Source organism: Saccopteryx leptura, chromosome 3, assembly GCF_036850995.1.
Source record: "Saccopteryx leptura isolate mSacLep1 chromosome 3, mSacLep1_pri_phased_curated, whole genome shotgun sequence".
NCBI classification, from domain to species: domain Eukaryota; kingdom Metazoa; phylum Chordata; class Mammalia; order Chiroptera; family Emballonuridae; genus Saccopteryx; species Saccopteryx leptura.
This window is the reverse complement of record NC_089505.1, coordinates 7,606,373-7,677,213: the sequence shown is the minus strand read 5'-3', so window position 1 is coordinate 7,677,213 and position 70,841 is coordinate 7,606,373. Positions and strand designations below refer to the sequence as shown.

At 47.8% G+C, this 70,841-nt stretch overlaps 1 protein-coding gene and 1 pseudogene across 1 annotated transcript; one reads left to right on the top strand and one right to left on the bottom strand.

The window, feature by feature from the left end:
- The window catches only part of LOC136398114 (anomalous homeobox protein-like), a 9,790-nt pseudogene extending 1,810 nt beyond the window's left edge, over window positions 1-7,980 (top strand).
- Window positions 7,981-26,037: 18,057 nt separating this feature from the next.
- On the bottom strand, window positions 26,038-29,775 carry LOC136398113 (histone-lysine N-methyltransferase PRDM7-like). Its single transcript, XM_066372521.1, has 5 exons — window positions 29,721-29,775; window positions 28,689-28,790; window positions 28,220-28,491; window positions 27,773-27,840; window positions 26,038-26,299 (listed from the first exon to the last, which is right to left on the bottom strand). Exons 1-5 carry the CDS (start codon window positions 29,773-29,775, stop codon window positions 26,038-26,040), a joined length of 759 nt encoding a protein of 252 aa, XP_066228618.1.
- Between the last annotated feature and the right edge of the window lie 41,066 nt (window positions 29,776-70,841).

Here is a 70,841-nt window from a genome sequence, read left to right as displayed (position 1 = left end):
ATTACCACGTTTATGAAACAGGTGGTAACCGGATGGCTAGGGGACCAGGATGGTGCCTGTGTGAGGGGCACAGTGCGGGGTGGGAACAGATGAAATGTTCAGAGGAGTGACAGCACCTAGCTCAGTTGGGGTGCACAACCCAGGACTAAGGTGTTTTGGAGGGAGTAAAAGGAAATACAGTGGACGTCTGGTCCTCCTGCCTTTTCAAGTGAGTTCTCATTGTTGCCACCTTACAAGTGCCTGTGGCAAGAGGGGCCTCAGAGTTGGACTGAGAATTGATGGATCATCAGCCTGTGGTCAGCGCTGGCCATGGTCACGACTGTCATCTTGTTTGTAGAAGGCGTAACCTAACACAGGATGCAGAGCTTCCTGAAGCTGCTGAGGGAGTGGGGGCATCAGCCTCCCCTTGGAAGAGCTGGTGACCCTCACCGGCAGGCTGTGCCAGGACCTCCTGGAAGAGCTGGTGACCCTCACCGGCAGGCTGTGCCAGGACCTCCTGGAAGAGCTGGTGACCCTCACTGGCAGGCTGTGCCAGGACCTGCAGGATGATCCCGCCCAGGTGCAGCCCTTGGTCGTGGCTGTGCTGGACAGCCAGCTCCGCCTGTTCCTCCTGGACAATAAGGATGTGGCCCTGGTGTGTGCCCGTGTGTGGCCCAGCAGGGGCAGCACCAGGCTTTCTGCCGGCTGTGGGAGGTAGGACTGGTCAGGGGGTGGGGAGCACAGAGAGGGAGGCCGCAGCCACTACCAGCCTAAACAAGACAGAATGTGAAGGCCTGACCTGTGGTGGTGCAGTGGATAAAGCGTCAACCTGGAATGCTGAGGTTGCCGGTTCAAAACCCTGGGCTTGCCTGGTCAAGGCACATATGGGAGTTGATGCTTCCTGCTCCTCCCCCTTCTCTCTCTCTGTCTCTCTCATTCTCTCTCTTCTCTAAAAATTAATAAAAGTAAAAAAAAAAAGACAGAATGTGCAGAAGTCTGCAAGAGCCTGGGGAGGGGTGCTATAAACCATCCAGGATGGTCCACTCTCACTTTACTAGGTTCTAACTAGCTCGGAAATCTGACTTTAAAATGATCCATGTATCAGATTCTTATTGGGTGGTGGTCCTGGCTTGGAGGGCCAGCATACCAATCAGTGAGTCAAACAGACCCATGACCTCAATCCCTCAGCCCAAGTTCAACAGTTGAGACAATTTTTTTAAAAAAATTATTTTATTCAATTATTTATTTATTCATTCGTTTTAGGGAAGAGAGAGAGAGAAGCGAGGAGGAGCAGGAAGCTTCAACTTGACCAGGGAAGCCAGAGTTTCAATCTGGCAACCTCATTGTTCTAGGTCAATGATTTATCCACTGTGCCACCATAGGTCAAGCTGCAGTTGAAACCAAAAATAGGCCCTGGGTGTTCAACTCAGTGGATAGAGTGTTGGCCCGGCATGCAGACATCCTGGGTTTGATCCCCAGTCAGGGCTCATTTGAGAAGCGACCATCTGCTTCTCTTCCCCTCCCTTTCCTTGTTCTCTCTCTCTTTCCCTCTTGCAGCCAGTGGCTCGTTTGATCTGAGTGTCAGTCTCAGGCTTTGAGGATAGCTTGGCTGATTCAAGCATCGGCCCCAGATGGAGGTTGCTGGGTGGATCCCGGTCAAGGTGCATGTGGGAGACTGTCTATCTCCCCTCCTCTCATTTAAACACACACACACACACACACAAACTCCCACAAAAATATCCCTCATTCGTCTGGTGGTCATGGGAACCTCCACTTGTTTGGGATCAAAACCTGACCTGTGTGGATGTGAAGGAATTTATGGTCTTTATTTATCCACTTAATGTGACAGGTTCATTTTTCTGCCTAAATATTAACATATTTGTAGGTTACTGCCTGCCCTAGACGAAAATCTGAGAAATCTTGAATTCTAAAGTACAAACAGCTCAAAGGGTTTCAGTAAGGGACTTGAGGGCCTGTCTTGTCCAGTTTCACCTCATAGTATAGTCCATGCACAATTCATGCTGAGTTTTCCTTAAAGGTACTCAGTTCTTCGTGTTTCCACTCCCTCCCCTCCAAGCTGTGGGGTAATTCTCCGGCCCCTCGATCTGCCTTCACGCAGCAGCTGGAGAAGGTTGTAAAAGTGCAGGTGAGTCCACGTGTGCCCCAGGACTGAGCTGAGCCTGCCAGCTCTCCTGCTCAGCCCCCCACGCTCCCCTCAGCTTCTTCCTCGTGGCCATGCTGAATCCTAGCTGCTTCTAGAACTCTTAGGATCCTTATTTGTTCCCGGAGCCATTCACTTGTCATTCCCTCTGCCAGGGGCTGGTGCATTCTTACCTTCTGGCTCTGCTTTAAACGGCACCCCACCCAGGTTTATCTACCAGCGCAACCCCACCTTCCACCCTGTGACTCCTTCAGGTCGTAGTTAGAATCCTCTTATTTGTCAGTTTGTGGTTCCTCTGCCTCCCCTCGCTGGACTGTGGGCCCCGTGAGGGAGGGGCTGCCTCTGTTCTCACTACAGAGTCGATGACACTCAGCATACAGCCTGGGACATGGGAGGGGCGTGGTTTTATAATCCGTCCAAATAAATGGATGAAGTAAAGAAACAAGGGAGCACATAGAGTTGTAATAACTACCTTGAAGACAGCAGTGATGAAATGTGTGAATGACACCAGTGAGAAAAACTCCCAGGGGAGGGATTATAAATACCAGCAACGTCTCTGAGGAGGTAACGTGAAGCTGAGACCTGGGAGGTAATGATGGGGCTAGCACACCAACAAAGGGTACTTCCTGCCCAGAGCCACATCCTGCAGGCAGGAGGTTCCTGTGTGTTCTCTGACTCTTGTGCCTGAGGCTGATGATTGATCCTGGCAGGAAACTACAAATAACAGCCCAGCAAAATGGGATTTTTCTGATTCTCACTACCTCTCTTGCCAGGACAACACTGGAGTTAAAGGCAAGAAACACACACACTGACCATGGTGTCTAGGGGAGGACATGTCAGGCGTCCTTAGCTATGTTCAAAGTCTGGTTATGTGAACAACTCATACTGAGCACAGATCAGGCCCCCCTTCATCCCATTTGGCTCAGAAAGCTCTTGCTGAGGACAGGAGCCAGCCCTGCTGGTGGGAGAAAGGTCTTTCATCTAAGACATGAGTCAAGCTGCCGAGCCTCAGAGCTGACACTCCTAGCACAGCTCAGTCTCTGGTAGCCGTTGGCCAGTCATCTCTCATTCCATTGCCTCATGCTCCTCACCTATAAGGAGTCACTGAGAGCTCTGCTCACCTGTGTGCTTTGTGGGAGGGCTGAAGTGCTGATGTGCGTCACTGGCCAGCTGGACCACCGGGGACAGAGTACTAGGCTGATGGGGATCAAAGCACTGGCCATCTGGTCATGTCCTTGCCGCCTGGCACGTCAGTGAGCAGCTAGCTCTTCCAGGGATCAGGTTGGGTTAGATGGCCGTGCTCCAGGGTGGGTGAGAGTGGCTAGGTCTCAGCAGGCTCTTCTTGGCAGGGATGCCGGGTGCCAGGAGGCAGCCAGGAGCTGGTGCAGCTCTGGGAACAACATTCACTACCCTCTGGTCATGAAGAGGCTCGGTTGTGGCAAAATCTGATCTCGGTGCAGAAGTTCTGCTGCAGGAAGAGGTACAGTCACTGGGCTTTATTTGTTCTTATTCCCTGGGGCTCCCAAAGGCTGTGCCAACCAAAACCACAGAAAGGCTTAGGTGGAACAGGCAGGGTGATAAGGGCAGGAAAAGCCAGATGAAGTACTTGGTCAAAGGTTATAGGCTTATTATCAGACAACGTGCCTGACACAGGTCTACCCTCCACCTGCTTAGCTGCTATGTGATTGCATTCCCACCTTTGCCAGCAGGCAAGGAGAGGGAGTGGTTCCCAGGACCCAGGCAGAAAGTTCTAGCTGCAGTAAGAGCCACTGCCCTCAGTGAGGGCTCTACGGGCAGGGATGTGACCTCAGTCAGTAGCGTAGCACAGCGAGGGGAGGGCAAGGGGGTCTATCATGCCCTGGGTGCCACTTGCAAAGGGGCGACAAGTGGTCTCCAAGACAAACAAGAAAAGCATAGTAGAAGCATAGATAGTGACTATTCGTAATATATTATAGGGGGTTTTTTTTTGTATTTTTCCGAAGCTGGAAACGGGGAGGCAGTCAGACAGACTCCCGCATGCGCCCGACCGGGATCCACCCGGCATGCCCACCAGGGGGTGATGCTCTGCCCATCCGGGGCGTTGCTCTGCTGCGACCAGAGCCACTCTAGCGCCTGAGGCAGAGGCCATGGAGCCATCCCCAGCGCCCGGGCCATCCTGGTCCAATGGAGCCTCGGCTGTGGGAGGGGAAGAGAAAGAAAGAGAGGAAGGAGAGGGGGAGGGATGGAGAAGCTGACGGGTGCCTCCCCTGTGTGCCCTGGCCGGGAATCGAACCCGGGACTTCCGCATGCCAGGCCGACACTCTACCACTGAGCCAACCGGGCAGGGCCATATTATAGGTATTTTAAGGTAGGTATTACGTTCTATTATTATTTGTATTATATTCTTATTACGAGTAAATTCTATATATTATATTACTATATGTGTTTCTGGAGGGGGGGAGGGGTGCCAATAAAGTGTCGTGCCCTCGGCACCAGTTATGTTTGCTACGCCACTGACCTCACTACCCTCTTCTGGATGTCACCCAGCACACATGCCATCAGGTCAGGTTCTACAGGTGGTTCATGTTTTAGCACTGGCCCTCAGGACAGCAGGACCTCTAAAGAGAGTGCAAGAAGAGAATGCTACAAGCAGTAATGAGCTGTGTGTAGTGCTTAGAAGGTTGGCTGGCACACAATAGATACTAAGTAGGAGTAGGGGTTTTATAATCACCATGGCCTGACCAGGCAGTGGCGCAGTTGATAGAGCATCAGACTGGGACATGGGAGGGGACCCAAGTTCAAAACCCCGAGGTAGCCAGCTTGAGTGCAGGGTCACTGGCTTGAGCATGGGATCATAGACACGAACCCATGGTTGCTGGCTTGAGCCCAAAGGTTGCTGGCTTGAAGCCCAAGGTCTCTGGCTTGATCCCAAGGTTGCTGGCTAGAGCAAGAGGTCACTGGCTCTGCTGTAGCTCCCTGGTCAAGGCACATATGAGAAAGCAGTCAATGGACAGCTAAGGTGCCACAAGGAAGAATTGATGCTTCTCATCTCTCCCTTCCTGTCTGTCCATATCTGTCACTCTGTCACACACACACACACACACACACACACACAACACACACACCACACAAATGGGAATGTGATATATTGTTTTTTTGCTGTGATGCAGGGGCCCCTGCAATCTTTGGAGGAAGAGAGACCTGAGCAAGCAGATGGCAGTCCCCAGGGGCATTCTGATGTGATGTTAGACCCATAGAAGATGGTCACTGCAGGAGCAGAGGCCGTAGGTTCTTGAAGTCTCTCTGGAAGTGACTGAAGAAAGGGGTTTTGTGAAGATAGATTTTGGAGGATTTGCTAACGGCTTGAAAGTGTTGAAGAAGGAAAAGAAAGACTGAGGCCAGACTCCAGCACTCCTAGACTGAGTGCCTGGAATCTGGTGGTTTTTCACTGAGTTGCACAGGATGTGTGTGTGGGAGGGTAGATTTGGAGAGCTGGGATCAAGCTCCATTTGGGCTGAGTGGGATTTTTTTTTGTATTTTTCTGAAGTTGGAAACGGGGAGGCAGTCAGACTCCCGCATGCGTCCAACCGGGATCCACCTGGGATGCACACCAGGGGGCGATGCTCGGCCTATCTGGGGCGTTGCTCTGTTGCAACCAGAGCCATTCTAGTGCCTGAGGCAGAGGCCATGGAGCCATCCCCAGCGCCTGGGCCAACTTTGCTCCAATGGAGCCTTAGCTGCTGGAGAGGATGAGAGAGACAGAGAGGAAGGAGAGGGGGAGGGGTGGAGAAGCAGATGGGCGCTTCTCCTGTGTGCCCTGGCCAGGAATTGAACCCTGGACTCCTGCACGCCAGGCCAACGCTCTACCACTGAGCCAACCGGCCAGGGCCTGAGTGCGATTTTTTTGACATCTGTGGGGATCTGTTCAGTTGGTATTTGGATATCAAATCTTGTGGAGACAGCATATATACAGCAGTGGTCCCCAACCTTTTTTGGGCCATGGGCTGGTTTAATGTCAGAAAATATTTTCACCGACCGGCCTTTAGGGTGGGATGGATAAATGTATCACGTGACTAAGACAAGCGTCAAGAGTGAGTCTTAGACGGATGTAACAGAGGGAATCTGGTCATTTTTAAAAAATAAAACATCATTCAGACTTAAATATAAATAAAATGGAAATAATGTAAGTTACTTATTCTTTCTCTGCGGACTGGTACCAAATGGCCCACGGACCAGTACCGGTCCACAGCCCGGAGGTTGGGGACCACTGATATACAGGATATATAGAAGATATATCACTGTTTTCTATTGCAAAAAATCAAATACACACAACAGTAGAGCATAACCAACCTCAGTCTCATCATCCAGCTTCAACAGTTGTGGGCATTTGTCAGCTTTGGCATTTCATTGAGTGGTACTTGGAAGATCTATTGAGACCTCTGCATGTGTGGAGCGCAGTGCAGGACCAGGCAAGCACGTCCTTCTTTCAGGTGAGCCCTTGTGACTTTGCAGCACAGAGAGGGAGGAGAAGAAGCGGCCAGTGAGATGAGAGGAAGTGCTGGGGTGCCTAGTATTTTGCAACACATGAGGTGTATCCAGCAGAAGGGATAACTGTAACCACTTCCTCACTGCCCTCATCCAGGAACCTACCACCTGTGTCCTGAAGGCCTGAAGAGCCGGAACTTCCCCAGAGAGGTTCGCCAGAAGTTGCAAGACTTCGCCTTGGGTGTAAGCAGCAGCCCCAGCAAAGCTGAGCTGGTAAGAAAGTTAGATCAGACAACCCTCCCCTTAGCGGATCTCCACCCTTAAGTGACACCCTGCCCTTAGAGGATCCCCCCCCTGCGCCACACACACACACACACACACACACACACACACACACACACACAGTCTTCGGCTATCTTTGAACCATCCTGGGTACTGGAGCTCAATGTTTGGCAGCCACAGAAGGTCCAGCCTGCACACTTAACAGGGCTTTTTTTTTTTTTTTTACGTGGGGTCGCGTGTGGCTTCAACAGATGGTCACTGAGCACCCGCGATGGCCAGGCACGGGGTACCAGGGTGAGGTGTGCTGGAGCTTCCAGATTTGGGGAGGCACATGCCGGTGGAGCCCAGTACCAGCTGAGGCCGGAAGCAGGAGGCAGGGGAGGGAACTTTGCAGGGGAAGGCGCGATGGGGCGGGAGGGAGTTTCCGCCTGTTCAGAGATCTGGTCCTGTATCCTGTGCCCATTCTCTTCCATGTCTAGCCAACAAAGCACTGCTGTATTTGGTCCATGTGATCTACCCCATCGAGTCATCAAAGCTCCCCGCCTTCCTCGACTGCGTGGTTTTGTGCTTGCTCCTGAGTTAGGAAGGGCACGGGTCAGAGTTCATGTGGTCTCCATGGAGCAGCGGCTGGTTCCAGACATGGAGGCTTCGGCTCCGCACGGCCGCCCGAGTCCTGCGGCCCTGCCAGCTCGGTGCCCCCTAGGCGCGGACGGAATCGGGGCTTGACGCTCGTTTCCGGCAGGAGACCCCGAAAGCGGAGAGCCTGACCCCAGACCAGGTCTACAGCTGGTTCGCCAACTCCCGGCGGCGCCAGGGGGCCGGTCTGCAGCGCGTGGAGCTGACCGGGGACGCGGCTGAGGAGCCCCTGCAGCCCTCAGGCCACCGCCGCGTCGGCTTCGGGGGTGCGCGCCGGCCTCCGTGGTCAGGTGAGAGGCCCGAGGGCCCGGCCGGCGGGGGCGGACCTCGGACGTCCGTCGCTGCACCCTGTGTCCAGGGCCTGGCCTGGGTAGGGCACTCTGGTTCCAGGGGCGCCGCGCCGCGCCGGGGATCTGCACGTTCGGGACTTGAACGTGGTTCGAGAACGTGGACGCTGAGGGTCAGTGAGGCTGCAACCCGCGTTTTGTGTTTAGAGGCCGCTGTGTGGCCACGGCCAGAAGTCATTAGGTTTGGGAAATGAGCCCAGCACGAGAATGGAGGGGGTCGTAGTTCAGACCAAAGATGGATCAAGGGACAGAGAATATTGGGGTGACTCCAGCCAGCTGAGCGGCCGTTTACCTGCTGGGCAGGAGGTTGGGGCTTGGGCTTGGTCCCGCCTCCTCTCCCGTCTGATTGGTTTTCAGCAGATTGGTTTTCAGCAGGAGGTGAGGAAGATGGGCCTGCACTGTCCCTGGTGCCATGGAAGCCCCTGGCTCTGGCCTCGGACTTTTCTGGAGATAAGATAGTGCCAAAACCAGACTCCCTGGTACGGTCGCCCCCACAGGCTGAGAATCTTCTCCCTGTTCAGTTCCCCACCCTCACTGGGAGACTTGGCCTGGCACATGACCTGCAGACCACTACCCAAAGGTGTCTTTCTTTAGCCAAGCACCCATGACCTCCCTGCCTTGCTTTTCTCACCTGTGAAGTAGAGAGTTGTAGGACCTGCCATGTGAATTGTTGCATAGATTACTGGGGGTGGTGGGGGTTGTTGACAAAACCCTAGGATAGCCATCTGAGACACTAAGCATTTATGGAATATTACCGAATTTTTCACTTCTTAGATGCACCTGACCATAAGATGCACCTATAATTTTAAGGAAGAAAATAAGAAAAAAAAATATTCTGAACTAAATGGTGTTAAAATATTTAATAAAATATACCACAATAGTATTTCAACAATGTAAACTCAACAGCAGTATTAACAACCATTAGCACTGTTATTAACAAGTGAGAAGAGACTTTAATGTTCAAATAAAGTTGTCGGAAACCTGCAGCAGCTAAAAAAAAATGAACATTTGCTCTATAAATTGCACGGGCATTTTCCCCTCCAGTTTTGGGGTAAAAAAGTACGTCTTATGGAGCGACGAATATGGTACTTTGCATTATCGATTGCCTAGTATTCCTTTAAGATCAACCAGTATTTTATCAATCTACCATTAGGGTCTTCACAGTAAATCCCAGCTTTCAGTATTGTGGAATAATGATTGCTTGAAGGTCTTGTAAATAAATTAAGTGCTAAACTTTCTTAGGTTTCCGTAATCATATTTCTTTATTTTGACAGAAAGAGGGTCAAATAGGGACAGACAGACAGGAAGGAGAGAGATGAGAAGCATCAATCCTTCTTTGGGGCTCCTTAATTTATCAATTGCTTTCTCATATGTGCCTTGATAGGGAGGTGGCTATAGCAGAGTGAGTGACCACTCGCTCAAGGCAGTGACCTTGGTCTTCAAGCCAGTGGGGGGCATGTCTATGATCCCATGCTCAAGCCAGCGACCCTCCCATTTAAGCTGCTGAGCCCATGCTCAAGCTGGATGGTCGGCCCATCTGGGGCATTGCTCTGCTGCAACTGGAGCCATATTAGTGCCTGAGGTGGAGGCCATGGTGCCGTCCTCCGCACCCAGGCAAACTTTGCTCCAATGGAGCCTTGGCTGCGAGAAAGGAAGAGACAGAGAGGAAGGAGAGGGGAAAGGGTGGAGAAGCAGATGGGTGCTTCTGTGTGCCCTGGTTGGGAATCGAGCCAGGGACTTCCACACGTTGTGCCAGCACTCTACCACTGAGCCAACTGACCAGGGCCGATAATGCATATTGTTTTCATACAACTAAAAAGATATCTGAGACAAGAATTTTGTATGGAGGTGCATGTACTACTGGGGATTTTTTTCTGTTTCATCATTTTCTCTTGTCACATGTCATTACCCCAGTGTTTCAGTGATTGTACCTTCATAATGGAATGCCTGTCTGCTTCTACTTGTGCACGCTTCTGTGTTTTATTTTACCTTTTCAGAATTGTCCTGTGTGTTGCAGATGTTTATCAGCATCCATTCTCTGCATTTACTGTCAGCCATTAAGAGCCAGGGCCTCAGCCTGGGGTCACAATGATCCAAAGAGTCTGTACATTGTGGATGTTCTTGGGGGCACCGTCACCCAGGGTGAGAATCACTGACCTTTGGAGCTCAGATAATTTCTGGAACCTGAATGATCATCCTGGGGAGGAAGAATAATCCTGCCTCTCAAATGTTGGGAGTTAATCCACAGAGTATTGAAGACTAATCTGGAATGGTGTCCGTTGATGAATGTGTGGGGCCATAGTGCTTTCTGGGTTCTTCTTCATGTTCCAGCGTATTGTTATGGGGAAAATACTTGTTAACACTCTGGGGGCTATAGTCAGTACATGTTGAGTGAGTCAACTTTAGAATGACCATTTCCTCTGTTTGAATGTGAAACCTCCCCATGGACTCCTCAGTGGCTCCCCTAGTGGCCAGGTGAGATAGGGAGCATGGATAAGGTAGGTGCAGGGTTCCGAGGAGTCCTGGTTTCCTGCGTAGCCTGTCCTGTGCAAGAAGTAATTTTCCACCATTTCCTCCTCTTGCTTCTAGTCAGTGCATGAGGTGAGAGAAGAGAGGAAGAGATAGGAAATCCAGCCTGTAGAACAATAGCTACTGTGGCAGCTGTTTCTCATGTGTTGAGTGTGTTCTCTCTTTGTTAATATGGGCTCTATTTCTGTCCACATGTCACGGTCCCGAGATGAAGTCAGTAACATGGTTCAGGGGATATTAGTTAAGTGGAGGGTGGGCCTGAGGCACGCGGGTGAGTAGAAGCAGGGTTTTCATTTTTAATTTATTGATTGATTTTACAGCTACAGCGAGAGGAGTTGGGGGTGGGGAGAAGCATTCATTTGTTTTTTCATTTAATTGTGCTTTTCATTGGTTGCCTCCTGTATGTGCCCTGACCAGGAATGAACCTGTAACCTGGGTGTCTTGGGGCAATGCTCCAGCTGACAAGAGCTGTCCTGTCCAGGGCCTTTATTTATTTGTTCATGTTTATAGGATGTTTATAAAAGTTGGGACAGTGGTAGAAGGAAAGTCTTACAACAGAAGAAGCAACAGGAGAGCTCATGCGGGCAGCTTTGGTCACTGGTAAGTCAGACAATAGGGCACCTTGGAGACAGCTTCAGGGGATCAGCCCTGGCTGAGCTTTCACTGCCCACTGGTCCCCTGGGTGCACAGCTCCTGGGGTCCCATAGAGCTTAGGAGAAAGAGAGAGGCCAGGAAAAGTGCCCTGGGGGAGAAGAGGAGGAGGAGTGAGAACCCAAACTTTAGTCTATTTCACTTTGTTTTCTGTGCTGTGCAGCACCAGATAAGACATGAAATTTTTTCTTCCTATAAAGCAGAGATACTACATTATCTTAAACTATATTAATGTATCATATTATTTTGATTAGGTGTTTTATCACTAAACCAAACCATTTCAGCCCTAAGAACCAAAGATGAGACAACCACATACCGGTCCAGTGCTGATGTTGGAGGACCGCTACGTTCCCTACTCTCACAGGAGTAAGAGCTGTGGTGACAGGACACCCCACCTTCTCATGTGGGACCCTCCCCACCCTCACAGGACTCGAAGTGAACATCACAGGACCCTGAACCTATCAGGTTGGGGTTCTCCACAGTCACATACCTAGAAATGATGTCAAAGTGCCCCATACTCTCAGGAGGATCCATATTTCACAATGAATGGGCCCAGAGGTTATGTGAAAGGGTCCCCAACTGTAACCTGAGGGAACCTGTCCCCACACTGTCTCTCTCGTGTGGGAATCCTTTTCATAGTGGCAGAATCCAAAGTCATGTGACCCCTCTTAGGTGGGCCTCCTCACCATAGTCATAAGACCCGGCACTGATGTACCAGGACTCCTTACCGTCCTTAGGAGGACCCCCTTCTTACATCACAGAGTCCAGAGCCAACATTACTGGACTGTCCACTCTCTGTTTTTGACCCTTCCACACAATCACCAGACCCAGAGCAGCTGTGACAGAATTGCCCAAGCTCTCAGGGAAATAACTTTCTTTGCAGTCACACGATCCAAAAATGATAGAACACCCTCCCTATTATCTCAGGGAGGGACCTCTTTTCACACTTCCTGGTCCCAGAGCTGATGAGACAGGATCCCCTCTTCTCACAAAGAGGGGCCCTTCCACATCTCAGAGGGCCCAGAGCCGATGAGACAGGATCTTCTGTTCTCTCTGGTGGGACCATTTCCCATGCTCTCAGAAAACAGAACCAATGTGACAGGACTCCCTACTGTGTCGAGTCCCGCTTCTGGTTTATTGGGTCAGTCCACTGCTCAGGTTGTGTCGACTAGTCTGTGGGGTCCTGATTCTGTCTGTTTCCTCTGGTGTTTGTCCAGTAATGGTTGTTAGTTTCATGTTGACAGGAAGTTAGATATGGATGGGGAAGGAGAGCAAGGGAATCGGACATTCTATTCTATAAAACTCAGAATGTCTGCTCCAGGGAGAAGCCTCAAGGCTCCATTTAGTGTAATCTGATAGAAGGCTCCAGTATTCACAGGCTTGATGGGACATTAGAGGAATCCATTGTGTCCTAAGAAGTCTATTGTCCCCTCAGCCGTTGGAGCTTCCCCAAGACACTGTCGGTCAGGTGAGGGGAAGCAAGAGGGACATGATTTCATTTAGGAGAAGTCCTCTGGGAGTCAGAAATGGGTGGGAAACACTGAGGCTGGGAGTCCAGTGTTTATGGTCAGGAAAGTCGTCCTTCCCAGCTGAAGAATAGAAACACGGTCCTAACAGAGATCTGGGTCTTTCTTTGCCACTTTGTTCTGCCCTCTTGCTGAGAGAAGCAGTGGCCACGTTGTGGATTCATCACTTTACTTTTCATTGGTTTTCCAAATTTATCCATTTGAGACAGAGAGAAGCATTCACTCATTGCTCCACTTAGTTGTTCCATTTAGTTATGTGCTCATTGGTTGCTCCTTTTAGGTGCTGACAATGGGGCTCACATCTGTCACCTAGACATTTTGGAAAATGGCATCTGCACTGAGCTATTCAATACATGGCCAGTGCCCTATAGGGTTTTTTTAATGTAGTATTTTAATTATAATTCAATTGAAGTTATTTTATATTTCCAATTGTGATGTATTTGGAGGGTTATTTAGAAAATGTCATTTATACCTTAAACCATGAAGAGCTTGTAGGTCCTTCTTATTAATATTTTTTATGTTCATGGCCATGACAGCAAGACACACACTTTATGTTCTTTCAAACCATGAAGCTTGTTGAGGTTGCTTTCTGTTTCTTTGTGGCCTCTTTTTTTTATTTTTTATTTTTTTATTTTTCTGAAGCTGGAAACAGGGAGAGACAGTCAGATAGACTCCCGCATGCGCCCGACCGGGATCCACCCGGCACGCCCACCAGGGGCGATGCTCTGCCCCCCAGGGGGCGATGCTCTGCCCATCCTGGGCGTCGCCATATTGGGACCAGAGCCACTCTAGCGCCTGAGGCAGAGGCCACAGAGCCATCCCCAGCGCCTGGGCCATCTTTGCTCCAATGGAGCCTTGGCTGTGGGAGGGGAAGAGAGAGACAGAGAGGAAAGTGCGGGGTGGAGGGGTGGAGAAGCAAATGGGTGCTTCTCCTATGTGCCCTAGCCGGGAATCGAACCCGGGTCCTCCGCACACTAGGCCGATGCTCTACCGCTGAGCCAACCGGCCAGGGCCTTTGTGGCCTCTTTAAATATGTTTGAAGTGTGCCTCTTTGTCACCTTGTGCACATGCCAGGTTCAGAAGAGAAGTTAAGTACAAGTACCTTAGTGTTAGACATGAAGACTGCAAGGAACAGCTTGTTGACCCCCTTACCTTATTTCTTGTGTCCAGTAGGTTTTGGATTTTCCAACAAAAATAATCTGTCAGATGTGTCACATGTTCTCAAATTAGCTGCATGTTATCCATGTCACTTTTTTCCCAAAGTGAGAAGCAGGGGGGAGGCAGACAGATAGACCTCCACATGCGCCCGACCGGGATCCACCCGGCATGCACACCAGGGGGCAATGCTCTGCCCATCTGGGGTGTTGCTGCGCTGCAGTTGGAGCCATTCTAGCACCTGAGGTGGAGGCCATGGAGCCATCCTCAAGCCCGGGCCAACTTTGCTCCAATGGAGCCTTGGCTGTGAGAAGGGAAGAGAGAGACAGAGAGGAAGGAGATAGGGAAGGGTAGAGAAGCAGATGAGTGCTTCTCCTGTGTGTCTTGACTGGGAATCAAATTTGGGACTTCCACACGCCCGGCCGACGCTCTACTGCTGAGCCAACTGGCCAGGGCCTGTCCATATCACCTTTAAGAATCCAAGATTCTGGCCTGACCTGTGATAGCATGGTGAATAGAGTATCTATTTGGAACACTGAGGTTGCTGGTATAAAACTCTATGGTTGCGGGGTAAAGGCACACATGAGAGGCAACTACTCTGAGGTGATGCTTTCTACTTCTTCTCCCTTTCTCGCTGTCTCCTCTCTTTTCTCTATAATCAATCTATAATTTTTCCCCCAAAATCTAAGATTCTGTTATTCAGGTTTTTGAAATATCCGTTATATGCAATATAACCTCATTGTCTTGTATTCTTAGGAATATGAATTTTCATTGAGCATTTATTATATGTTGAATATCTCTTGTCCATCTGATTATTTCACCTGATTATTAGCCCAGCTGCTAGAACTTTCAAAGTATGAGGAAATTTTAAATTTCATCCCCCACAGTGTTGATGAGCTGGCATGTGATGTGAGTGGCTGGGGCACTAACTCTTGGGGAGTCCTGCAGCTGAGATCATGGACATATGTCAGCTAAGGGTAAGCATTATTTCTGTTCCGTCTGTCAGTTACTTGGTTTATTTTTGTGGGGTTTGATAGAATGTGGTAGTGCTGTGAGTTATGTTTCTCTCTTCTACATTTACATTGGTAGTGAAATATATATTTTAGCTTCCTGCTTGAATTTAGGGAGCTATGAGATTTCCTTTATGGAGTCCTGGCTCTGTTTGCATTGTAAATATCAGGTTCAGCTCCTGCATCTGTTGTGCTGCAAGTGGGGTCAGGCGTTTGGCTCCATGTCTGAAGTTTGGTTATGGGCTCTTGGTTACAGATCAGGAGTCTGTCTCCAGGGTCTGTGATTGAATCTGTATTCTGTTGTGCATCTGGGGTCTGGGGTCCCTTTGCATGTAGCCTCATATCCGAGTTCCAGTGTGGGGCCCACGAGCAGCTTCATGTTCTAGGGCAGGGTCCCCAAACTACGGCCCGTGGGCCTCATGCAGCCCCCTGAGGCCATTTATCCGGCCCCCGCCGCACTTCCGGAAGGGGCACCTCTTTCATTGGTGGTCAGTGAGAGGAGCATAGTTTCCATTGAAATACTGGTCGGTTTGTTGATTTAAATTTACTTGTTCTTTATTTTAAATATTGTATTTGTTCCCGTTTTGTTTTTTTACTTTAAAATAAGATATATGAAGTGTGCATAGGGATTTGTTCATAGTTTTTTATATAGTCCAGCCCTCCAATGGTCTGAGGGACAGTGAACTGGCCCCCTGTGTAAAAAGTTTGGGGACCCCTGTTCTAGGGCACTCTGGTGTCCACGGTGCCATGTCAGTTTCTGGCATTGGTGATTCCTAGTCTCAGTTGGCTCTGTAGACCAGTGTTTGGTATTCAGTGCTGAGTACTCTTTACTTTGGGAGTTGGTCCAGTGCTCAGCTTCAGTTGTCTAGAGTCTTTGGGGTCCTGATTCTGTCTAAGGTTCAGTAATGGTTGTTATGTTCACATTGGCAGGAAAGTAGATACTGATGGGGAAAGAAAGCAAAGTGAGTTGGAGATTCTATTCTATAAAACAATATGTGGCCTTGGCCACTTGGCTCAGTGGTAGACTGTTGTGGACCATAAATGGCAAAAAACAATTGTAGATTTGAGGCTTAGCAAAAGGCTAAGTTCTCCCCCCACCCCACCACTTCCATATTGGCTATGAGGATTTGCACCCACTTCACTTGCTTCCTTAAGTTGCTGGAAGCAATTTACATGCCCTTCCTCTTACTCTTTGTTTGTTCAGATGTTGGTTGATTTCACTTAGGCATGGTGGAGGGATTCTTGTTTATGCCTTGGGAGAGTTCCTGTTTTAGCCTTGGATGTATAACTTTGTATCAAGAACTTCCTTGATTTGCATATGGCTATATAATAAAGCAAACTGAGGCTATGGGGCACTCGGATATTGCCATCAACATTGAAGAGTCCTCCTGATCCCATCCTTTTTTCTTAATAAGTATGTTTTCTTAATTCCACACCATTCTCTCTCAAAACCCAGAATTAGGAGCCACGCTGGTCCATGGCAGTAGAGCATCAGCTCTACATGTGGAAGTCCTGGGTTTGATTCCTAGCCAGAGCACACAGGAGAAGCGCCCATCTGCTTCTTCATCCTTCACCCTTTCCTTTTTCTCTATTTCTCTCTTCCCCTCCCACATCCAAGGTTTCATTGGAGCTAAATTGGCCTGGGTGCTGAGTAGGGCTCCAGTTACAATGAAGCAATGCCCCAGATGGGCAGAGCATAGCCCCCTAGTGGGCATGCCGGGTGGATCCTGGTAGGTGGCATGTGGGAGTCTGTCTCTCTGCCTCAGTGCTTCTCACTTCAGAAACAAACAAACAAAAACAAACAACAAACAAAAAATGGAGTCTGTGTTCCAGGGAGAAGGCTCAGGGTTCCATTTAGTTTAATCTGATAGAAGGCTCCAGTATTCATAGGTTTGATGGCACATTAGAGGAATCCATTGTGTCCTGAGAAGTTCATTGTCCCCTCAGCCCTCTGGCTCAGGTTTGGGAGGAGTTTCCCCAAGGCACTGCTGGTCAGGTGAGGGGGGAAACAAGAGGGAAAAGGTTCCATTGTAGGAGAGGCACCATGGGAGTAAAAAATGGGTGGGAAACACTGAGGTTCAGAATCCAGAGTGTTTATGGTCAAGAAAGGTCATCCTTCCCAGCTGAAGAATAGAAACATGGTCCTAACAGAGATATGGGCCTTGTGTTTGTCATTTTATTCTGCCTTCCTGCTGAGAGAAACACAGTGGCCACGATGTGGATTCATCACTCCACTTTTCATTGGTTTTCCAAATCTATCCATTCATTTGAGACAAAGAGAGAGAAGCATTCACTCATTGCTCCACTTAGTTGTTCCATTTAGTTATGTGCTCATTGGTTGCTTCTTTTAGGTGTCGACAATGGGGCTCATACCAGTCACCTGGTGTTTGGGAAAATGGCATCTGCACTGAGCTACATGGCCAGTGCCCTATAGGGTTTTTTTAATGTAGTATTTTAATTATAATTCAATTGAAGTTATTTTATATTTCCAATTGTGATGCATTTGGGGGTTATTTAGAAAATGTCATTTATACTTTAGACAATAAAGAGCTCATAGGTTCCTCTTATTAATATTTTTTAGGTTCATGGCCATGACAGCAAGACACACACTTTATGTTCTTTCAAACCATGAGCTGTTTAAGGTTGTTGCTTTATGGTCTCTTTAAATATGTTTGAAGTGTGCTTCTCTGTCACCTTGTGCACATGCCAGTTTCAGATGAGAATTTAAGTACAAGCACCTTAGTGTTAGACAGGAAGACTGCAAGGAGCAGCTTGTTGACCCCCTTACCTTATTTCTTGTGTCCAATAGATTTTGTGATTTCCCAACAAAAATAATCTGTCAGATGTGTCACATGTTCTCAAATTAGCTGCATGTTATCCATGACACTTTTGTGAACTAAGATTCTAGCCACAAAGTGTGGAATAGCAAAAACTTTATTTAGTATAGCACTTCCTGAATGATGTTCTCTGTTCCGCAAGACAAGAGCCAGAGAAGTCGCAAGGGGTGACCTGTGTGAGAGATATTTAAAGGGTCCCTAGGGTGGTCGAGCTAATATGATGTGGTGAAATCTCACTGCCTGGCAGACAGTCGCTATTTTCTAAAGTGCTCTTGGGAAGTTTCTTGTGGTGCACTTGGTTGTGGGTGGTCCTAGTCAAAATTCCCAGGTCTGGGTCCCCCACATAACCGTCCCCCATTGCCGACCACCCCAGATTCCTGTCTTTTGTGTTAATTAGGGGCGCCACTTATTCGTCTGCCTACTTCCTGCTATTAGGGGTGTCGTGGGGAGGGGGAGATCAGAACGATGGCTTTGAGGAGTGTCTGTTTGGCCGTGACTGGAGTAACTTTGTAGATGCGGTCCTATAAAGATTTAAAAAAAAGGGGAGTAATAGGGGGATCTGCAGGGTCCAGCCTTTTGGTGAGCTGGAGATGGGTAGAGTCCAGTGGTTCCGACTGCCAGCAATCCTGCATGGGAGCAAGCCACCAGTTGCAGCATACCCTGGGTTCTCCGAGTCCAGGCCGTGTGCTAGGAGTTTGAGCAATGCGCCCACCTGGCTGGCTCGTTCTCCACGTAGAGGCATTGAGGAAAAAGCCTGTTGCTCAAAGGGGCAATCGCTCTGCTAGTGACCGGGCTGCTTGCAGTTAGGGCAGGGCTCAGTGGACAGCCACGGGCAGGGGCACTGTTGGGACCAGTGACCCTCCTTGCCACACTTAGAGCAAGCTGCTGGTGGGGATTTTCTTTGTGGCCCGAACTTGGGTTGGGCACCTCCTGGGCCTTGCCCCTGTTGCTCTCCCGGCCTCAGGGCTGCCACTAGAGCCTGGGTTTGGAGCGTTATCTTCTGCTGCATGTGGGCCTGGCGAACAGCCTTGGCCTTTTTCTACTAGTTGCAATTATTGAAAATTTTAAATGCCATTTTCACAGGTCCCGGATAGGAGTTTGGGGATTGAGAATAAAAGGAAGGGGGCTCGTGGGGAGCCCGGCACCCAGATCCATCTGGAAACGCTGGAGCCAGAGGCAGGACAGGGCCAGAACTTCCCGCAAGAAAATTGGCATTGGGCCTTGGGGTCCTGCAAACAGGTATAAGGGCCAAAGGCAGGATGAGAATGGCCTGAGGGAGGAGGGGCTTAAGAACACAGTGGAGAAGGGAAGGGCCCCTGGCCATCAGGGGAGGAGAAAGAGAGAATGGTATTTGCAAGTGAATAAGAAACAGGATCCTGCGAAGGGAGGAGGGGGGCTCTTGGAGGGAAGATACCCTAGCAAAAGAACGAAAGACATCCACAGAGGGACCAGAAAGGGGTCCCAAAAGAGGGGCACCCCAAGGGGTCAGGCAGGAGGGAGAGAGTTGGGAATCTGCAGAGAAGGAAAGATTAGGAGTGGAAAGTTTAGTTGAGGTTTCTCTGGCCAAAAAAAAAGGCCTGCGCCATGTAGCAGGCGGCACAGAAATTGGGACAGGAGTGCAAATACTAGAAGCCCTGAATGTAAGGGATCTCCAACCATTTCCCAGCCTTTTTGGCGATAGTTAAATTGGTGAGGGTGTTAAAACTGAAAGTCCCTTCAGGAGGTTACCTGGTCCGATTATCCAGTGGGTTCTGTGGCCTGGCCACAGCAGAGAACAATTTCTTCTTCTTTAGAGGGGGAGAGATTTCGGATAAGGCAACTCCAGGAGTGTTTTTGGATTAGGTTTAGATTCCTGTGCCCCGCGGATGTCCTCAGTCCTTGGAGTGGTCAGAGATGGTAATTGGAGTCCCAAAACTCAAGCTCTGGCCATGGACAGATAGGGAAAGTGGATGTGCTCGGGATGTCTTCACAGGCACACGCACACTCAGACAGAAAGAGGTCCCTGATGTAGCTACGGTTTCAGACAGGGAATCTCGGTGGAAAGAACTGAGGGGAAGACTGGAGGCAGCGAACTTTCAGCACCATGCGCCGAAGTGGGTAGAAGGTCGGAGATCCTGGTTCCTTCTCGGAGGGGAAGGAAAGTCCACCCGGGTTTTTGGCACCAAAATGTAAGGTATTTTTCTCTGTTGAGGAAGAAGGAAGGGGCATAGCCACAAAGTGTGGAATAGCAAAAGCTTTATTTAGTACAGCGCTTCCCAGACAATGTCCGCTGTTCCGAGACAGGGGCCAGAGAAGTCCCAAGGGGTGACTTGTGTGAGAGATATTTTAAAGGGTCCCTAGGGTGGTCTAGCTAATAATGACGTGGTGAAATTTCACTGGCTGGCAGACAGTCGCTCTTTTCCAACGGGCTCTTGGGAAGTTTCTTTTGGTGTGCATGGCTGTGGGTGGCCCTAGCCAAAATTCCCGGGTCTGGGTTCCCCACGTGACCGTCCCCCATTGCCCACCACCCCACATTTCTGTTGAGAGAAATGCACTAGGCATATTGCAGGACTATCATGGCTTTTTCCATTAGATTCTTACATTTTTTACATTGATTTGAAAGAGAGAGAGAAGCATGAAATCATTTTTTCAATTAGTTGTTCAATTTAGTTGTGTACAACTTGGTCACTTCTCTTAGGTGCTGAGATCTGTGACAAAACCCACACCCATGCACTGAGCCATCGGGTCAGGGCACCATAGGTTTTTAAAATTATCTTTCAGTTGAAATTATTTTAGAATTCCAAATGCAATGTATGCTACAAGTTATGTAAAATTGTATTTTATAAGTGTAAGTGTAAGGATTTCTGGGATTATGTGTTACTAATGATTTCAAAGTCAACTGTCATGAGAGGAGGAAACGGGTTATATAATTTCAAATCTTTGAAGTTTGTCATCACTTGCTTTATAGTGCAATGTGGTCCCTTTTCCATGTGTCCTCAGTGTGCTTCTCTGCTCTTCGGTCGTGTGCATCTTGAGAACAACACCTTGGTGGCGGTCAGGAGGAACAGGGGTGGGTACAGTGCATTATCTGCCAGTGGTTGCATTGCAGAAATCTAAAGAGGACAAAAATGCCCAGACAACTTGATGAAGGAAGTAGGATTTATTTAGCTGGTGGAGCAGCGTGACCCCCAAAGAGGCAACCAACACCTTCTCCCCAAACTTAGATTTCTTACATCTTATATACCTTTAATAGAATACAGGGATTTCATGCAAGGGGCTCGTGATCCCTTTGTCTAGAGGTATATGTCACTCTCATGACTCCAGGATGGGAGGGTGAATTTAGTTGGAGTCAGAGGATAGGTGTGGGATTTTTTCAGTTAAGGTATGTAAACATTGTTTCTTAAAAGCTTTTGAGAAAATAAAAGGGGAAGAGGTTTTCAGATAAGTTCTATCTTCTTTGCTCTGTGTAGCAAGTGGCCCCAGGCACCCTTTCAGAGAACTATAGGAAGTAGTTCATCTAGAACTGGCTGACTCAGTTACCCCTGCAGGCTCTCTTCCCTTGCATTCTTCTTGTTTTTTCCTCCTCAGGGAAGATGGGGCCTACCCTCCTTCCTCAGGTGATCCACTTACCTGCTTATGTTAAGTAAATTTTCTATCTCTCTATGGATTTTCTTTTTTAGTGGTAATCTATTGGTTCTGAAAGAGGTATTTTCTATCCCTAAAAGAGAGAGTTGGATGAAACCCATGGTTATTCCCTGGCCGGGTAGCTCAGTTAGTTAGAGCATCATTCTGATACAACAAGGTGTTAGGCTCTATCCTCAGTGAGGGGACATCTAAGAATTAATGAGTGCATGAGAACATTGGTACAATCATATTTGGAGTTTAGCAGATCTAACAGGTGTGAGTGCCATACTATAGTAGTCTGAATTTGCCATTTTCTAACGATATATCAGGCAAAGCTTATTTGCACAATGTTATTTACTTGGTCTGGTAGAAATAAGAAACATGTGAACTGGGAGTTTTTAAGGAGTTTATCTGAGGCAAAATGGCTCCAAACATTTGGAATGAAGATCTCCAATCCTGCAGACTGGCAATGTATTAATTTCTATTTTCTTTATTTATTTTTTAAAATTCATTTTAGAGAGTGGAGAGAGAGAAAGAGAGAGAGATAGAGGAGGGGGAGGAGCAGAAAGCATCAACTTCCATATATGCCTTGATCAGGCGATTTCAGTCTTTTTGTTTATTTTATACATTTTAGAGTGTGGAGAGAGAGAAGTAAATTTTTGTGTGTGTGTGGTGAGAGAGACAGAGGGACTGATAGTGACAGACAGGAAGGGAGATAAGAAGCATCAATTCTTTGTTGGGGCACCTTATTTGTTCATTGATTGCTTTTCCATATATGCTTTGACCAGGAGGGTACAGCAGAGTGAGTGACCCCTTGCTCAAGTCAGCAACATTGAGTTTCAAGCCAGTGACCATGGGGTCATATCTCTGATCCCATGCTCAATCTGCAACCCTGCACTCAAGCTGGTGAGCCTGTGCTCAAGCCAGCGACCTTGGGGTTTTGAACCTGGGTCCTCTGCATCCCAGTCCAATGATCTATACACTGCACCACTGCATGGTCAGGTATTTCCCATTTTATAGATTAAAAAACAGATACAGAGAAGTTGAGAATCTTGTTTTAGGTCACACAGCCCAGGGCAGAGCTGAGATTCAACCCACTATGGAATTATCTGGATTCCATGTGGTGTGCACCATGAGATTCTCACCCTAAAGGGGAAGTGAGGAGCATGAGGGATACCAGGTGCCCAGACTGAACCAGGCACATGGACATGCACACACACATGTTCCTCCCTGGCTTTCACCTCTGATTCTACAGAGGTCAGAGAAAACCGGGACAGGAGACAAGAGAAGCCAAAGGAGGAGGGTGATGAGCCTACTAGGAGAGAAGGCTCCACTTCCCGGGAGTCAAGGAAATCCCTTTCCCTGGTGAATCCTTCTCAAATCCCTCTCCCTGGGCAGTAACCTAAGTAGATTGACTCCAGACTTCCATGTTTCCAGGGTTGAGTTTCTGTGCCTGACAGTGTGAGTTTTCTGTGGCCCTCCTGGAACTCTGTGCTTCCAGTGATGGGGAGGGGGGAATTAGGTATGTGGCCATCATATCATAGTTTTATGGTGATAAGATTTATTAGAACAGGAGGTCAAGAGACCATGAAGGAGATTGGTGTTGACATTCCCATAGCACGTAAGGAACTGTTTGTCTAGCTCATCTCTTGTCATGAAAGTAAAGAACTTGTTTAACCAGTTGCTTCTGAACTAATTACAGTCTTGGGAGGGTAATGGGTCAGTAGACTTCCTCTGAAGTCCCCTCAGAGCTGGGGTAGGACCTGTGTAACAGCTATGGCTTTGGAAGTGCAAGTTAATGCTAATGACACAGTCACCCTCTTTGCATACAGAGGGCTTCTCCAGAGTGTGTCCTCTGGTGTCTGAGGAGAGTTGACTTCTGTGTAAAGCCTCGCTCACACTCCCTGCAAACATAGGGCTTCTCCCCTGAGTGTGTCCTCTGGTGTATGAGGAGAGCTGACTTCTGTGAAAAGCCTCGCTCACACTCCCTGCAAACATAGGGCTTCTCCCCTGAGTGTGTCCTCTGGTGTGTGAGGAGAGTTGACTTCTGTGAAAAGCCTCGCTCACACTCCCTGCAAACATAGGGCTTCTTCCCTCAGTGTGTCCTCTGGTGTCTGAGGAGAGTTGACTTCTGTGAAAAACCTCGCTCACACTCCCTGCAAACATAGGGCTTCTCCCCTGAGTGTGTCCTCTGGTGTGTGAGGAGAATTGACTTCTGTGAAAAGCCTCGCTCACACTCCCTGCAAACATAGGGCTTCTCCCCTGAGTGTGTCCTCTGGTGTATGAGGAGAGTTGACTTCCGTGTAAAGCCTCGCTCACACTCCCTGCAAACATAGGGCTTCTCCCCTGAGTGTGTCCTCTGGTGTCTGAGGAGAGTTGACTTCTGTGTAAAGCCTCGCTCACACTCCCTGCAAACATAGGGCTTCTCCCCTGAGTGTGTCCTCTGGTGTATGAGGAGAATTGACTTCCGTGTAAAGCCTCGCTCACACTCCCTGCAAACATAGGGCCTCTCCTCTGAGTGTGTCCTCTGGTGTCTGAGGAGAGATGACTTCTGTGTAAAGCCTCGCTCACACTCCCTGCAAACATAGGGCTTCTCCCCTGAGTGTGTCCTCTGGTGTATGAGGAGAGTTGACTTCTGTGAAAAGCCTCGCTCACACTCCCTGCAAACATAGGGCTTCTCCCCCCGAGTGTGTCCTCTGGTGTATGAGGAGAGTTGACTTCTGTGAAAAGCCTCGCTCACACTCCCTGCAAACATAGGGCTTCTCCCCTGAGTGTGTCCTCTGGTGTATGAGGAGAATTGACTTCCGTGTAAAGCCTTGCTCACACTCCCTGCAAACATAGGGCTTCTCCCCTGAGTGTGTCCTCTGGTGTCTGAGGAGAGTTGACTTCTGTGTAAAGCCTTGCTCACACTCCCTGCAAACATATGGCTTCTCCTCTGAGTGTGTCCTCTGGTTCCTGAGGAGATGTGACCTATCATCAAAGCCTTGCCCACACTCTCCATACTTGACAGGTACAATTCTCAACATTTCTACTCTCATAGACAATTTTTCTGTGTCCACTGAAGTCACTTTCTGCACTCTGCTGGGCGCTTCCTGCATCATTCTCTCTTGCTCACTAGACCTCCCCATATGTCCTTTGGGAGGTTTGAAAACAGCCTTTGAAATCCTCTTCCTGGTCCTGGTCCTTTTAAGCAAATGTTTGAACTGTTTTTTGACCTTTTGACCTTCAGCTTTGTCATCCCAGCTGTGTGTATCAGTATGTTGCTGCTGCTGATTTGGATCCTCTGGGTAGGGATCCTCTGATTGGAGGTGTTTTCTTGTAGATGTTCCTGGGAGAATATCAGAGGGGTGACTGGGTCCCACATGCTCACTTAGGAATTGCTGACTGGAGAAGGCCAGATCACAGGAGGGACATGGGTGTATCTCTGGCTGTGGTTCTGCTAAAAGAAAAAATTGTGGTCAGGACTGATGTTGACAAGGCTGCCTGGGTCATATGTTTTGTTTGCTGTTAAGATCTGTCCCACAATGTGTTTGACAATGGGTTGACAATGTGTTTCCTTACAGTGTGTTTTTTCTCTTCATTTCTTCTTTAGAAATCCAGAATCTCCATATCAAGAGTCCTTTCTGCACATTACCAGATGAAGGACTTTCAAGTAGCATCAGGGGCTGTTTTACCCCTTGTATGGGTGATCTTTTCTATATACATGTAGCTTTTAACACATTTAGAAAGACCACTGGCCCCAACTAGGAATTGCTTCTCTCATAGTTTCCCACAGATGAGAAACTGAAAATATGTCCTTCCTCAAGCCTCACACCAAATGTTCATACCTGATTTTATTCAGTGTCAACCCATTTCATATACAATGGGAAGTTCTAGTTCCAAATATTTCCCCAAACATACTTTTTAAAAGTTGAGTGATTTTAGAGAGACAAAGAGAGGAGTAGGAGGAGGTGGAGGAGGAGGAAGGTGAGAGATAGAGAGAGAGAGAGAGAGAGAGAGAGAGAGAGAGAGAGGCATATTCATTGTTTTACCTGGACATGCAGTCATTGGTCATTTCTCATATGTGCCTTGACGTGGGCTGAACCTTAGTATTACAAGGTGATGCTCTAATCAACTGAGATAACCAGCCAGGGCCCCCAACCATACTTCTTACATGACTGATTCTTATCCCCCTCCAGCTAATCTACCGTCTTCTCTCACTTGGAGATGAAGTAATCTCTGAGGATTTCCCACTGAAGTGTATTTTCCAAAATTTAACAAAGCAAATCTTAAGAGAATTAGCCACCTTTTAGCTGAGAATAGTCCCATTTCACTCAGGAAGGTTACCAGTGTCTTAGCTTGGATCACACCACTGCATTTCCAGGCTGCTGGACATCTATCCAACCTCTGCTCTTACCCTGTATGCTAGACAGGAGTGGCCCTCAGAAAACGGGCCCTGGGCAGTTTGCACAGTGGACAGAGTGTTTGTCCGGTATGTGAAAGTCCCAGGTTCAATCCCCGGTCAGGGCACACATGATGAGTGACTATCTGCTTCTCTTCCCCTCCCTCTCCCCTGACTCTCTCTCTCTTTCCCTCCCACAGCCAGTGGCTCGAGTGCTTAGAGCATCAGCCCGATAACTCAAGTGGTTCAAGTGTTGACCTCAGGAGCAGAGAATAGCTCAGCTAGTCTGAGTGTGGACCTCAGACTGGAGTTTCTGGGTGAATCCTGGTCAGGGCACGTGAAGGAATCTATCTCCCCTCCTCACACATAAAAAAATTAAATCAAAAGTAAGAAATATAAAGATTTTTCCTAAGAATCAAAGACATATGAAATGAATCCTTAATTTCTGAAGCATCTGATTTGAAATCTTACTGACTTTAGAGTGTACCATGAAAATTTCTAAGGTGAGTTCTCTCTTTCCATTTTTTAGAATGGTTGTGCTCACCTCTAGCTGCTGTGAGCTTTCTCTTCCGATTGCTGCCACATTTGATGCCCAGCTTCTGGCCAAACTCGTCACCATACCAGACTAGCAGCTCACAGTCTGGCCTGATGACCCGGCAGGTTCGGTAGAAAATCTGCCTGTGATACTGAAAGGCCACCAGGTTCTGCTCTTCATCATCCCGGGCACAGTTCACATACCTGGAATTGAGGCAGGTGAAAGAAAAGAAACCCACAGGCGATGAGTTCCTACTACCTCTCAGATCCATGTCTAGCTCTGCACCTGACACTGAGGCTCTGATGTCGCCCACTTCCACAGTGCTCCCGGAGAACCTCCTGTTCAATGTCTGAGCCTGTCACAATGTCATACGACTTCCTATCTCCAGGTCCTGCTTATGGTGCTCATCCTGCCTAATACCATTTTCCAAAGCCAAGTCCAGACGTAACTTCCACCCTGATTGGCCATAAAACCCAGTGACCTCTAGCTTCTCTAAAGTTTAACTTGGGTTCTGTTTTATATCACAGAACTTGCTACTTGATGTTGGACTATGTGTCTAGATTAGTTCATATCATTCAATACTCAGCCTAAGTCCATCTTCTCTTGAGAGGCCTTTCTCCATTCTTCTCACATTTTATTTAGGTAGCATTTTATGCCTGACCCAGGTTCCCATAAAAACATGGAGGACTTCCCCCACCACCAAAGTGAGAAGCAGGGAGGCATACAGACAGACTCTGCATGTCCCCGACTGGGATCCACCTGGCATGCCCACCAGGGGGCGATGCTCAGCCTTTCTGGGGCATTGCCCCGCTGCAACCAGAGCCATTCTAGTGCCTGAGGACAGCCATGGAGCTGTCCTCAGTGCTGGGGCCAACTTTGCTCCAATGGAGCCTTGGCTGCGGGAGGGGAAGAGAGAGAGATAGAGATAAAGAAGAGAGGGAAGGGTAGAGAAGCAGATGAGCGCTTCTCTGTGACCTGGCTGGGAATCAAACCGGTTGGGCCAACGCTCTACCACTGAGCCAACTGACCAGGACTTGGAGGTCCCTTTGTCTTAGCAAAATTATAAAGAACAGTAATATCTTATTCACATTCTGCAGCCTCTGATAAAAGAGCCCCTCAGGGAAGTGGCCCATGATCATTGCTCTGCAGGCTTCAGAACTCAGTTCTAGTTAGAAGTGAGGCTGGGATAACTGGCTGCCCTCACAGCTTTAGGCTATCCTTTGTTTAGGTATCCTGGCACTGTGCACTTCTCAAAAAATAGAAAAATTATAGTTAAATGTTTCTAAAATCAGTTGTTTCACTGTGCCTGCAATTAGTTCTCCATAAGAAGATGGGTTATATGATTTAAGTAATGAATACCTTCCTCTAAACTTGAATATAGGAAGGGCTTAAATAATGTTCATTAGATCAATTAAAATGTAATCCAGGCCTACAAAGTTTTTTTCCAGTGACTAAATTTTTTCTAGGATAGAGATTTATATTTTGAGGATATATTCTATATTTTTATTGTCTTTTTTCCTCTAAATACCTCTTGCCTTGAAAGAGCACTGAAAGGAGAAAAAAGAGGAACAGAGGATTGAGGGAGACCACTGAGGGAGGCATGATGAGAAGGAAAGATGTATGGGCCTGAGAGGGATGAGTGTTCTCCGTGACTCCCTGAAACTTCTTGGCCTTACCTCATCCAGTTGGCCCAGGATTCATCCTTCCCATCCACATACTCATGGCAGTTTCTCCCTTTGGTGATCTGCATTTCAGGAAGAAAAAATAAATGCTTTTTTTCAGATGAGGTGATAGAAAAATTATTTTACCCTACTGCCAACAAAGGTCTTTCAGCTTGCATGCATTACCACTTGTGACTACATGATATTTTTCTTACTCATCACATCTGAGTTGACCTGTCCACTCAGGGCTGGGAGGAGGCATTCCTTTGTGTCTGTACCACTTTGCTCCCACTTAACCTGTGATCCTCAACAGGAGCTCCATGGTCTGCAAAGACCACTCAGAACCCAGAACTAGCCATAATGCCTCCATCCATGTCCTAGTATGTAGAACGGCAGGTCCCACCAAGCCATGGGAGGGATGTGAGAAGTCACAAGACAGGGAAAGAGGTAAATACTTCTCACCAGCCAGGAGTATCCGTTATTGCCTGCCTCTTCATCTTCTGTGATCTGGCCCTCATAAGGGCCAAAGTGCAGACCGACTGGCAAAGCAGATGCCTCGTTCCACACTCCAAGCCCAGCTTCAGGGATGCCCGATGGTCTGATTCTCAACCCAGGGGGCAGAGTGAGGGCTGCGTGGTTTGGATGCCCCTTATCCACTGCAGTGTCTTTTACAAATGTAGGGGGCCCATGCACATTACAGCTGTCAATGAAGAAGTTCTGACATTTCTCACAATCTGGGGGTGAGAGCAACAGGGATTAAGGAAGGTGTAGTGCATGTTCCTGGACATATAGCTTCAGAGAGAGCCCAGGCACTCACATCACTGAGCCTCACTTCTGTAGTGTGGGTCCATATGGGAACAGAATGCTCTGAGGGCCAAATGACCAGATGAAATTATTGTATGAATAAACATGCTTTGTGAGTGTCACTTACAGAGGTAGTCATCGTCCTGGAGCTTGCTGACTTCTTGGTACACATGGCCTTTTCTTTCTCGTAGGCTATACATCTTTACTTCAGTCTCCTTTCTCCTGAGTTCTAAGTTGGAGAAGAGTGAGTTTGGTGGAGTCTGGAGTGTTAGTCCCTCCCATCAAATTATCACCTGTCCTTCTATATACTCTGGTATATTCCTTTGTGAACTATTGGCTCAGAGAGCCCCTATAATAGTAAGCCTCTACACTGACTACAGATGGCCAATTCAGTATTTGTTTCCAGATCTTCCCATTATTAGGTTTAACTTCTCAAATTTTAGTTATTCATAAAATATTTATTAAGGGCACAGTATATGTAAAGTATTGAGGACAGGCCTAGTATACAACACCAACAGCGTATGGTCACTATTATCAGATATGTATTTATTGGACAACGTGTATGTGTCAGTTCTGTTACATTGAATTTAAGCTCTAGCCAGTGGCTCAGTGGATAGAGCTTTGGCCCAGTGTATTTCTCTGGTTTGATTCCAGTCAGAGTACATAGGAGAAGCGACCATCTCCTTCTCCCCCCCCCCTCCGTCTGCCCCTTCTCTCCTTCTTCCTTTCCTGCAGCCAGTGGCTCAAGTAGTTCAAGCATTGGCCCTGGGTGCTGAGGATGGCTCGGTTAGCCAGAGAACATCATCCTGAGGTGCTAAAAACCAGCTCAGTACTGGAGAATTGGGGTTCCTGGTAAGAATGTATACGGGAGTCAGCCTCACTAACTCTCCTCATATTACCTAAAAAATAAATAAATACATACACAAATAAACTGAATACTTTCAAAGAATATATGCATGTATCCTTACCTTACACATTAGCATTTAAGAGCTCAGAGAATTTGTAAGATTTCCCCAAAGCTCCAGTGCTAAATTCACTCTCAGTTTAGTAGAGCTTAAATCCAGGCCTATCCAAAGTCCACCCCACATTCCTAGGCCATACTTACTAGCCTTTCTAGAGGACTCAGAGGAACTGAAATCTACAAATGATTTTCTCTTACCCAATTTTCTTCTAGAGTGTTTTCCAGAGGGTCTCGCTTCTCCAAGATGGACCATGATGCTAAGGACCCAGGTTTGAAACCCTGAGGCTACCGGCTTCAGTGGGGCCTAATCCGGCTTTAGTGCAGGCTCACCAGCTTGAGCACAGTGTCGCCGGCTTGAGTGTGGGATCATAGGCATGACCCCATGGCTGCTGGCTCAAGTCCAAGGTAGCTGGCTTGAGCAAGGGGTCACTCACTGTGCTGTAGCCCCCCCAGTCAGGGTACATATGAGAAAGCAATCAATGAACAGCTAAGGAGCTGCAATGAAGAATTGATGCTTCTCATCTCTCTCCCTTTCAGCCAGTCTATCCCTGTTTGACCCTCCTTCCCTCTCTATCTCTAAAATAAAAAAGAAAAAAAAATTGGCCAATTATATAAAAAAATAAAGGTCACTTACCTGGACAGAAAGTCCATTTCTTTAACATAACACTTTCTCTTTTCTGTTTTTAAAAAAAATTTTTTTTAATTTGCCTGACCTGCGGTGGCACAGTAGATAAAGCAATGACCTGGACACTGAGGTCACCAGTTTGTAACCCCAGGCTTGCCTGGTTAAGGCACATCCAAGAAGCAACTACTATAAGTTGATGCTTCCTGCTCCTGTCTGCCTCCACCTTCTCTCTTTCTCTCTCTCTCTATAATTAATTTAATAAATTATAATTTTTATTAATTTTAGAGAGATAGGAGGGAAGACAGTGAGAGAGAAACATTGATTTGTTGTTCCACTCATTTATGCATTTAGTGGTTGGTAATTATTTTGTCTTTTCATTTTTTTTTAATTTTTTTTTTTAGCTAGAGAGGCAGACAGACAGGAAGGGTCTGCAGCACTTTGGTTGTTCATTGATTGCTTTGTCATACTTGCCTTGACCAGGGGACTCTAGCTCAGTCAGTGACCTCTTGCTCAAACCAGCAATCTTGTGCTTCAAGCCAGTGACCATGGGGTCACGTCTACGATCCCACACTCAAGCTAGCGACCCTGCACTCAAGCCAGTGAACCCATCCTCAAGCCTGCAACCTTGGGGTTTGGAACCTGGGTCCTCATTGTCCCAGGTTGATGCTCTATCCTTTGTGTTGCCACCTGGTCAGGCTTCAATGGCTAATTCTTATATGGGCCCTGTCCAGACATCAAACCCATATCCTTGGAGTATGGAGATGACTCTAATGAATTAAGCAACTTAGCCAAGGCTCCTGTCTTCTTGTTTCAGAGTAGCCTTGTCCAGTCTAATGGTACAGTGACCACCTTGCCTCCTTTCCTTCTTATCCTTTCACGTCTACACATGTAACCGTCCTTGCCCTTCCTTAATTATCAGAGTCTGGTCAGCACTGAACAGTCTTGGGAACAGAGCCTCAGGTCTGTGGACCACAGAAACCAACTGGGTCAAGTTAGAGATCACATCTGGACTTCAGTTGTGTTTCAGTGACCCATGAACGCAGAAGGACCTTACTGACCACACTCTCATGAGACCAGACACACTGAAGAGATGGCTGACACAGGGCCTGATACAATAGTCCTTACCCTGGCTCACAACCCCAGCTGCCTTAATCACCACAATTAATCATTTCCCGTCTGCAATGTGGCTGGCACTGCCCAGACAGCCCTGTCCTGGAGCACTGCTCACAGGCCTTCCTCCTTCTCTTGTGATGACAAGTGCTCTGAATGAGTTATTTCTTACGTGCTTTTATACTTTACCATTCCTGCCCATGAACACATCTATAAATATGTGTAATTATTTACACATGGAAGCAGTGTAGCAAATCGCCCCTTACTGCACAAGGCACTGTTTGCAAATCGCTCATTTGCTAAACGCGCAAGCTCTGTCCCTCGTTAGCCACTGAGAGGGCAGAGACCTGACCCCGGGTTGGTTTCTAAAGGGCAGCGCTGTTCTTGCAGCCCCTCACCTCGCTGTCTCCGAGTCCAGTCTTCATGCGAGTCCTCAGTGCCCTCCGCGGGGGGTCTGGTGGTCTGCCTGCGGTGAACCATGAGAGCATGCCGAGGGGCTCTGAGGCCTGGGGAGAAACAAAATCGTGGTCCCCCAAGCGAAACGCCTGAAGGAGCAGCCCCGACCCTCGGCCGCCCCCTGTGCTGCCCCACGGTTTTCTCCCGGTTGCCGCATCCCCGTCCCCATCCCGTCACCTTTGCGCAGCATTGCGTCCGGGTTCTTCTCCACGTTGGGGCAGTGCGCCTTCTCCCAGTTGCCCCCGGCGGACACCCCTCCGGAGAGAAGTAGGCGCGATGTCCCTGAAGACGTTGGGTGCCTGAGGGGAGACGGGGCCACGTGACCCCTTGGAGCGGCTGGCGGGAACCGCCCCTCGCCCCGCTGGGTCCTGGCTGCTCCCAGCCCCCCTACTCCTCGTGCGCGGGCTATCCTGCAGTGCAGCACACGCCCTCCACGCGGCTTCCTCCGCTGTCCCGCAGGCTCCTGTCCACATCTATATAACCGCCATCCCGCACGCCCAGCACCCACGTGCCTGCACGGGAGATAGCGCTGAGGCTGACTGCATGGCCTACCAGCGCGCATATTCGCGCGTGCGCGCTCGCGGGGGTGTCCCAAGAGGGGACACGTGGGGCCAGCCTCCGGGACGCAAGCACGGGCCAGGGCGGGGACTTCATCCAAGTCAGTGACCCCCTTGCTCAAGTCAGCGACCTTTGGGCTCAACTGGTGACCATGGATGGGGTCATGTCTATGATCCCGCGCTCAAGCTGGTGAGTCCGTGCTGAAGCCTGATGAGCTTATTACATTTTCTTGATATTCAGGTGCTCTCTTGAGTTCTTCTGTTCTACTCTCAAGTTTATTGAACATCGTTATGACTGTTTGCTTTGAATTCTTTGTCTGATTACCCATGTTCATTTCATTAGGATAGCTCTCTGGAGTTTTTCTCTTGTTCCTTCATTTGGGGTATATTCTTCTGTCTCCCCATTTTGTTAGAATTTCTGTTTTTGTTCCTTTGAGTAGAATGAAATAGGCCCAGTCTTGAAAAAGTTGTCTTTGTTACATTGTGTGTTGAAATAGTTTCAGCCTGCAGGTTGTCATTGTTGTCATGGGGGGGGGGGAGGTGCATGCAGTGCCTGTCATGTCACCTGGCCTGAAGGAGTGGGTTCTGAATGGGCCGCCTGGGGTGTGTGAGCCTCCTTGCCCTTTTAACTTGGGCAGGGCTGCCTGGTGTAAAAGGGGCTGCATGGTGTGTGCTTTGCATGTCCTGTTTTAATTATCTGTTGTCAGAGCACGGTCTGCGCTGGGTTACCTGATTGTTTTCTTGTATCTCACCCCCCCCATTAGATCCACCCTTTGTCCTGGTGGGGTAGCCTGGGTGCACACACAGCCTTTATTTGTTCATTCTTCACCTTCTCGGAGCTTGGCAGCCCTGTGCACATGCACAGCATAGCCCGCCCGCCCCCCCCCACTCCACACTGGGCTGCAAGGTTTTGCTAGCTTTGCGCTTTCTTTGGGTAGAGCAGCCTGACCAGTGCGTAAAGCAGCGCCCCCCCCCAATCTCTGCACTTTCTCTGGGTCAAATAGTACTGCAGCTGGTACCAGAGTGTTTGCTAGCTCTGCACTCTCTCAAGGTGGGGGAGCCCCAGATGCACATGCAGCTCAGTGGGTGAAGTGTGGCCTTGCCATACCTACCTGCTGGGTCGATATCCGGGAAGAGGAGCTCTCTTTACACAAGCTAGGCTGCTCTCATGATTCTGTTGTATTTAGCTCCAGGAGGGGTAGCTGGGGATGTGCTGCAGTGCCCTGTGGGTGGCCATAGAGCCTGGATGGAGCTCCCGTCTTCTATCCACATGCTTGGGAGGTGTAAACAGTGGTGCTCACTGGTCTGTTGGGTCGTGAGCTGATCCTTCACCTCCTGCAGAGCTCTCATGGTTCCTCAGCCTTCTCTATGTGTGCTCTTGCTCTCTCTCTCTTTGTCTGTCTCTCTCTCTCTAGCTTGTTGTGCAGAAGCTGTTTGTTTCTCAGTTGTCTTTCAGGAGAAATTGTTCTAAGTAAAGGGGTACATTGGATGGGTTTTGGGGAGGGTGCAAGCTCAGCGTCCACATGTACCACACCTTCTTGGATCCACTGGAGAGCTCTTAAAGTCTGATATTGGCTGCAGCAATAGGCTTCTGCTCTTATACACTTATTCCTCATATTCAAATGTCTATACAATTCTCGAGACATTGGTTTTCTCTCTGACTTCAATTAGTTGTTGGATCCAGGAGGAGTAGTTTATTTTCACCTTGTTCAGCTTTTTTCTCCTGTGAGGATGGGCATTATAACTTCCAAGCTTCTTACTTCTAGGACCAAAACCAGAACTCTTGCATTAGCTTTTTATCTCTTGGCTTCATGTTCCCTATTTGTAAAGTAAAGGGATCACATCACTCCGTGGTGCCTAAATTCTCCTCTAGCTCCAGGATTCTGTTCATTCCATAAGCACTGAGTTGCGTGAATGACAGTGCCAATTTGTGACACTTGCTACTATTCTACAGGAAGACCTGCAGGTGGACAAAGAGAGGCACATTATTTTTGAGTCCTCCCTTGATTATGTTTATCAAATCCAGGAAGTTCAGGAGTCCAAGAAATTCAACATTGTGGAAACAGTAAGTTCCATGTATTCTTTAATGCTCTAAAAATATTTTCTGAATGCTTGGTAAATGCTGAGAACTTTTATCATAAACTTGGGATCTCAAAGAATATGAATATGTATAATTGTGATGAATCTCTTTTTCCTCCCCCATTTTTTCTCTCTAGCTATGATGTTTTTCTCTTTATTTCTTCCTCTCTTCCTCTTTCCCTCCCTGGATTTCTCTATCACCCTTCGTTTCATCTTGTTTTCCTTTATTCCTTCCTGCCATGTTTTCATAAAGCCTTTGCAAGTGCCCATCATATATCAGGCACTGTGGTAGGAACTCATGTCTCTGCACTCAATGACTTCCCATTCTATTTTTACTTCTGTCCTTTGAACTTCTTTTATTTAAATCTCTTTAATTTATTATAAAATATGATCTTTGATTTGACAAGTATATTGAATTTTAACAACTTTTTATTATAAAAATGTATTCTTATTGCAGAAATGCTAGAAAAAATTATAAGAAAAAAGAAACAACAAATTTCCCGTACAGTTATTTACTGTTAATATTATGACATTTTCTTCCCATATTCTCTGTGTACCTATTATATTTCTCTATCTATATGTACCCAGGTAGATTGGGTGTGTGTACCTCTGTGTGTATAGATGTGCGTTGCACATGAGCATATCTCTCTGTGTCCATGTGTGTCTGTCATTTGTGTATATCTGTATATGTATACAAATGAGTATTTATTCACTTATCCAGTAAACACTTATTGTACTTCTATTATGTGCCAGACACTGTGCTCAACACTGGTTGCCTATAGTGAATGAGACAGACTCACTTTCTGTCTTTATGAATACTACACTGTCATGGGTTAGACAGAGGGAAGGAAAAATATACATAAATAAAATAATTATAAGTTGTGACAAGCACTGGATTTGGCAGTGCAATGCCTTTGGTCCCAGTTTTGATTGATCGTGGCGAGGTCCAGTATCTCAGCTTCTTTGAAGGCAGAGCTGAGGCCTAAGTCTCGGTCTTTCAGCAATGCGTGTTCTCAGCTATAAAACTGAGAAAATTTACAAGTGACAAAACAAAGACCCTGGGAGGTGTTCTGTGACCAAAAGAACCCAGCTTGTAAGTGGTGACCCAGGCTCAGATAAATTTTGGATGTCCTAAGCTCAGGAGGTCTCTCAGTCTGGACTGCTGCCACGGCACAAGAAAAAATGCATGTTATGAAATGGGTTACTTTGTGCTAAACAAGTAGAAATAGTGTTTATGCCCCTGACTGTCAAGAGCAAAGAAAAATCTTCTGGTGTTGTCACCACAGCAGACTAGATTATTATTTTATTTTTTAATTATCTCAGGTTTTCTCTAGTACTTTTTTTTCCCTCAAAAGACAATGGCTTGCCTGACCAGGCGTTGGCGCAGTGGATAGAGCATTGAACTGGGTTGTGGAAGGACCCAGGTTCGAGACCCCGAGGTCGCCAGCTGAGCGCGGCCTCATCTGGTTTGAGCAAAGCTCACCAGCTTGGACCGAGGTCACTGGCTCAAGCAAGGGGTTACTCAGTTTGCTGTAGGCTTGCGGTCAAGGCACATATGAGAAAGTGATCAATGAACAACTAAGGTGTCGCAAGGCACAACGAAAACCTAATGATGCTTCTCCTCTCTCGGTTTTTGTCTGTCCCTGTCTATCCCTTTCTGACTCTCTCTCTGTCTCTGTAAAAATAAATTAAAAAAAAAAAAAAAAAAAAAAAGACAATGGCTTGCTCTCACCAGAGAGCTCAGTAAGTTAGAGCATCACACCCATACACTAATGTCATAGGTTTGATCCTGGGTCAGGGCACATACAGAAACAGATTGTTTCTGTCTGTCTGTCTCCCTTCCTTCCTCTCTCTAACATTAATAATTAAAATAAAAGAAAAAAATGAGGTGTTTTTTTTGTTGTTGTTGCAGCTTAAATTGTATAGAGAAATTATGTTTTTCAAAAGCTCACCCCAAAAGGAAGAAAACTGGTATTTACTGGTAAGGTTGTAAAGTATCATATTTCCTTATGTATAAGAGGCCACCTTGTATAAGACACACTTTAATTTTGGGGCCCAAAATTTGAGAAAAAGATAACAAATGCGAATAAGCGGGAAATGCAAGTAAAAAAACTACAACCAATGTATAAGACGCACTCAATTTTTAGACCCAAAATTTTTCAAAAAAGGATCTTTTTTTTTTCTTTTTAATTATTTATTCATTTTAGAGGAGAGAGAGAGAGAGAGAGAAGGGGGGAGGAGCAAGAAGCTTCAACTCCCATATGTGCCTTGACCGAGCAAGCCCAGGGTTTTGAACCGGCGACCTCAGCATTCCAGGTCAACGCTTTTATCCACTGCGCCACCACAGGTCAGGCAAGGATGTCTTATACATAGAGAAATACGGTATAAACTCTCCAGATGTCTCTGGGAACATTTCTTTGTTTTACTTTCTCTGGATTTAATTTACTATCCTGGTTCTTAGTATGGGTAGAAAGGCTGTGTACTTTAAGCTTTTTTCCCACTAAATTTTAGAGTCTAAAATGTTTTCATCACTACATTATGCCATAACTTTATCTTATGTAGTTTTTATTTTAATTAATTTTAAAGAATTTTGTAACTTGAATTATTTAGAGGGGGTTTATTTAGGAGTGAATTTCTTAACTTAAAAAAGTAATGGTTTTCTAATTAGTTTCTATTACTGATTTCTAGATTAAGTGTAATGACAACAAGAAAACATGCTTTATATCATTTCAAAGGTTTGAAGTTTGTTGAAACTTGCTTTAAAGAACATACAGTATGGTCTCTGGTCATTGTGTTCCAAGCGCGCTTCTCTGCTGCCACCTCGTGTGCATATTGGGAATAACACCTCAGTGGAGTTCACCCAGAAAAATAGGGCAGTTGAGTGTTGTGCATTATCAATGTTGAATACAATGCTATCTAGAAGTTACTTTTTAAAAAAAAAAATTTTTTTTTTGTATTTTTCTGAAGCTGGAAACGGGGAGAGACAGTCAGACAGACTCTCCCATGCGCCCAACCAGGATCCACCCGGCACGCCCACCAGGGGCGACGCTCTGCCCACCAGGGGGCGATGCTCTGCCCCTCCGGGGCGTCGCTCTTGCCGCGACCAGAGCCACTCTAGCGCCTGGGGCAGAGGCCAAGGAGCCATCCCCAGCGCCCAGGCCATCTTTGCTCCAATGGAGCCTTGGCTGCGGGAGGGGAAGAGAGAGACAGAGAGGAAGGGGGGGGGGAGAAGCAAAATGGCGCGTTCTCCTATGTGCCCTGGCTGGGAAATCGAACCAGGGTCCCCCGCACGCCAGGCCGACACTCTACTGCTGAGCCAACCGGCCAGGGCCTAGAAGTTACTTTTATAACTTGTAAATATAAGAAATTTCTAGTTACTGTTTGTTACTGGTTTCAATGTTAACTGTAGTGAAAGCAAGAGCCATATTTTATATCATTTCAATCCTCTAGAATTTGTTGGGGCCCTGGCCGGTTGGCTCAGCAGTAGAGCGTCGGCCTGGCGTGCGGGGGACCCGGGTTCGATTCCCGCCAGGCACATAGGAGAAGCACCCATTTGCTTCTCCACCCCCCCTCCTTCCTCTCTGTCTCTCTTCCCCTCCCGCAGCCAAGGCTCCATTGGAGCAAAGATGGCCTGGGCGCTGGGGATGGCTCCTTGGCCTCTGCCCCAGGCGCTAGAGTGGCTCTGGTCGCGGCAGAGCGACACCCCTGGTGGGCATGGGGCGCATGCGGGAGTCTGTCTGACTGTCTCTCCCCGTTTCCAGCTTCAGAAAAATACAAAAAAAAATGTAAATCTACTTTTGTACCACCTGTGTGCCTTTACCCATTCTTTCATTTTTAATCTCTTTGTACCTTTATCAGAGGTCGATTTAACAGTGGGCACATCGGGCATGCACCCCAGGCCCCGACTTCTGAAAGGCCTTACAAAATCCCAACTTGACACTTTTTTCTAATGACAAGGGGCCTAATATTTTCTTCTGTGTCCAGGGCCTCAACTGACATTAGTCCATCTCTGACCTTTATGTTTTAGGTGACTCCGTGTCCTATATTAGAAATGAGTAGTCATTAAAATCTGTAAGGAATGGAGTTTGGTCAAAGCTCTGATATAAGGCTCCAATTTTTTTTGCATTTACTTTTCTCAATGTATTTATTATATAATGCATATTGTTTTCATGCAACTAAAAAGATATCTCAGACAAAATTTTCATATGGATGTACAAGTATTGCTTGGTTCTTTTCTGTTTTGTCATTTGGTCTATTCATATGTCATTACCCCATTGTTTTAATGATTGTATCTTCATACTGGAATGCATCTCTTGTCTAGTTGTACAAGCTTCTGTGTTTTATTTTGCTTTTCAGAATTGTCCTGTGCGTTGCGGGTGCTTATCATCCTCCTTTCTGTGCACGCTGCCTGCCGTTAAGACCCTCCCTCAGCCCAGGCTCATGACAATCCAAAGTGTCTACATACATTGTGGTTGTCCCTGGGGCCACCATCTGACCTGGGTGAGAAACATGTGTTCAAAGGTTATTCTGGAACTTGAATGATTGGCCTGGGAATGTAGAAACCACACCCCATTAGTGCAGCGAGTTAACCTCTGAGGATTGAGGAGTAATCTAGAATGTATCCATTGATGAATACGTAGGGTCACAGTGCTTACTGTGTTGTTCTTCATGTCTCAGTGTACTGTTATGGGGGAAATATTTGCTCACATTCTGGGGTTTATAGTTAGTACATGTTGAATGAGTCAGCTCTGGAATGACCATCTCTTCTGCTGGGTTGGATGAATGTGGAACCTCCCCATCAACTTCCTCAATGGCCAGGTGAGATAGGAAACAAGGAAAAGGTATAGGGCTCTGAGGAAGCTAGGTTTTCTCACATAGCCTGCTACGAGCAGGTAGTTATTGTCCTCCAGTCCCCTCCATGTAGACCTACTGAGTGCATGGGGTGGAACATAGAGGAAGATGAGGAAATCCAGTCCGTAGCAGAATAGGTGTTCTAGCTTTGTTTCGTACACTTTGGGGTGGGTCTTTCTTAGATATGGGCTCTATTTTTGTTCATATCAGAATTCAAATAGAAGTGACAGCAATTGTGGTCCAGGGGATACTAGGTAAGTGGAGGGGATTGAGGTGAGCGAGAGTGGGGAACAGCTACAGGCAGCTTGTGAGGACCCAACAAGGGTACCCAGACTATTTCTGAGGTACATGCCTCATGCCCAAATTAGATGAACTATTCCCATGGGGCCACTTTTTGTGAGCCCTTCCTATAGATGCAAAGCAGATTCCGAAGCACACTGTTGTGGTCCCAGTTTATTGACCATGGCGAGGTCTAACCTCACAGGCTTCCAGGCAGCAGAGCCAAGTCCAGAGCCTAGGTGCATGTTCCAAGCTCCAGAAAGGAGAACTTTTATAAGCGATAGGAGAAAGACCCTGAGAGGTTTGTTCCCTGGATCCACATGTCTGACATCTGGTGTCCTGGGGTGAGGGGTGAGGGATACCTGGAGGCAGACTTTCAATCCTGATTCCCAGAAACCATGGAGGAGAAGAGGAGACGTCTGGAGAAGGAGGCGGCTGACCTTGCGGCAAGTTTTCCATGGAGGCTTGAGGTCAGTGTGTGAGGGCAGAGCAGATGTTTCAGCGAAGAGATGAAGAGAGACCAGAGAAGAATATTTATCTCCTCTGCATGCATCTCTTGGAGGGAGTCATGGGAAAACAAGAAGAGGAGACTAGCTGGTGAATTTTTCCTTCTTGCTCAGGCCAGGGTGTGAAAAGCACAGTGAGTCTTCAGTTCACTGGCCAGGAAAGACCATGAACAGGATTCCGCATCACAGCTGCAATAGCTTTTGTGGTGAAAGTGGTCATCTGTGGCTGAATTTCCACCACTGCTTTAGCCAGAATGATGGGTAGGAGAGGTTTTCATAGGAAGGGGCCAGGAGAGACCTGGAGGAGAATTGTGTTTTTCTGACTGTAGCCCAGAATCTCATGGGCAGCTGGAGCCTCCGGAAACAGGTGAGGAGAGACCTGGAGCCACTTCTTTCTTACTGGCTCCAGCAGGTCTGTGCTGGGCAGAGGGCGTCCTGAGGTCAAGGGCAAAGAGAGACCTGGATGTGGCTTCTCGCCAGCCTGTGAGAGGTTTTGGGGTTTCTGGGGTGAGGGGTACACTTCAGCCAGCATGAGTCCGGCCACGCCACTGCTAGGCAGTCCTGCCCCAGCTGCTCAGCTCAGGTCAGGGCTCACTGGTCCTGAAGCCTCCCCCAGCCGGCCAGGTACCAGAAACACTTCTTAGATCACAGCCTCCCCCAGCCTTTGCCCGTCTCTCCTCTGCTTTTCCCTCCCCGCGGTGTCAGGGGACCTGAGATGCCCAGTGCGGATGAATCTGCATGGGGCAGATGTGGTAGCAGAAGTTGTTTGGAGTGTCAGGCTGGACAGGCCACAGGCTGCCAAGGTTCTAGGTGAGGAACATTTATGGGAGAGAGTGGTGATGTCCAGACAAATAACCTCCAGAGAAACAAGTGACTAGGATGCTTCCAGGTAGGGGAGGGGAGGGGGCAAGACAGTGGGGGGAAGGAGTGCAGCACTGGTAGGAGGTGAGAGCAGGGCCCAGGCTGGGCCAGGTGAGGGGTGTAGTGTAGGTAGAGGTAGAAGCGGGCGCGAACACATCACTTCGGGGCTGGAGAAACCCGGGGTGAGAAGGGAAGGGGCTATGAATTTGTAAGAGGCTTTCAGAACATAGAGCCTGGGTGTGACGAGGTCATGGAGAGAGAGAGAGAGAGAGAGAGAGAAAGAGAAAGCGCCGGAGGAAGGGGAATGGCATGGAAGCCATGACCGTGGAGCTGCCTGGTGAGCTCCCGTTTTCCCCGCAGATAGGAAGAGACAGCAGGGTCCAGCAGCATCAGTCACCGCCAATTCAGTAGGCCAGTCCTTCAGCTTTAAAAAACAAACAAACAAACAAACATGTTTTATTAATGAGAAAGAGAGATTTGTTGTTCATTTACATAGGCATGTTACTGGTCGCCACAGTTGGAGGACTCGACGCGACATGACAGACCCCTTAGTCTTCAGGTAGGACCCTTGGCCCAATCACAGGGTCAGATCTGATTGTGTCAGGGCTCCATACTCCCTTAGGGTAGACTCCTGGCCACACTCAGAGGAGGCAGAGCCGATGTGACCGGACTCTCCACGCCGTCTGTCTGTAGCTGAACCCTACACACACTCTGGTGCCTGCCGCCAGGAACGCTCTTCTCTGCTGCCATCTAGAGTGTACCTTGGGAACAGCGCCCGTTTACCGAGCATCTGCCGTTGTCATGTTGCAGGGACACGGTGAATGTCCAAGACACCTCCCATCACCCCCAGCTCTGGATGTCTGTGTCTCCATAATGGTAGGAACTAAAGTGCATGGGAGAAAGCTCATCACTTTCTCAGGTAGGACTCTTCTCCACGGAGACAAAATCCAAAGCTCACATAACCCCCTCCTAGTTGGGGCCCCTCACCACAGTCAGAAGACCCAACCCTGCTGTACCATGACTCCTGTGGTAGGACCCCATTCTTACATCACAGGGTCCAGAGCCAATGTTACCAATCCCAGACCTTCTACTCTCTCAGTTGTGACCCTTCCACAATGTCAAATGATGCAGAGCAGATGTGACAGGATGCCCTATGCTCTCAGGGAAAGACCTTTTCTTGCACTCATGTGGATCAGAAATGATGTGATGCCCTCCTTACTCTCTCATGGAGGGACCTCTCCTCACACTCAGAGATTCCAGAGCTGATGAAAGGACTCCCCTTTTCTCTGGTGGGCTTGTTTCCTATGCTTATAGGGAGCAGAACCAATGTGACAGGACTTCCTGTGTCAGGGAGGACCCCTTCCACAATGACTGGACCCAGAGCTTACAGACACGACCCCCTACTTTCACGAGGCAGAGCCTTCCTGTGAGAGGACCCCCTGTTACCTCACTGTCTTGTATGAATATGAATTCACCTTGAGTATGTATTATATGTTGAGTAACTCTTGTTCATCTGATTAAGTTGATTTGATTATACCACAGCTGTTGGGACTTACAAGGTACAAGGAAAATGTGTCTTGTCTGTTTTTTATCCTCATCCTGTCAATGAGCTGGGCATGTGAAGATAAAGGATGAGAAACTAACTTCAGGGAAGTGCTTCAGCTGAGATGTGGACATCTGCCAGCTGGGGTTACTGTTATTTTTGTTTACTGTTAGCTGTTTTGGTTAATTTTTGTAGAGTTTGGTGGAATTATGTAGTGCTCCCTTATTTACACTGGCATAAAAACACATCTGAAAAGGTAGCTGCTTGGACTCTGAGAGTCATGAGTTTTCTGTATTGAGTCTCAGCTGTGTTTACATTGTAAGAATCTGGTTGAGCTCCTGCATCTGTTGTGTGGAAACTTGGGTTCATTGTCTGGCTCCATGTCTGGAGTTTGGCTGTGGGGTCTCGGTTACAGATGTGGATTCAGTCTGCAGCATCTGTGGTTGAATCTGTGTGGAGCTGTGTGGCATCTGTGTGGGGCCCATGCGAAGCTCTACCCATAAGATGTAATATGTGGCATCTGGTGTCCAAGTTCTTGTGTCAGTCTCTGGTGACTGGTATTGGGGTTTCCAGTGTCTGACTTCTGGGTATGGGAGAACAGTTGTTTGGTTTGGTGCCTGGGGCCCAGGGTCCTACTTTTGGTTTAGGGTCTATTTAGGTGGAGGAATGTAGGGTCTATGTCTGGGGTCCTGAGACTATCTGTGGCCTCTGTCTGGTGTCTGTCAGTAATGGTTTGTAGTGTTTTTCATAGGTAGCTTGCTATTTTGGTGGAGAAAGACAGGTAAGGAACTTGCACATTATATTTTATAAATCTAGGAAAGCCTGTTTTAGGAAGAAGCTTCAACATTTTATTTAGCTTAAGCTTAATCAGCACAACTGGCTTCTTCTTCAGCATTCGCCATCTTGGCTGCTTCTCCTCTCCTCAACATGGCCTTTATCTACTCTCCTCTGTGCTCTCCTCTCTAATGCTAATCTCAGGAACCCAGAGGTAGCAAGCTCCCAGTCTGCCCCACTTTATAGTGTAGAAACCAAAACCTTTAATCCAATACACAAACAAGGAAGTCTCTGATACAAAGTCACTTATCTGAGGCATAATGGGATTCCTCACTAGAGTGCACCACCCCACATCAAAAAGGATGGGATAGGCTTAGTTCCAAAACCAAGCCCCAGGCTACAAGGATCCTTCCTGCCCACAGCCCTCCCCCAACACACATTAATATAATCACGCCCATCCCAAGCAAGAAGGGCAACCAATACCATCACCTGGGTGACGGCCTTCCACGTGGGCAGCACCATCTTTAAAAAGTGAGCTTAATATATTTTATCTGCCCAACACTGGACCATCAGGTTATGTACAGGTTTTCCTAAAAACATAAAAAACTTGAAAAAAGTACAATATTCAACAGAAGGCTGCAAGGAGTACTTGGATTGCTCGATTTGTCCAGGATACTGTGAGTGCGCACTCTTCTGGCCCATCTTGGACCATTGGTTCTGAACTTTGAACTGTGTTAGAATCAGTCTTTAGTTCAAGTACCTGTGAAATGGAGATAACAATTGTCCCTGTCTCATTCGGTAATGGGAGCAATAGGTAAGGTGAGGCATGTGAGGGTCTTAAAATAGGATTTATTAACAGGTCTGGATTCTCATTTAATGCTGTGGACAGTGCTGTTGTCTAATTTTCCTCCCTTTTTTCTTTTTTATTGAATCCAGAGAGGAGAATGGGGAGAGAAGGAGAGTAAAGCATCAATCTGTTCCTGTATGTGCTCCAGCCAAGGATTGAACCAGCCACCTCTGCATCTCAGCACAATACTCCAACCAACCGGGCCATCCAGCCAGGGCGTGTGCTGCTCTGTTTTGCACATATTTGGATCAACATCACAGTGGACCTGTCTAGGAAAAAACCCACAACTATGTTTTTGCTGCCACCTCATGTGCATCTTGAAATTAACAGCTAGATAAAAGTCACCAGAAAGTGTTTTCCTCTGCTACTATCTGTGCTACTATCTGGGTGCATGTAACCAAAAAACTGTCAACCTACTTCTGCATCACCAATGTGTCTTTGCCCTTTTTTCACTTTGAATTTCTTTGTACTCTGCTTTAGGCATAGCATGGGGCCGGTACGCTGAAAGGCGGAGACGGGGCGGGGCGCAGGGATAGCTGGGGGCGGGGACTACGAGGGAGCGATGGGTGGGGCGGCGAGGCGCGCAGAGGGCCTGAGGCGCAGATGTTGTGGGGCGGGGCTTACAGTGTGGGGCTGGAGGGGACAAACGGGGCAGGGAGCACGATGCAGGGTGATGTGGGGCGTGGCTGCGAGGGGCAGGGACAGTGATGGGTGGGACACGGATTGCGCGGGGGCGGGAACGGGGCGGTGACGGAGTGGTGCAGGACGGGCAGTGCGGGACCGGGTGCACCACGGGGCTCACGGGGCGGGGCCCAGGTCTGGCACGGCGTAGGGCGTGGACTGCGAGGGGCTGCGAGAAGTGGGTGGCCGGCGCGGAGCTGCGCGGGGCTGTGTGGATGGCGATGCGTTGAAGAGACAAGCGGGGTTCCCGTGGCCCAGGGGCGATGGCAGATGGCGCAGGGCTGGGATAGCGAGGCGCGCGAACAGCGCGGGGCGGGGATGGCGCGGGGTGTGTGTGTGAGGGGGACGAAACATGGCTGGAATGGAGCTGGGTGTGGACTGCGAGGGCAGGACACCTCCCTGTGGTTGGGTCAGTACCTGGAAAAGAGCTCCAGCCTTGCCTTAAGACAGGAGCTTCCTGCCTGGAGAGGGGATAACTCGCTGGAGAGGGTCTCCCTCCTAAGATTTGGTGACCTTTCGAGTGAGGGGTCCTCCCCTTGTAGAGTGGCTCCGGTTCCATGGAAGGGCGGCATCTCCCTGGAGATGTTTAGTAAGGGGAGGGAGCCTTTCTCCCCCAAGTCTCTTGTCAACTTAAGCAATGTCCAGAGCTGTAGAATATTTATGAGTTTATTTTAGCCAAACTGTCGACAATTGCTGGTAATCAAAGTCTCAGCGATTAATAAATGATATGGAAAATGGCGTTTTGCCCAGTGTTTTGTACATCAGAATCGAAGTTGAAGACGTGGGGGTTACATGAAATTCATTGGTGTTAGATTAGGGAGGCCGAGAAGGAGAACGCAAAGCCGGGAAATCTGTGGGACTGATTTAAAGTAAAAATGAATATACTAAAATTTATTTTACGTGGGCAGGAATAAGATAGGTAACAATGACTGTGATAATAACAACTATGTGGGTGGTTGGCTTCTGCTCTGCTGATATGCTTGCTCTGAGGACTGCAGGAAAAAATTACCCTTACATTTCAAAGGTGTGCTATTGTTAGGATAGACAGGCATCAGTGCAGAAAAAGCGAAGAGGAAACGGGGTTTTATCTCACTCTCTGAAGGACAGGGGGTCAGTGATCACAGGGTTACCCTGCAGCTGGGAGGTTGGTCCACAATTGAAAGGGAACTCACGGGATCCTATTGCAAGGGCAGTGGAGGAGTCCGTGGGAGAGCAGGGCCTACTGACATTAACGAGTCTATACAGGGAGGGTGTGATCCGCCAAGCAGTGTCAGGTGGCCTCTGCTGACACTCCATGGCCAGTGAACAACTTGGTTGCATCCGTGGGGGGGGGGGGGGGGGGGGGGGGAGGGAACACAACTGTCCGCCTATTGTGTAGGGAAATGTTATTCAGATTACCTGTCCTTTCCTGAGTGTAGCGGGTGTGCGGAGTGTTGGAGTCTTGTTGAGTTTGTGAGGGAGAGGTTTAGTAGTGTGAATCCAAGGGAGATGGAGTCAGCGTTCATCCTTCCTAAAACTGAACACAGAGGGAAAAAAGGGTTTAGCACGTTGGAAGGAAGACTGCCCCCCAGACTGGGTCCCTAAGGCTCTGAGGAGAAGAGTAGCCCCGTGATGGGAGGTCTGACAGAGGAGCAGTGAAGTGACGTGCAAATCTGTCCTGAGAGGGCTCGGATGTAGGGTTACAGTGACCTAGCAGGGTGGAAGCTTTCTAAAATCCAGAGAAGTCGGTTATTGCCATGTCTAGCCAGTTGGGTTCCTGGTAGAGGGAGAGGGACAAAGTAGCCCATGGGGAAGCTGAGGCCATTCGAGCAGGGGGTTGGGATGTATCAGTATTAAAGAAGGGAGAGTGTTAGGGTCATGGAGAAGTGAAGGGGTCATTGGGTCACAGCTCACCTGACGCTGTCTCATAGCTTTCCTCTGAGTGTATTCTTGTGGGTACATGGTTGTGAAGAGTTCAAGGTGGAGGTGATGCCGTTCACGATGGGTTGCCTTTGCCTTGGAGACTCATTTTTGTGGATGCTGGGAGGAAAGAGAGTGGAGTAAAAGGAGGTGAAGGTGGTTTCAGGTAAGAGTGAAGGAGAGGGAGTAGGGATTGGAGACGGAGCTGAGGGTTTCTTAAGGCAGACTTTCTTCAGTGGGTAGTGGCTGCTCAGTATGTTAGAAAGAAGTGTTCAGAGAAGAGCCTGCTCGTGCATTTTTTTGTGACAGAGTATTTATTTCATTTCTCATGGTTGTTGTGATAGAAGAAATAGAATTTCTCCCCTCAGTGAAATTTGAATGTAGAAACAGGGAATCCTTCAGTGGAAGACATAGGTTATTTTTGTAATAAAAAACGTACCATGGATTTGGATGAGAAGGCTGTGAGGGGAGAGAAGCATCGTGCCGTTTACTTTCCGTGATTTTTCTGTTCTGTGTTCCGAGGTTTTCTGTCAGTGCTGGTCTATGTTTGGTTGGAGGCCACCGGGTGGACGCTTTTTGCCAGCTCCCTGTCTGTGAGGGTGCACAGTGTGCACATGAAGACAGAGATTTGTCATGTCGCAGGATGTGCACGTCGTTGTTCTTAGAACTGGTTTTTAGTCTAAGTTGTATGACATAGCTCTGTGGGAACGAGGATGAGAGTGTGTTGGACTCTGAAAAAACCTTACATGTAAATGGGGGCTCTTACCTTCCGTTATGGAGCTATGGAGTCTTCAGGTAGGTCGTTCACTTTCGTTTGGGGGGAATGGTGCCCTTTCGGGGAGTCTTTAGTCATCAGCCTAGGGGGGATGCGTTCCCGCCAGTCCAACTGGGGTCCACGGTTCCCACCAGTGTTGTAGACCCGTCGTAGAAACTTCACGGTTCAGTACAGGCGGTGTCCAGGGCGTTCCTGGGAGGGAGGAAAGGAGAGGCACCCGCGCAGTCCATGAGTGTGTCAGGGGAGCAGTGGTGTGTCAGCTGTGAGGAGGATTCTTTTTTTTTTTTTTTTTGTATTTTTTTCTGAAGCTGGAAATGGGGAGAGACAGTCAGACAGACTCCCGCATGCGCCCGACCGGGATCCACCTGGCACGCCCACCAGGGGCATGCTCTGCCCACCAGGGGCGTCGCTCTGTCGCGACCAGAGCCACTCTAGCGCCTGGGGCAGAGGCCAAGGAGCCATCCCCAGCGCCCGGGCCATCTTTGCTCCAATGGAGCCTTGGCTGCAGGAGGGGAAGAGAGAGACAGAGAGGAAGGCGGGGGTGGAGAAGCAAATGGGCGCTTCTCCTATGTGCCCTGGCCGGCAATCGAACCCGGGTCCCCCGCACGCCAGGCTGACACTCTACCGCTGAGCCAACCGGCCAGGGCCGTGAGGAGGATTCTTAAGGGGTTGGGTCATGGGGGTGTCTCTTAGGCTGGGGTCTCATTGAAGTGAGGTAGCCCTGGGGAGGCTGTTCTCAGCTGCTTGTTCCACGGGATTATGAAATGGCATCTCTGATGCTGTCTGTGGGGATAGGGCATTGTGTATTTCAGTGTCCACTGTGGGCTTTTTCCTGTTTACCTATTTTCAAAAGTTTCATGTCAAGAGAGGATCCTCAGTTTGATGCCCTGTGGCTATATCCCCATAGTGAGTATTAGGGGGTTTGAGGACGTATTTGCTGTGCAGTGGTGACTTCATGTCTGATGAGGACATGATTCCTGGGTCACTGGTCATTGCAGTCAGTCTCCTCATAAACGTCACATAGAAAGGAGAACTTGGGAAGGCTGCACCTAAGGTCTAGGAGGGATCCTGGAAGCCAAGGTGAGGGCAGGCCACTGGGATTCAGATCTCGAGAGTGAGAGATTGTCTTCCAGGCGGGTTATTTCATGTCCTGGGAATGGAGGAGGAAGCAAGGTGGAGATTGTAAGGGGCTGGGAGAGAGAAGGTGTTGAAGTGGAGTCCAGAGCAGTGAGGATTGCTGGAGTGAATGGTTCATGAGCTTGGGACTCTCAGGAGGATTTTGTTAGGTACTTTCTATTGCAGTCCCATCAGTGACGACAGGGCTCGGTTATGGGGAGGATAGCTAATTCATTTAGGAAATTGTATGTCTGGGGCCTGGCTGCCTACATCTATTGACAGATTTTGAAGGTCGGCATCCCATGAAGGAGAGACTATTTGCTGTCAACACTGTTTTTGTGTGCACAGCAGAGCATTGCTGGCATCTGCCTGTGATACTTTATTTCTTTCAGGATGGTCTCTGTTCAAGTGACCATGGTTGTCATTAGGCAAGTGTATGCTTTCTCAAGCTTTGTGTTTGGGTGGCACACAGTAGTAATGTATTTAGGTTTGATATCTCTGTTGCCATGTGTGTGCTTTTTAGGGGACTGTTGTGAGGCAAGGTGTATGTGAGAACACAACAATACAGCACTTTGTACCCGTTCTTTTGGGCCTTCACTGGTTTCTGTCACTGTGTCTGCACCTGGTGTCTGTTCCCCACCCCCACACTGTTTTTGATCATAGGGTTTGGTGCTACAATGCACATGGAGTGTGGTGATACAGGACTTTCTGTGATTTGAATATTCATTTTGAGTCCTGCTAGTCCTGCCAGAGTCCAATCTGTGTATTGAATAAATATGCCCTCATCCCAGGCTTTATGTTTGTTCATTGATTGCCCTCTCATATGTGCCCTGACCGGGGGCTATAGCAGATGGAGAAACCCCTTTCTCAAGCTAGCAACCTTGGGTCCAAGCTGGTGAGCTTTGCTCAAACCAGATGAGCCTGCGCTCAAGCTGGCGACCTTGGGGTCTCAAACCTGGGTCCTCCGCATCCCAGTCCGCATCCCAGTCCTATGCTCTATCCACTGCGCCACCGCCCGGTCAGGCCCAGGCTTTTTGTTTGGATGAATCCTGTTCTCTCCAGTCAGAATCAGCCCCATTGAGTGTCTGACTGGGGGTTTTTCCTAATTTGTGGAGACTGGATTCTGTTGGACAGGAGCGTGTGGGCCTTTGCCCCTGTGAACCATCCTGAGGCGACACTGAGAGCTGGGAGGATCCAGAGAGGTGTGTGTGCCTCGGGGACACTTGAAGAGTTCAGTGCTTTCACCTATGTACTGGTATTTTAAGGTTGTTGCTCTGGGTGGAATGTAGGTGGAAGACTTCATGAGTAAAAATAGGAATTTATCAAAGTATTCAGTTGTTTGGTGGTTTGCATAGGCTTTTGAATTGAATGCAGATTGGTTGACTGAGAGGGACTAGGCTGACAGTGGAGCTATTCAAACTGCGTGGACCCTGTGCCAGCGTGTGTGCTTCCAACGCCGTGATTCCTGTAGGGAGAATGTGCTGGAACCTTGAAGAAGACATTTCAGGATAGAACTGGTGTCTCCTAGGTTGGATCTCTTGCTCATTTTTTTTATGCAGTTTTCTATTCCAGTGGTGGGCTTGGGAGGGAAGGAGAAGTTGTAGGCCCGCTGAGATGTGTAGGGTTAGCCATACAAGCTGCTATGCCAAGGAATGAAAAATTCCTTCATGTCATTCCTTATGTTTTTATTTCGTGAGTCAATTAGGGGAAAGAAAGACATGGACTGTATAGGTGAAGAGTTGAGAGATTTTTCGAATATACATGGGGTCCATTGATATTATAGAGATCACAGTGCCCATGGTAAGGGTCTCCGTGATTGTAGAGTGAGGGTATGTTTTCCTTGGTCTAGGACTGTCCATCTTTACTTATCTATATTCCTGAGGAAGGGCATAGGAGAATTCACCATCTGTTCCCGTTTTTTTTTTTTTTTTTTTGTATTTTTTTCTGAAGTTGGAAACGGGGAGGCAGTCAGACAGACTCCCGCATGCGCCCGACCGGGATCCACCCGGCATGCCCACCAGGGGGCAATGCTCTGCCCATCTGGGGCAATGCTCTGTTGCAACCAGAGCCATTCTAACGCCTGAGGAAGAGGCCACAGAGCCATCCTCAGCGCCCGGGCCAACTTTGCTCCAATGGAGCCTGGCTGCGGGAGGGGAAGAGAGAGACAGAGAGGAAGGAGAGGGGGAGGAGTGGAAAAGCAGATGGGCGCTTCTCCTGTGTGCCCTGGCTGGGAATTGAACCCTGAACTCCTGCACGCCAGGCCGACGCTCTACCACTGAGCCAACCGGCCAGGGCCTGTTCCCATTTTTACCATGTAACATAAGCCTGGCCATTGTGAAGTAGGTTGTCATGCTTCTTTGATGTTGAGTGTAGGCCCAATTTCCTGCTGTTGAAATGGACAGGAGAATGTGTAGTGGTTGAGTATGGTTGAGTGGAGACATGAGCATTCTATTGACTGTGTGACATTGAAGAATGGTCAAGTGTTCACAGAAAACAGGGGAAAATAAGGTAACATGAGAAAGGAAGTTGGTGTTGTGAGTCATTTCATGCCTAAGTTAAAATGTGGTGACTTTCTTGGAATTTAAAGAGAGAGGTAGGTATTGGTTGTGTGGCGTTGCACAAGTCCTGGCAAGATTTGTCCCAGAGGATGTAGCTCAGGGGTCCCCAAACTACGGCCCGCGGGCCGCATGCGGCCCCTGAGGCCATTTATCCGGCCCCCCCGCCACACTTCTGGAAGGGGCACCTCTTTCATTGGTGGTCAGTGAGAGGAGTATAGTTCCCATTGAAATACTGGTCAGTTTGTTGATTTAAATTTACTTGGTCTTTATTTTAAATATTGTATTTGTTCCTGTTTTGTTTTTTTTTACTTTAAAATAAGATATGTGCAGTGTGCATAAGGATTTGTTCATAGTTTTTTTTATAGTCCGGCCCTCCAATGGTCTGAGGGACAGTGAACTGGCCCCCTGTGTAAAAAGTTTGGGGACCCCTGATGTAGCTCATGGGGGTGATCTTTTTTAAAAAATTTTTTAAAAAATTTATTCATTTTAGAGAGGAGAGGGAGAGACAAAGAGAGAGAGAGAGAGAGAGAGAGAGAGAGAAGAGACAGAGAGAGAGAAGGGGGGAGGAGCTGGAAGCATCAACTCTCATATGTGCCTTGACCAGGCAAGCCCAGGGTTTCGAACCGGCCAGTGACCTCAGCATTTCCAGGTTGAGCTTATCCAATGCGCCACCACAGGTCAGGCCTCATAGGGGTGATCTTAAGGAGTGGGCCACCTGGGTAGGATTTGAAATTTGGAGGAGGAACGCTTAAAGACATGAGGTTGGCAATGGAAATGGTGTGATGGAAAGGTGTATGCTGTGAAAGGTGTCACAGAGCCCTATGTGAGGTTTGAGAAGAGGCAGTGATTTTCCTATGTCTCCTGTGGTTTGTCATTGTGCCACATACTGTCCCAGGTGATTGTGCTTATCTGGTAACATCCAGTCTGATACCATCCAGTCTGTAGGGTGTGTTATCAGCTGAGGAAAGGAGTCCTCATTGTTTTCAGAGTAGTCCACACCATGTTTTTGAGTTATCAGCATGCAAGGTGTGTGTTGTAGGGGGAGGTACTGTTTTTGAACTAGAGCAGGGGTAGTCAACCTTTTTATACTTGCCGCCCACTTTTGTATCTCTGTTAGTAGTAACTTTTTTTTTTTTTTACAGAGACAGAGAGAGAGAGTCAGAGAGAGGGATAGACAGGGACAGACAGACAGGAATGGAGAGATGAGAAGCATCAATCATTAGTTTTTCGTTGCACATTGCAACACCTTAATTGTTCATTAATTGCCTTCTCATACATGCCTTGACCGTGGGCCTTCAGCAGACCGAGTAACCCCTTGCCTGAGCCAGCAACCGTGGGCTCAAGCTGGTGAGCTTTTGCTCAAACCAGATGAGCCCTCACTCAAGCTGGTGACCTCAAGGTCTCAAACCTGGGTCTTCCGCATCCCAGTCCGATGCTCTATCCACTGTGCCACTGCCCAGTCAGGCAGTAATAACATTTTCTAACCGCCCACCGGTTCCACAGTAATGGTGATTTATAAAATAGGGAAGTAACTTTACTTTATAAAATTTATAAAGCAGAGTTACAGCAAGTTAAAGTATATAATAATAATTACTTAGCAAGTATTTCATGTCGGATTTTCGCTGTTTGGCAGAATAAATCTTTATAAAACAACTTAATATAGTTAAATCTATCTTTTTATTTATACTTTGTTTGCTCCCTTACCACCCACCATGAAAGCTGGAACACCCACTACGTGGGTGGTAGGGACCAGGTTGACTACCACTGAACTAGAGTGTGTGATGATGTCTGTTTTGTATTCCAACAGACTCTTTTCCAGCTGTTCTTCACCCATGATAGATACATGAATTCACCAGAATTTCCAACTGCCGTTTTGCTGTTCCGCTTGTCTATCTGACCCCATCCTTGCTTACTTACTATTGTCCCTGAAGCAGAACAGTTCTAGGAAGCTGGTCAACTGCCCCAAGGAAAATTATTCCAGGAAGCTGAAATCGTAGGACTGCAGAAGGGAGCACACCAGAATTGCTGACTCAACGCACACTTGCTCAAAAGCTCTCCCCCACCTTAATAAATTTTTGCCTCAGAGTCTGTTTTGGTGCTCTTCTCCCCGAGAAGTGCCCGGCAGGGTTCCATTCTTCCTTTCAGTAAAGCCTGTTACTCTGGTCTTTCGGACTCCCATGGATTCCAACAACCCAGAAGGTGCTGTCATTGAGGGATCACTGTTTACATTCTGTGCAGTGATCATCATCCATTATTTCTGTTTCCTCCTGTAATGTTAGCTTTATGATAACCCCCAAAGGTCAGGGGAGGAGTGCTGAATATTTCTTGCGGGAAAGTCGGGATTGCCAGAGAAACATAGACTTTGACGTGTCCATGAGTCCTACCATATGAAGTGATGTGATTATGTCGTAGTGCAATGTTACCATGGTTCTGTCCAGGTATTATTAGAAATGTACGTATCATGCATGTCTGGGTCCTACTGAGAGGTGCGTGGCAAAGCTTTCGTGTTCCAGGAGGATGTCCTTGTGTTTGTGGGACATTTATGATTTCTTATCGTCACTTTAAAGAGCAGGAGGAAGGGATCTAGAAGGAAGTGTCCTTTTATTGCTATACTGCGTCGTTCAACTCCATTGGGCATTCAGCATTTGTTTCTCCCCTGTGCCTACACTGGCGACATTGTTGGTCTTTCGGCAGTTGTCTGTAGAATGTGTTAGTCCTGTTTTAGTGAATTCACCGTTCATGCCAGTGAGTGTGATATGGGTGTTTTGTGAGAGGGAGATGACATGGAGGAGTGCTGTTTCCAGAGAAAGGGTCCTTAGAAGAGGAGTCTGTTGATGCAGAAAACGGTGAGGTCAGGTAGGTCTTCAGTGTGCAGTGTGGAGTGGGGTCATGTGGTTGAGGTATGGGGTCTCTGTATGGTTTTCTTTCGGATACAGCGGGAGCGAGAAAGGTGGCTGTATGGAATTCTCCCTGGAAGGTTTGCTGGACACTGATGGTCTCCTTTTTACCAAGGTTGTAGACAGTGAGTGAGCCTCTGAGCAGGCTATTTCAGGCTGAATAGAATTGACGTCTCTGCCGCCCTCTTGTGGACACCTAGGGAAGAGCAGCCATCGATAGGGTATGTCGGCTTATTCTTTGGAAAGAATTTGGGAAATCGCAAAGGAACCTGTTGTCAATGAGGAGACAGGATGGCTTTGAGCTGTGGGAGTGTTTCTGTGTCTAGATATGTCTTTCCTATGGCATTTCTGAGTTTATTTTGTGCATTGCCTTGTCATAGATTCCTCAGTGTTATTTTCATTCTTGTCAATTGTTGTCCTGTGTTTCCTTTTTTTTTATAAGTGGATCAGAAAGGAACATGAGGTCAGAGGGGAGGCTGCCACTCCCTTAGTTAGGTAGGAAGGAAACCTTTTTTAAGGAAGAATTGTTACCTTCTCTGTCATTTTGGCCATTAGGTGGGTTGTTCCTGAGGTTTCCTGGTGGCCACGAGATGAGGAATGATATGTATTGATGTGATTATGAGTATGTATTTATACTTGGTGTCGTCAAGTGTGTGGGGTTTCAGTACTTATTGGGAAATCAAACTGGCTTGTGACAGTGCTCTGTGTTCTTTCTGTGGATGCTTCCTACCTGGAGGTCTATTATGTTGCCTCATGAACTTATGGTATGGTTGGATATTGCAGCATATTAAGTTTTTCTTTCTGTGTGTATTGATTTGTTTTTTGTTTTTTTTTTTGCATTTTTCTGAAGCTGGAAACAGGGAGAGACAGTCAGAAAAAAACAAGACAGACGCCCGCAATGCCCCGACGCCGGATACACCCGCACCCCACCATGGGCAGAACGCCTCTGCCCGACCAGAGGACATTCTCTGCCCATCCTGGGCGTCCGCCATGGTGCGACCAAGCCACTCTAAAGCCCTGCTGGCAATGCCACAGAGCCATCCCCACGCCCAGGCCATCTTGCTTCCATGGAGCCTTGGCTGCGGAGGGGAAAGAGAGACAAAAAAGCCCGAGGGGGTAGAACAAATGGGCGCTGTCTCCTGGGACCCTGGCCGGAATCGAACACCGGTCCTCCGCACGCTAGCCACGCTCACTAACCCGACCCAACCGCCAGGCTGTATTGATTTGTTTTATAGATATATGTTTCCAGTTACGGATTTCCAGTATAGTGTCTACCAATGTTTCCAGTTACGGATTTCCAGTATAGTCCATTAGGAATTCACATGGGTGGATATTGTTCTGCATGATCACAATGGTTTTCCTGTGGGGTGATCATTCGGTGTGTCATGGTAGGATTTCTTGTCATCTTTGGACCTGTAATGAAATATCTGTGGTTGGTTTTGTTTCTCATTCTTCATAATCTATACCTTCATTAGTTCCCAGGGTGGTCTGAATAGTATGGCTTTCCAGTAGAAGTGTTTTCTGCTTAGCTTAAAGGGGTTTTGTCTGTTGGCTTGAATGTTTTGAAGATACTTTTAATAATTTTTGTCTTTAAATGTGAAAATAAGCTATCTCTGTTTTAAATGTTGGTGAAGTCTAGATTCACAAACTGGTGAATGAATGGAAAGTTTTGTAAAATATCATGGCTGTTTGTGTTTTCCTATACGAATATGGTGCACTGTGATATTTGTTGTTGCTGGGAGTTCAGGGTATGCTGTACATGTCGCTTTGTCTCCGGTTCTTACAGCTTACTGGTGTTGAGGGAAATTTATGTTTATATTGTTGAGGATAAAAAAAAATACTTCCGTTTAATAAATGAAACAGAACTGTGGATAGTAACTGAAGCCGAGAAGGTTAGGGAAGTAAAGTGGAAACAGGTTGCCGTAAATGTGTTGTTTTAACCCAGGACAGCTCATGCTGGGTAGTTCTGTCTGAGGGAAGAAGTTTCTCTCAGCAAAAGTAATGCCTTTTACTGAAGCCTGTCTGCTGTGTTTTACATTTACTATCATGTACTTCAAGAGTCACCTGTGGAGTGTGAGGAAGTAAGACATCCCAGCCCTCATTGTCATTGTTATGTGATCATTTACAGTTAACTGTATTTTTCCTGCCTAGGTAAAGAAGTTTCATGGAAGATATCACCCGTGCTCCAAATCCCCCGCCTGGTGTGAGACATCGGATGTGAGGGCTTGGAGTCTGGGGCCTGGTGTCTGGCATTGGGCATCTCAAGTCCAGCTCTGGCCGCAGTTTGAATAATAAGTCTAGGGTCCCACCTCAGACGACAGTCCGTGCCCCGGGTGTGGAATCTCCCTTCTGGCACCAGGCCTCTGAAGTCCGATACTGCTTTTCGGTTTGTGTCAGGGGATGTGTAGGGTCGAGGAGTGTCTTCCAGGGTGGTGGTCAAAGGAGTGTCTTCTAGGGAGTGTGGCTTCTGGGAAAGTGGTACTGTGTTAGGGGTTACTGGAGAGGTATCAGACTTGGAGGCAGATGGGAGAGTTTCCCCTGGAGGGTGAGGGGTGAGGGTGAGTGGGCGGGAGTGAGGCCAGGAAGACTGAGGCAAGGCGTTCCGATCTTTTTCCCACTCCTGAGTTCTCTCTGAATGAGAATTTGTCAGTGTTACAGCACAGACCCCAACAACTGCGTTTGGAATAGACAAAGGACAGTTAGTACAGAGCCCGCTTAGATATTCATCCACATCACTCAGCCCCAAGGTGAGGAATTTCCTCTGTCTGGCCTGCTTCATTTGCATATGAAGAGCCACTCCTAGAAAGGAAGGCATTCCAGGCCCGGGCATCAGAAAGGGTTGGATGCCTGTCTGACTGCAAAGGGATCAGGCGGATGGAGCTGCGGAGTCTTCTGCTGTGGTCAACGCAACACTGCGGAGTCTCCTTCCCTTTCCATGATGTGTGTCTTTGTCATGGGATTGTCCCGAAAAGACTGCTGTACGTGGGTGGGCCCGACTCATGCTGGTAGAATGATGTGATTCCTTGGACAGTGCATCCAGACAGGTAAGACTTGGGGTGTTATGAAGGTAATGATCCCCGATGTAACTCTACCGGCATGTTTTCCTTCTGCCCCCGTGTTTGGAACAGAAGGAGCGTTCCTGGGTCTTTGGAAGGGGGTGTCTTCTGGGAATGTTAGCTGCTCTTGGAAGTATTTTTTCTTAGGAGAGTATGGTCTCCCAGAGTGTGGGGGTGTGACGCTTTCACTTTCATTCCTTTCTCGTTGCTTCTGTCCGGACTTGGCTCGCAGTCTGTGGCATTATTTTGATGTGCGTTCTGTTACTGCTAATTGTGGAGAATTCCCACAGTACTATATTCCCGGTGCCCCTATTTTGTGCACTGGGAACTAAGATGATGTTTAGAATTGTTATCCTTTGAGGTGCGTGTTGGCCGTTTTATTTACCAGGTGAGTAGATGTCCTTGAGAATCACTTGTAAGTGCGGCTCCACGCTGCCCTCCCGTGGGCATGTGTGGGAATCGCATGGAAGCCTGCATCCTGAGAGGGATCCATTGCCTTTGGTGTATTTGTATTGGTTTCAGTCTCGTCTTAAAGTTTTTTGGTATCGTTGATGACGGCTGTCTAGTGTCTGTGGGTGGGATGCCCCAGAGCGGAGGTCAGAGGAAGAGTCCTCTGGCGTGAGTTGAGAATGCAGAAAGTAGGGACACGGGAGGGAAAAGGTTGTGACAGACTGGATCCCAAGAGGTAAGATGCCACTGTTGCGTGAGGGGTTTGGTCTTTCACAGTCCTATGTTCACTGTGCTCTCTGTTACTATGTGCAGATTTCATGGTGTTCTGTGTGTATTGAACAGGGATCAGGACATTGTGAGTTTGCTTGTTAATGTCATTCTGTCCGCTTATTAGGGCGCCTTCTTCCATAGGTTGAGTGATGGGTCCTTTCTGTTGCTGTTCTCTGTTTGCCTTTAAGTGTTGTGATGCTTGGCGGCAGGTCTTCTTTAGAGTTGCGTTTGGGGAGCCCTGTTCATACTATCTTCCATTTTTCATCTGGTTTCCCTATTCCTCGATTCACTAAGGTGGAGAGAAAGAGTGAAACTCGTCTTCCTGAATGGTTCTGGACACTTGATTCACAGCTCGATGTAGCTTCACGGCTACTGTGCTCTGGATTTGAATCGCTACCGCCCTCCTGTGGACATCTTTAATTACACATGTTATTGTCATTCATCAGGTCCCTTGTTAGGCTGCTGAATGCGCTGTGGGCATGCGGCAGGCAGTCTTCCTGGGAACCTTCCTTAGAGCGTATCATTACGTTCCACTTACATTTTTCGGATTGCATTGCGTGAAACTGAGAAATACCGTTTCTAGTATTTCGATCTTTGCAGGTCCCTTGCACAGTGTTCGTAGTCCGGTGTGGACTGAGAAAGGTTTCCAAGTGAGAAGTCCCAATCCAACTGTGAGCCTGGGTTCTGCTGTCAGACCTGACAAGGTACTGCTGAAAAGCGTTGCTTGCTGTCTCATTGCAGAGAGTAGAGGACTTGCCTTTGTGATATGGACAGCTGTGACAGTGCTGCCTCCTTGCTCGCTTCTGTACCTGTGAGATCATTTCTAGCACAGGTAAGACAAGTTTATTTACTTTCCCTAGACTTTCCTGTGCAGCGTTGCAGGGTCAGTCTGGATTGGAGGCTTTGCACTTCACACCTTGAGAGCTGTGTCTTCACCCTGGCTTTACAAAGTGATTCCAAAGGTAGGGTAGGGTCATCAGTTTCTGCCTTTGTTTCTTTGCTTGCTATTCAGCATTAAAATAAGAGTGGATGTACTACTACATTGTGGTTCAACTCCCACATTACCCATCTGGTGGTCTTAAATGCTTCGATTTCTAACTTTTTGTCTTGGCTGCGGAGGTGGGTTCTTTCTGCAGGGTCTTTGCTTTGCAGTTAGTTATGTTCTTAGAATATGTTTGTATACTGTCCTGGAGATTTTTTGGTGTGCCTTTCTGTCCTGGTTGTGTAGGCTTCAGATTTAGGTGCTACTGTTGGCTGTGAGGCAGGAAGGTTTGATGTCCCACTCTGCCATGTCTTCTCTGTTCTTCTGTGTTCCTGATCTGGATGTTGTCTGGGTATCGTCTTTGAGTGAGAGGTACTTCAAGTTCCACTTCAGCTTTGTTTGCAAGCGTTATCAAGGATATGAGGGTATGTGTCTGGGTTCTCCACCTCGGTTATGCCTGTCTTTCGTGCACTAAAGCTTTCTTCGTCATAGTGGAGATGCCTCAAATGTGGGATGTCAGCATCCTTCCCTATGTGTGGGTGGTATTTTTTCTGTCGGTATAATCAACACTGCCATGGAGTTTGTGTTCCTGGAATGATGCCAGAGATGAGGTTCCTTATTGGGGCAAAACAACTTCTTTGACTGCCATTGCGTGGTCATTCTGGGAATAGCACTACTGAAGGGAAATCTTTTTAATTTTTGATGTCCTTCTCAAGGACACTTTAAGACAGTCTGGTCTTTGCAGGCATCACTGTTTTCTCATTGTCTCCGAAACTGTCTGTTGTTGCAGGTGTCAGTTCCTTCCATTGTTGGGGTATGCGACCCTTTTATGGAAAACGCAATGCCATCTCCATGACTGTCTTAGAGTTGGGTCATTCCCTCCTTCTCTGTTATTCCTCATGCTCCTCTGTGTCATCACGTGGCTCACAGATCACTGAGGGTTCAGGCACATTTTTTTTATTGATAAGAGGAAGACTGACCTATTTCCTGCCTGGTGGACTGTGCGTGTATGGGAATGTCAGTATTTCTGAGCAGGAGAAGTGATTTCAAGTTATCTTTTCCTTTATGAGTGATGACATCACTGCGATAGGGAATGTTCTGGTTCTACTCCTTTAAGAGGTATTTCTTTACTGAGAGAATTCCACTGTGGCAACAGTGACAGTTCTTTATTTCCTGTGCTCCACCGTGCTTGATATCTGAGTTTTAAGAGAGTGGTCCTAGATGATAGCCATGATTGTTACTCCTGGTACTGTACGCGATGTCCATGCAATGGTCTGCTACGGGGAGATGGCTTTGCGAAAGTCCTCTCACTGTTACCCTTGGCATTCTCAGCAGCAGTTCGATGGCTCGTTCGTCCCGCCTGCCGTGTGTTAAGTTTTTGGTGTTTGCTGTGCAACCTTCGCTTGTCACTCCTGTTTTCCTTGCATTCCGACCAGTTTCTCTCTATGACTTCTGAGATCGTTAGGTCAGTCTCTCCCATTTCCTATTAGGTAGAGTGACATGTGGTTTCCGGTAGTTTTATGTGAAAAGGTTTCCAATATGTTTGTTTAAGCTGATGAATGTGTGATGGGATCTTCAATACAGGATGGACAGATGAGAAGGCGCTGAGGAAAGTAATTGGCCCTCCTTTATTCCCTGCCTGCTCAGAAGAGATTGTTGTGGGAGTTGGAGGGCTATCACCGTCTTTGTTCCTAAGGTGCTGTAGGTGGGAGTTAGTGAAGGGGTTGTACTTACTTAGGGAAAGTGATCTCTGCATTCAGTTTGTTGGTCTTTCTGTGTCTAGGTGCAGGTTGAGAGGGAATGTCCAGGTTCCATGACTTCCATGTTCACGAAGTGTCTTGGACGTGGTACCAATAACTGTTGCTGTATGTTTCCAACTGGATGTAGTCTCAGTGCCTCCCCTATGTCTTTATTTATTTGTATATTTTATGTGCTATTTACAGAACCCTGGGTGTGTGTGAATCAGGAGGACCTGGTTTTGTCCTGGACAGGGCAGCTGGATGGGCTCTGTGTCCTGCCTCTGGTTTATTGCTGACAGTGGGGGGTTTTTGCTGCTGGGGAATGTGGTGTAGGGTACTTTGTGCATTCTCATTATGGTTGTTGGGTGTCGTGCATTGCTTTGGAATTGCCTTTGGGTCCCGTGTTTCAGGGTGCGGTCCTTGGGTAGCGTTGATGTCTGTTTTCATGGATGTGGCCTGGTAAAGAAGGGCTTGATATATGTCTCTGCCGTCTTCTCTCTTTACCTTAGGTTTTGTGTTCTGTACCGTGTCTGTGCACCTGTTTGGGGTTGGATGCTGATGACCTGTGGCTGAGGGTGTAGGTGTGTGGCTTGCTCATACTGGCCCTGGTGTTGTTTGTGTGTCACAGCTTGTTCATCATTTCTTATGACCCAGAGCTGCTGTGACAGGCCCCACTTTACGGTAATGGTTTGATCACTGTGACACTAGGACATTTGCCATCATGGTGCGTGTAGCTTTGAAAACCCTTTTCAGTAGAGGACACCCCAGGGGAATAGAAAGGGGAGCCGTGCAGTGAGCACATTGGGGATGGCACTACTGTGGGTTTCTTGGCGCTGGGTTTTGACATCATGGAGGGGCCCTTAAGGTTTCCTCCATCAACAGGGACATAAAGTGCTTTTCAGTGGTTATGTTTCCAGTACATTTCTGTTTATTAGTCCACTTGCCAAAAATGACAAACTGCTGTTGAAATTGAGCAGCTGTCACTGTGAAATGGATGGCTGCAGAGGTTGTACGTGCTGAAATTACTGCTTTTCTGGTTTTCAGGACCTGTAAGTGCTCTGCTTGTTCGTTCTGTGTCCTTTTTTATTATTCTGGTGTTGGGTTTGTTGGAGATGTGAGGCTTTCAGAGTTTTGTTTTCGTGTTTTATTTTCACCCAGAGTTCAGAAAGGTTTTGATCAGTTTGGCTGTTTTGAATTATAGTCCTGTCGGATTTTTCTCCGTCTCACCGTTTGCTTGCTTGTTTGCTGACATGTTCATTCTGTGTTGCTTGAGGACTTTGTTCATATTTTCCATGGTTCTGTTTCTTCCCAGGGTTTCTGGGGGTGCAGTGCTTGTCCATGTATCCCACCTGTGCCTAACTTGTCTTTGGTGTTGAGGTGGGTTCCTTACCATGAGTGTGTGGTTTGAGGTCCCATCACTGTGTGTGTTAAATGTGTATGTCAGCCTCTGTTTGCATTGTTGGATGTGATTTCCTTGCCCCGGATGAGCAGATAGTGCTTCATTGCATGTGTTCTTTCAGCTTTGTTATCGATCAGAGAAGGGAATGATATCGCATTTGGAATAGAGTTTTGTTCCTGTTGTAGGGTTTCAGCTGCTGTTGTATTGATTCTGTTGGTGCTGAGTGCATTGATTCCACGTGTCTGTTTCTCCCAGCGCTCCTTGAGTGTGGAAGTCAAGATGTTTTATGACTGTTCAGTGCTGGGTGCTGCAAAGTCCTTCTTTCCTGGGTCTTGGTAAAATGTGTCTGACAGCTCTTGGTTTTCCTGCTAGCCATTGTGTTATTATGGGACTTTCTCTCATTTTGCTGTTTTCAAGTAACAAGGAGTTTGACTGTCATGTGTTTGATTGGTACTTTGCTGGACTGTAACCATAGTGTGCATTGCAGTGTGCTGCAGTAGACTGTTTTGGTAAGCTGTGCAGTGAATTTGTTGGCTGAAAGCACATTTTTCATGAATGCTTGCTCTTGTGTTGATGCAAATTCAGCATGACTGTCCATGGCACTTTAAGTCTTTCTCAGCTTAGGAGGTGTTACTGAGGTGTGAGGATGGGGTTCACGGGTCATCGGAGCACAGGCAGTACTTTTCTCAGGGGAGGACATCTACGTTCACTCCTGCAGTTGTGGGGTATGTGCATTATTTCACACTCCTTATGTCTAAACCTCTCAATGCATGTATGAGTTCCCCATGACCCTCCTGGTCCCGTTAGCATGAGATATTGTCTGAAGTGTCTGTGCTCTCTCGCCTGTTACTCTGGTTTTTTCACTATGTTGGCCCTGGGTTAGCAGGAAAGGGAGCACTGTTTTTTATTGGAGGACAGTGTCCACACTCCATAAAGAGTCAGAGATACACCTCCGTACACTTGGGGAGCCCATGCTTGTATATGCTGAATACTGGGGCGGTGAGGAAGGATCCCATATGTCCTCAGAGGGCAAATTCTTCCATTTTTCCGTTTCCTTACTCGAGTGCTGCCACCCAGAGGACATGTTGGGAGTTGCACCTGACCTGCTCTCCCTGATCATTTCACCTCCCTGGAATTCAATGAAGGGTGCGTTCTCTGTACAGAGAGGTTGGGATGAAGATGCCTTTGAGGGGGACCTGTTTTCTCCTCATAGCCACTGTGAATTATACATTTTTAGCTAGCAGTTATACAGATTTGTCGAGGGAGTCATGCACTGTGTGAGAGGATATAGCAGTGTTATGACAGGGAGTCTCTGTATTCCATGCAGAGGTGCCTTGGAACAGTCAGAGGAGTAGGACACGCACTGACTGCACATTCCAGGGTTTCAGGCGGGGTCCCAATACAGGTGGTGTGCCATCTGTACGTCTGCCTGCCAGTACCCATGTATGTGCTCCCTGGTCCCAGTGCTCATGTCTCAGAGAAGGTTAGCCTCTAAGGGTGAATCTGCGTCAGCTCCCATGGCAGATCTCCATGTTCTCTCTGTAATCCCTCAGAAGTGCACGACTGAGGTCCTGTGGCATCATCCAGTACTCTGCCTTCCTGTACTGTGTCCACTCACAGTCGAAGGATGTGGTCGTAATGTGTCACTGATGTTTTCGCAGGGAGATTGCTTTCCTATCTCCCTCATGATCCAGTGACATGGTTGCAGGACGTGTCTACTGAGTTCTTTACCCAGATCACCCAATCCTGAACATGAAGACTGTTATTTCCTGTCCAAGTGGTGGACAATTGGATAGACTGTCAGACTGAGATGTAGAGAACCCTGGATCAAGACCCTGAGATCTCTCGTCTGAGTACTGGCTCATGCAGCTTGTACATGGGTTCCTTAGGACTTGTGGTTTGAACGTGGGATCATTGATATGACTCCGTGGTCGTTGGATCGATCCCAAGGATCACTGGCCTCAACGTCAAGGTTGCTGGCTTGAGCAGCAGGTTCCTCCCCTCCCTTCATGGCAGATATGAGAAAGCAATCGATGACCAGGTAAGGTGCCTCAAAAAACAATAGACCGTCTCCACAGAACCCCTTTTTTGTCTACACTGTGTTACCAGGTCATGTTTGTGTTTAGCTAGAAAGCCACTTTTCAGTGTGGTCATTTGTTTTAGAGAGTCATGTGAATTTTGATCAGAAAAGTCATTTTTATTGTGTTCGTGTGGGTGTATGGAGCAGAAATGTTTGATCAGATATGTGGGGAGCAAAGATCTGGTCTGTGTTCATGGCTCATCTTTGTATTATGTGAGCAATTTCTTTAAAGAGTTGTTTTAATTTTATAACCTCCATAATAATGATGTATTTTTTAGGTGAGAGGAGGGGAGATAGTGATGCAAACTTCCACGTGTGCCCCATCGGGAGCCACGCAGGAACCCCATCTGGGGCAGATGCTCCAGTACAGAGCTGTGTTCAGATCCTGAGGTGACAGCGCTGGGGGCACGCTGCACTGCTGGAGGGGGAGAGGGAGAAGGAGTGAGGAGAAGCAGATGTCTCCGTGTGCCCTGACCCAGAATGGAACCTCGGTTGTCTATACGCGGACCGATGGTCTATCCACTGAGTGAGCTGTCCAGGTCTATCTTTATGAGTTTTGTTCATTAAACTTTAGGTCTGCAATTCTGGTTGGGTTCTGCCGCTTTGCAACTGGATGCGTCCCTGAAAGATAATGAAGGAATAAGGGCCGTGGCGGGTCTGGAGGCCAGAGGTATGCGGGGAGGACCCGAGAGGCGGGGAGAGGCGAGGTACAGGTGGGCGTACTTAGGCGCAGTGCAGTCCTGACCCGCGGTGAGAAGGGGCGGCGGGGGTACCTAGGGTCGGGTTCCAGGGGATGCCATTGTGCAGGCCGCGTGAGGTGAGGTACCATGGAGTTACTCACGTAGGTGGTGAAGAAAAGTGAAAAAGTGATGGAGCGTCAGGTGTTCTTCTTTGCTCATGGGTTCAAGGAAGACTTAGAATGTCCTGTATGTTTTGGGGCATGGTGTTAATACGTTTCGGTTTAATTATATTGTAAGTGCCCTTGTTATTAGTTTTGGAATTTCTTTTACAACTTGCAAGGATATGGACTGTGCAGTTAATTTTTGTGGTGGATTTCTAAAGGAACCGTAAGGAGAGGAAGATACATAGTTTCTATGTGTCACCGCAGGTGTGGAGCAGAACACAGCCGCCTTTTTAGCTGCCGTCCGCGGGATGCTCTGGCGCCCTCGTGTGGGCATTTTGGGGAAATGACACCTTAGCGCAGGTGCGTAGAGAAGGTTCGGCAGAATGGGTCCCCTTTGAAGGAGGAATCCACTTATCCGTTCACGGTAAGTGATTTCTCTCCTTACCGATTATTTTGAAGGAGGTATGTGTGTGTGGGTCCTCTCGTTTCCGAAAGGAGAGAGTTGTGATTCATCTACTTCGATGATAAATTTTTCTGTTTTTTCTTGCAGTTCTGCTCTATGTCATTGGGAGCTTCTGTTTCCGAGTTTCTGTGCAGTGCATGGAAAGCAGGAACTCCCAGGTTCATGCCACTCATCGGTAGGAAGCGCTGTTGTTTGTAGTCATGGGTTTTGCCGTCAAACCTACTAAGTGTTGTATAATGTCCATTTGTATGACGTTCCCATCACACAACTAGGTGGGTTCCAAAGTAGATTTATAGTGGTGAGTAGGAGAAGGAATTGTCCAGTTCCTATGTATTAATTACTGTACTAGTTTCCATAGAATGACCATCCATCTTTATTCTGCCCACCGCATGGAAGTTTTCCCACTGTTTCCCTTGGAATGTACTTGTTCCCTTTTGGTTTTTGCATTTCAGAATGTCTCTGTTGTGGTAGAGTTTTGATATTGTAAGGAAGGTGACTTTTCCATTGTGATTTTAAAATGATGAAGTGTAAATGAATTATTTTGCTAAGGTAAACGTGCACCGAGTGTCCCTGGTTCCTGAGTGTTTTCATGTGAATGAGTCAGAAAAAACTCAAGTCAGGTATGAGCGGCAGGGCGCGTCCCCCAGAGGCTGACCGGCCAGAGATGAAAAGTGGAGTCAAGAGAAAGGTACCGAGGTGGCCTGGAGGGAAATGGGGTCCAGCCTGGAGGTGGATACTTTGCACGGGAAGAGGGAGGATGTCGGTGGATGTGAGGCCAGGTGGTGCCAGGCAGGGGTCGTTGTTTCTGGGTCAGAGGTATAGAGGTGAGAGGATCGAGACCCAGAGATGTCAGGAGGGGTGGAGACACGAGGGAGGGGTTGGGGGAGAAGGTGTAACCGGGAAGAGAAGCAGAGAGGAATCGCTGGACGGTTTGTGGAGCGCACGTCCCACTCCCAGTGTAAGTGATCACTTCCAGTGGGAGCACTTTTCAATTTCAATATAGACAGTGTTCAGAAAAGATTGTAATTCTTTTTCTAAAGAAATTTTAGTCCTCAATTTTAGAGAGAGGAGCGGGAAACATTCATCTACAGTTATCGCCCCGGATGTGTGTTGACCAGAGAAGCTTGCGGTTTCCAAGGCGACGTCAGCATCCCAGGTCTATGCTTCATCCACTGCACCACCGCAGGTCAGGCTAATTTTTCTTATCCTCAATATTAATATGAATATTATTTAATCAATATTAAATAGTGTGAAAATACTGTGTGTCTTTGGGTAGCATTTTATAATTTTATTAGTATAGATCATCTTTGTTCTTATGAAGCAGAATCCAAGGCAATTTACCTGTTTTACTGTTAGTCGGGTCTGAAGAAATATATTATTCAATCCAGAGTTTTTGTATAAGTGAAGTATTTATGTGACTGTTATTTCTCTTCCAGTGTAGTAAAATTTTTTGTTTGTAGTAAATGGTAGGTGACTGTCATGAATCATCCAGGTAACTAGTATGTAGTTATTATCAGTATATTGATATAGGAGGAAGTCCTATGAAAGTTGTCAAAGCTTGAAAGGGATGAGGTAGAAGTGAGATTATGCCAGGAGGTTGCAAAAATAGTTTCATAAGTTAAAAGTACACCGATGGGCCCTGGCCGGTTGGCCCAGCGGTAGAGCGTCGGCCTGGCGTGCAGGAGACCCGGGTTCGATTCCCGGCCAGGGCACATAGGAGAGGCGCCCATTTGCTTCTCCACCCCCCCCTTCCTCTCTGTCTCCCTCTTCCCCTGCCGTAGCCGAGGCTCCATTGGAGCAAGGATGGCCCGGGCGCTGGGGATGGCTCCTTGGCCTCCGCCCCAGGCGCTAGAGTGGCTCTGGTTGCGGCAGAGCGACGCCCTGGAGGGGCAGAGCATCGCCCCCTGGTGGGCAGAGCATAGCTCCTGGTGGGCGTGCCGGGTGGATCCCGGTCGGGCGCATGCGGGAGTCTGTCTGGCTGTCTCTCCCCGTTTCCAGCTTCAGAAAAAAAATAAATAAATAAAAATAAAAGTACACCGATGAGTCAGTAAAATAGTACCATCCGTCTCAGCGTTTGACATGAGTGTAGGTCTGGGATGCACCTGTGGTAGTCATCCTAAGTATGGTTAGTTATTACCTGTGCTTCATGGAGGGTGTTGGGGAATATACACTATGGTCAAAGTCTTCATTTTTGAGGAGGAAAACTTTAGAGGGTGAATTCTGGAATCCACTTTACTATATAGAAGGTGAAATGCAGAAAGGCTAGGGGCAAGGGGGTTGTGGGGAAATGGATTTATCACAAAGGTGGAGAGACCCTGTATATCCCTTGGAGAGCCATTTTGCCATGAGTCATTGGAAGTGCCCAGGTGGTAGAGAAGTATTGACAAATTATGAGGGTTGTACTGTGATAGGTCAGAATATCTGTTTGTGAAGTTTGTAAGGGGAACTGTGACCCTGGGTTGGCGCAGTGTGTGGAGTAGTCTTCCGCTCTAACTTGGGTGAGAAGTACCTGAAGTTTCAGAGGTTTATTCCCTTGGGGAGGGTGATCTGTCTGTCCCCGAGGTATGGATGTTTGTGGATCCAGAGGATAGTGGCAGTATATGGGACCTGATGTGCTAGGGGTTTGTTAGTAGAAAGAGATGGAAAGAGTGGAAAAGGTTCTTGGGAAGCCGAGAGAAGTCCGGAAGGCCTCCAAAAGCATCCAGGGGAGTAAGTCGGAATTAGATCCAGGGAGGCAAAAAGAGTGAGAGCTAGTCATTTGGGAATGTTGTGGAGTCCAGGGAGCTGAAAGATGGGTAAAGAAATGGGGTTTCAGTGTGGGTTCCGAAGACTGACTGTTATACATAGTTGTAAATGATGTGTATTCCCATTGAATTGTTTAGGATGGTGGACATTTGTTGGCCGGGATGGACGTTTCTTATTGTGCATGGAAATAATTAATGTGGCCGGGTGAAGAAAATGGAACATCTCAATGATGGCATAGTGGAGGGAGAGAGTAGGTCCTGTGTTCCCTAGGGTGACACGTGTCGGAAAGAAGGAACAGACACAGTAAAACCACACATAGGCGCGGAGAAAGACAGTTCACAATAAGAGCACACGCCAGACAGGGAGTTACTCACGTCAGTGGAGGAGGGTGGGGGTTCTTTTTTTTTTCATCCATCTCAACGAGGGTCCAGACAGGGTGTGGGGTAGAAGCAGAGGTGCTCCAAGTGTGTGACAATGTCTTAGTCATTCTGAGAGGGTCATAGCCAGGGATTCATAAATCAGTTCATAGCCAGATAGGAGGCCCTGTCATGTCCTCAGGGAGGAAGTGTGGGTTGCACATGAGGAATGGAGGAGCAGCAGAGAGAGCGTAGGTGGGGAGCATCAGGACATCTGGGGCAGCTAAGTGTCCCAGGGAGAGAAGTGATCCCAGGCGAGGTCGGTGTTCCTGCAGGAAAGGAGGAGCCTTGTGAGAGAAGGTGGGACAGGGAGGAGGGAGTGGTGGACGGTGTTGAGGTAGGACATGGACTGGAAATTATAATCACAGTTAGTGGCTTTTTGGGACTATGGGAAGCATCTGTGTGGAAGGGTGAATGGCTTGTGTGCCTGACACAGAACTTTGCAGGGGCTTGTGAACACCTTGGCTCCTTTGAGAGAGGGCAGTGAAGGAGCAGTGTCACAAGAAAGGGAGGAAAGGGGTACGTGAAATCAGTCAGTGGGGATCAGACTTACTGCATCTTTCCGTCAGCTAGGGTCCAGAGGGGAAGGCTGTGTGTCTCTTGCAGAGCGGAAAGAGTTTTCTTATTTGTCATTTAAAATGAGGTGCATGATGGTGATCGTTCGCTGGACTATGCGGCTGACTCGCAGGTCTCCTCACTGGTAGTAGGAGAGAGTGTGAGGTAAAGAAGTCTCTGTGATAGAAGTCTTTCAAGGATGCCCACAAGAAAAAGATACGGGGTTTTGGTGGGAGGGGGTAGAGTTTGGGTTGTGTTTTAGAAAGTGTACCAGGGTTTGGTAAGCTCTGTGTGTATTTGAAGCGAAGAGGTTACAACTCTTTCTAAAAGTTTTATTTTTACGCCGAAACCATGGCTGTGAATCAACTGTTAGATAGTTAATGTGAGGGAGAAACATGCAATCATAGTGAGCGGTACAAGTGTATGGTATACTGGAAGGAAGAAGGGAAAAGCATAGCAACCTGAGATTTGTCCAGTTGTAAACACGTCAGTGTTGATTTCTCATGTCCAGCAGGTTAAAAAACATGCTGGAGGTCCTGACAGACGGTTTTAGTGTATAGCGCATGTGTCTCATGACAGTCTTGGATAGGATTCACATTCAGGGCATGAGAGAGTAGGAGCCATGTGTTCCTCAACTGCCCCCTCTCCACGTTTCTGTGTTTCCAGCAGGCGGACAGTGGCTGTGCCCCTTGGAGAGAAGGCAGTGAGGATACCTAGGATGATTTACGTGTCAGCAACTAGTGGGGAATATAGGTCCCTGTAATCCAGAGTCATTTGCAGGTGGGGTTAACAGAAGGCTCTCCGATACGGTGTGTATGTGGCATTCTGTGTCACTGTTTCCTTATCTGTCACTTAAGAATAACAGAGCCCATAGTTTAGATCAAGTGTGATTATGGTGTGTTGCTATAGAACAGGGAGTGTGGCAATGGTATAGGAACTCACCTGGTGAAGGTGGATTATGGGGATGGTGAATACTAATCATGTCCTCATTGTGGAGCCCAGCAAGGCGGTCCCTGGCTGGGTTACAGGTTCAGTGTCATCATGGAAAATGAGATGGTCAGGTGTGGTGGTGTGAGGCCAAGTGCACCCGTGTTCCATAGGAGTGACAATGTGCAGGGTTCCTGCGATCTTGGGTTTGCCATTCACGTGAGCATTATTGGACGTGTGCGTGGGGAATGTGACTAGCTGCGAGTGTAGGCATTGCAGTCTATTCTTTGCACTTGGGGCCAGAGGAAGGTTTGTGGTTTAGGATTGAGGGACGATGACAGTCTGCATGGGATAGCTGTTCTTTTCTGGGAAGTAAGTTAGAAGGGGGATGTGGAGTCCATTTCCTGTGGAAGGAAGGATGGTGTTTTTCATGCGTGTGATGCATTTGGGTCTCCGAGATAGGAGAGGAGCAGCTTCTGGGCTTGGTAGTAGTTAAAGAGGGGAGTGAGGGAGAGCGAATGGGAGGAAAGGAGCTACTTCAGTTGGTCTTGAGGGTGGATCGGGGGAGAAGTGAGCTGACAGGGTTCGTGAGGTGCTGCTCAAAGGGTGGTTGTGTGGCCCGATGAGTCCTCTTCAGTAGGGTACAGCTCCGTCATGAGGACGGGTGGAACAGGGGAGGGAACGGCAGATGTTCCGGAACCCTAATGGGCGACAGTGTGTTCTGAGCTGGAGGTTCTGTTGTTATATTGTGTGAAGAGTGCCACCTAGTGGCGTCCGGAGGGGGAGCAGGAAATGGAGGTCTTGGTTTTCCTAAAATGTCCCCATGGCTTCTTCCAGGGTCACCTTTTTTAGGAAGAATTAGTTTTCGGAAAGTTGGGTTGAAAATATTTTAGAATAAGCTTCTGTATCTGTTGTCAGGTTCTGAGGTTGTGGAATTTTAAAGTGTAGTATTGTTTTCTCGTGTTACAAAGTGTTAGAA

Excerpts from the sequence above, each read along its gene's own strand:
- LOC136398113 (XM_066372521.1), bottom strand. The coding sequence starts at position 29,775 with ATGGTCCATCTTGGAGAAGCGAGACCCTCTGGAAAACACTCTAGAAGA. Across the intron at positions 28,791-29,720 it reads ACACTCTAGAAGAAAATTGG|AACTCAGGAGAAAGGAGACT; the intron begins GTAAGAGAAAAT and ends TCTCCAACTTAG. Across the intron at positions 26,300-27,772 it reads TCCTGGGCCAACTGGATGAG|GTATGTGAACTGTGCCCGGG; the intron begins GTAAGGCCAAGA and ends CCTCAATTCCAG.